General features: G+C 39.8%; 1 protein-coding gene across 1 annotated transcript; it reads left to right on the top strand.

Moving 5' to 3' along the window:
* Positions 1-23,936: 23,936 nt before the first annotated feature.
* LOC135463083 (uncharacterized) lies at positions 23,937-42,816 on the top strand. The gene is made up of 6 exons (XM_064740403.1): positions 23,937-24,113; positions 34,359-34,457; positions 39,732-39,893; positions 41,139-41,225; positions 41,777-41,863; positions 42,276-42,816. The coding sequence occupies exons 1-6, from the start codon at positions 24,102-24,104 to the stop codon at positions 42,387-42,389; spliced, it is 561 nt and encodes a 186-aa protein (XP_064596473.1). The 5' UTR covers positions 23,937-24,101; the 3' UTR covers positions 42,390-42,816.
* The last annotated feature ends 29,273 nt before the right edge of the window (positions 42,817-72,089 follow it).

Genomic DNA, 72,089 nt, shown 5'->3' with positions numbered 1-72,089 from the left:
AATTGTTCCCAGTTGAAATTGCTTTGATACTGGCTTCATCACCGGTCGTAAGTGGGAAGGCCTCTCATCAACCTGCGGATGGCCGTGGATTTTCTCCTTACCATAATGCCGACCGCCGTCATATAAGTGAAATATGCTTAAGTTCGGCGTAAAATACCAGTTAAATAAATCAATGAATAAATACAGACACGACGTATTCTAGTGAACTCTAACAAAGGTATAAACAACTGTCTTTCTGTTCGAAACACTGTAGACATACACGCACTTCATGGTCAAGTTCTAAAATCCCACTACGCCCTGAGTAGAGTGACATGGGAAATGACTAAAGATAAGGGTTAACAGTGATTATATCATAAAAAGTTATGACAGATACAGTATGGCTCAGCTTAAAAGTCAAAACCAGGCAGAGGTCTTTTAGGCAGTTTGTAGAGCGCCAGTAGAGAACTCCGGAACAGTCTGTTCCCTGTGGAGTCAGTGGTCTGTTCCCTGTGGAATCAGTGGTCTGTTCCCTGTGGAGTCAGTGGTCTATTCACACAGACTGATAAAAAGCGTGGCTGAGCATTGTTAGGCCTACCCGCTGACTGTGGAAAGCTGACGATGGAAAATCTATTTTTTTTTTTTAGAATGAATTTAAAAGATTTTTGACAGACTAACACAATACATAAAACTGAAGAAAAATATCCATTGTGTGTTTTTGGTCCGAAAGTCGCAATCTTTTTCCAAGTCGTGATTTACCAGTGAATCCATGGGAGATTTGTAACGGATCACCATAACTGCTAAAACTAGCTCATTCTTCATCTCCCATAAAATGTTAAGAAGTGGAGCAATATCTTTTGTTGTTTTTTTTCGCGGAGAATTTTTTCCTTATTGTGAGAGTCAGTTGCCAGTGAATAATTGTCTGCCACTCAATGATTTAGAAACCAAATTGACAGTTTGAATCTGATACGCCGTGGATTAACAACAAGCCCGAATCACAATACGAATTTCATGTACAAAAGTGGTCAAAAGGGAAAGCACGATAAAGGAAAAGTTACATTTTGTCTGTCATGAGAATGTGCAGAATTTGTAGAATGTCCAAAACCATGTACAAAAAGCACCCACATAGAAAACACATGAAGAAAAAAAATGATCGCTCACACAGGGTAGGGAAGGAGGGGAGAGAGCTGTAGCTGATCGCTGTGTAGTGGGTTGCACATTGTTGATTCGCAGACATGCTCAGCAGTTCCCCGTAACATGTATACGTGGATCAGATGTAAATCATAGTGAATTCTTTTCTGGATTATTCATGTTAATGTATTTAAAATTCTCCATGACTTTTCAGCACGTCGCTTTTATAGACACCTCAAGTAAAAAAGTGGGGGTTAGCATACCTGTATGTAGGCCAACACGGCTTTGTCAGAGACGGGACAGTCTTTACCTGTCCCGGCAGAAAACCTGTCTGAACATGCAGTAAGCTTGACACACTTTAAACCAACGACATTGTTTGCATAAGAATGACATAAATCGGTGAATAAAGTATCTATAAATGGGTGAGCGCACCAAGGTCACAAAAACAAGTAGTCTTCTAAGAAAGCTAGATTGCCGAAACGCCCATACAGGGATCGTGGACCGCTCATGTCACCAAGCCGCCACAAACACGAAAGCTAACCTATATAAACTACCGGGTAAAAGAAACGTATAACCTTGTTCAGCACCACAAGAAAGAGAAAGAAAAACAGACAGTATCAACATGATAAGCATTATATTGCAATAAACCATTTTCCAAGTTCTGTTCAAAAATTCAAAGCCATATGGATATTACACTTGCTGTCAGGCCGAGTAAAGAAGGCATGGGGTAAATCTGAAAAATTACACAAATGCAAGTAAAGGGACTCCCTTAAAAAGGTGTACCTAATGTCCTATCATGTCATAAGACAGATCGTTAGTAGCGTGTGTGAGCACCCATTGCATCAATTAAAGCCAAAATACGTCTCCTCATGGAAGTCGTCAGCCGCCGGATGACGTCATCAGGAATTCTGTCCCACTCCTCAAATAAAGCCTGTTCGAGCTGTTGCCTGTTTTGTGGGGGAGGGACGCGTTGTCTCAGATGTCGATCAAGATGATCCCACAGATGCTCTATGGGATTCATTTCTGGCGATCGTGCTGGCCAAGGCAGTACGTTGACATCAACGGTGTCCAGATAATTTAGTACAACTCTGGCGGTATGAGGTCGTGCATTGTCCTGCTGCAAAAGGATACCCCTTTGCTGTTGATGCACGAATGGCACCACAACAGGTTCCAATATTTCATCTCGGTATCTTTGGCCAGTCAGATTTCCCTTGATGATGACCAATCTCGTTCTCACCTGTCCACAAATTCCGCCCCATACAAGCACCCCACCAGCACCAAAAGGGTGGACATTCTGAATGCAGTTTTGTGCCAATCGCTCTCCCCTGCGTCGATACACACGAATTCGACCATCAGTTCTGAAGAGGTTATATCGGCTTTCATCAGTGAACAGCACCCTTTCCCAATCTCGTCGCTGCCATTGACGTACAACTTTTGCCCAACGCAGCCTGTTTTGACGGTGAAGAGGAGTCAATGCCATTCCACGGAAGGGGCGATAGGCTCTGATACCACTCACGCGGAGTCGTCGCAAGACTGTGCGTCTGCTGATGGGGTGTCCAGTGCCGTTTCCGCCGTTGACGTCGCCGTCACAAACCGGTTACGCGGTGGATTGTGCGGATGTACCGGTCTTCGCCAGGCGTTGTAACACTTGGCCTGCCCGATCTTGGACGATCTTGTGTCCTGCCTGTTAGGCGGTAACGACCCAACAGTCTGCTGATGGTGGCTTGACTGCAATTGAATGTTCTGGCAATGTGGTGTTGACTGGCCCCCATGTCGGCCATACCAGTGGCTCTATCACGTTCTGCTTGTGTGAGTCTGGGCATCTCTTAGATGTTTTTTATGGTATTGCACCCTTACCATGTGCTACATCGGTATTTATACGGCCGTCATTATCGAGAATTTTCAACAGGGCCCGAAACTCTGTTTTTCCAATTTTTCATGATGTCGAACACCAGTTTCAATGAATCTCGTTAAAAAGTGACGTGTACACAGGGTGCTTATGTGCAAACGCATTCGCACAACGTTCAAACTTTTTCAACTTATTTTTCCATAGAAAAAACTGCATTTAAAAGTTATACGTTTCTTTTGCCCGGTAGTATATATTCAACTATTGCCCGATGTCCTCCCACCATAATGCCGGTCGCCGTCATACATGTATAAGTGAAATATTTTTGAGTACGGCGTAGAACACCAATTAAAGAAAAAATGTAAATAAATTACGAACAACCGTTTGAATTCAGTTTTCATTGCATCGACCTTCCAAAAGACGATGGTTTCTTCCGGAAATTCTGGATTCCTTCATTCATAAACATGCTAGTCGTCATGCTAGCCGTACAGATTCATGTGTATGCCGCTTAGACTTAAGTCTAGCTCACATTGGCTTTCTCTCCGGCCGTTCGTGGGAAGGTCTACTAGCAACCTACGGATGGTCGTGGGTTTCCTGCGACCTCTGTCGTTGTGAAATACGGTGTAAAACTCCAATCACAACTCCTAGGAAACATTCATATAAACCATAGCCATATAAACAAGTCTACTGATGTGTTTCTTCTTCCATCGATGTGTGACGGGGTCTTTGTAGGAGGCAAGGCCACATCGACCATCCCTCGTCAATGGTCCAGTCCACACTCGACAGGCTCCGTTTTCACTATAAACACTGAAACTTTCAATTTTTGCAGCAATTTCTGCTCTGAACGTCTCCATTTTCAAGCGTAGGAATACTAGAACGTTGCATGTTGTTCATTTCAGGATGCCTATACACATGCTACCCTACGCTGAACAGCATTTTACGGATTTTTCATCAAAATGGATATTTTCAAAATATAAATAGCCCCAAGAAGCTATGAAACGGCCCAATCAATGCAAAACACATCACAGACATACCCACCAAAAACTATCAGGCTGCTGCGAAATCTAAGCGCATAGTGACACTTTTCACATTTTGGTGACTTCGTCAGTACAGGCCTCGGACCCGCATTAATTTTCCATAAGCGACAATGTTAACGTCTAGCGCTGTAGCTCAGTCCCAAACATTCCGTGGCCATTAAGCTTTGGTGCATACCTGGCCCAGCCTGTGAGAAAGAAGCCATAAAAATCTTGACATAGGTTGACCGTCAAAACCTTTACCTTTCCATGCCGGCAGCTGGGAGGCGTGCCTAGCAACGCCAAGGGGACGTCACTCGCAGCCTCATCACTACCTCACACCTTGTGTCCTCTCGCCCAGAATTTCAAAATTTCATCAATAAAGCTCATACCTCCTCAAAGTTTAGACAGTTTCCAGCATTTTAATACCAAGCATGCACCTGTGCAACAAAAATGGACGCCTGGGAACAAAAAAAGACTTTATACCCTAAAATTCACAGAGCTACAATCGTCCCTACCGAAAAACGGAAGTTGTAATGGGGGCCTGTGTCCATTAGGTATCCTTTATGTATTAAGTATGATGTCTGTAGGGGTAGTAATAGTAGAGATATGGGCCAGACTGCTATTCAGGCTGATATTTACAGAAGATCCCTGGCTCTCAGAATTCAGTATTGTATAGCTCAATAGGTTATTTATAGAAATAATGACTTGTTCCCGTTTAATAGCTAACCACCAACTGCGAACCGCAGTTTAAGTTATTTCACGTTTCTCAGACATGCTCAGCAAATTCCCCGTAAGATGTATACGTTATACGTAGATCAAGAGTAAATCAATGTGCTGTGACGATGTGACCGTGTCCGTGCACTGTGACACTGTGACGGTGTCTCTGTATTGTTACTATCTGACGATGTCCGTGTACAAGGTACGTTGTCCGTACTGTGACTCTTGACAGTATGCTGTGACATGTGACGGTGTCCATGTAATGTGATTATGTGCCGGGATCCGTGAACTGTAATTATGTTACTGTGTCCTTGCACTGTGTCTATGTGACGGTGTCCATTTTCTGTCACTATGTGAAGGTGTCTGTGGACGGTGACTAACTAGTGTTGTCCGTGTAGTATGATTAAATGACAGTGTCCCTATACTGCGAATTGGTTATACTGCCTGGTATTGTGACTAAGAGAGGCTATCCATTGTCATGTTGCTTTGACGGCGACCATGTATTGTGAATAAGAGAAAGTGTCCGTGTACTGTGACTAAGGGACGTTGTCAGTGTGTTGTGACTAAGACACGTTGTAAGGGTGCTGTGACCATGTGAAGGTGTCCTTGTTATGTGACCATGTAATGGTGTCCGTGTTATGTGACAATGTGATGGTGTCCTTGTTATGTGACCATGTGATGACGTCCGTGTTATGTGACCATGTGATGGTGTCCTTGTTATGTGACCATGTGATGATGTCCGTGTTATGTGACCATGTGATGGTGTCCTTGTTATGTGACCATGTGATGTTGTCCTTGTTAGGTGACCATGTGATGGTGTCCGTGTTATGTGACCATCTAATGGTGTCCGTGTTATGTGACCATATGATGGTGTCCTTGTTATGTGACCATATGATGGTGTCCGTGTTATGTGACCATGTGCTGGTGTCCGTGTCATGTGACCATATGATGGTGTCCTTGTTATGTGACCATGTGATGGTGTCCGTGTTATGTGACCATGTGATGGTGTCCGTGTTATGTGACCATGTAATGGTGTCCTTGTTATGTGACCATGTAATAGTGTCCTTGTTATGTGACCATGTGATGGTGTCCTTGTTATGTGACCATGTGATGGTGTCCTTGTTATGTGACCATGTAATGGTGTCCGTGTTATGTGACCATGTGATGGTGTCCTTGTTATGTGACCATGTGACGGTGTCCTTGTTATGTGACCATATGGTGACGTTCGTGTTAGGTGACCATGTGATGGTGTTCTTGTTATGTGACCATGTGATGGTGTCCTTGTTATGTGACCATGTGATGGTGTCCTTGTTATGTGACCATGTGATGGTGTCCGTGTTATGTGACCATGTAATGGTGTCCTTGTTATGTGACCATGTAATAGTGTCCTTGTTATGTGACCATGTGATGGTGTCCGTGTTATGTGACCATGTGATGGTGTCCTTGTTATGTGACCATGTAATGGTGTCCTTGTTATGTGACCATGTAATGGTGTCCTTGTTATGTGACCATGTAATGGTGTCCTTGTTATGTGACCATGTGATGGTGTCCGTATTATGTGACCATGTGATGGTGTCCGTGTTATGTGACCATGTGATGGTGTCCTTGTTATGTGACCATGTGATGGTGTCCTTGTTATGTGACCATGTGATGTTGTCCATGTTATGTGACCATGTGATGGTGCCCTTGTTATGTGACCATGTGATGCTGTCCGTGTTATGTGACCATGTGATGGTGTCATTGTTATGTGACCATGTGATGGTGTCCTTGTTATGTGACCATGTGAAGGTGTGCGAGTTCTGTGGCAATTTGAAGGGGCTCTCTGACTATCTGACGTTGTCCGTGTTGTGTGACCAAATAACGGTGTCTGTATTATGTGCCTATGAGACGGTGTCCATGTACAGTGAGTAGGTAGCGGTATCCGTGCACTGTGAGTATGTGACGGTGTCAGTGTACTGTGAGTATGTGAAGGGCTCAAGTGTTCTGTGGCTGTCTCACGGTGTCCGTGAATTCAGACTAAAAGGCGTTGTTAGAGTGTTGTGATTAAGGGACGTTGTTAGTGTACTATGGCTATGTGACTGCCCGCGTTATGTAACTATGTGATAGAGTCCGTATTATGTGACTATGTGGGCCTCATGGCTAGGAGTCACGCACCTTAGCCACTGAGCCACACCGCGCACCTCGTGTGTCTCGTGGATAGCAGTCGCGTACCTGAGTCCTGGAGCCGCGCCATTAACCTCGTGTGGCTCATGGTTAGAAATCACGTACGTAAGTCACTGAGCCATGTCGCGCACCTCGTTTGACGGGTGGTTAGCAGTTGTGTACATTATCAACTTAAACACGCCCGTCTCCTCGTTTGCCTTGTGGTTAGGAGTCGCGTACCTTAGTCACTGAGCCACGTCGTGCACCTCGTGTACCTCATGGTTAGAAGTCGTGCACCTTTGTCTTTGAGCCACGCCGTTTACCTCGTATGCCTTGTGGATAGGAGCCATGTACTTTCGTCACTGACTAGCGCCCTTCACCTCGTGTGTCTCGTGGTTAAGAGTCGTGTACTTTAGTCACTGAGCCACGTCGTGCACCTCGTGTGCCTCGTGGAAAGCAGTCGTGTACCTTAGTCATTGACCTGCGCCCTTCACCTCGTGTGCCTCGTGGATAGCAGTCGTGTATCTTAGTCATTAATCAGCGCCCTTCACCTAGTGGGCCTCGTGGATAGTTGTCGTGTACTTTAGTCTCTGAGCCACGTCGTGCACCTCGTGTGCCCCGTGGAAAGCAGTCGTGTACCGTAGTCATTGACCTGCGCCCTTCACCTTGTGTGCCTCGTGGATAATAGTCGCGTACCTTAGTCACTGAGCCACGTCGTGCACCTTGTGTGCCTCATGGTTAGGAGTCGAGTACCTTAGTCACTAAGCCACGTCGTGCACCTTGTGTGCCTCATGGTTAGGAGTCGATTCCTTAGTCACTGAGCCACGTCGTGCACCTCGTGTACCTCATGGTTAGGAGTCGTGTACCTTAGTCATTGAGCCCCTCGTGTGCCCTGAGGTTTGTGGGAGCGTTAGTTATTGTAAAAACTAATAACTAACTCAGCGGCCGGTTAGTTATTTGAATAACCAGTAACTAACGAGAAGTGGGATAGTTATTCAAATAACTAGTAACTAACTAACATCGAGCTAGCTATTAGCTATGAGTTATTCAATTAACTAACCCGTGTTTACGTGTCCCGGCAGAAAACCTGCCTGAACATGCAGTAAACTTGACACAATTTACACCAACGCTGTTCGTACAAAGAATGACATAATTCGGTGAAGTAAGTATTTATAAATGCGTAAACACACCAAGGTCACCAAGCTCGCACGTACGAGCATCGTGCACCGCTGATGTCAACAAGCCTCCACAAAGATCATAACAAAACCAATACACATTCAGCTATGAGAACACTGGCGTGTCTCAGGCCCTCTAACAGGTTATGAAGAGGTCTACTGATGCAAAAATCGTAGTTATATCAGTTAAAATACAACTTTTACTGCAGGCCCAATAATGTTTTGTCCATATCATTTACTATCCATCCCCTTCCCCTTGAATTTTACCAACCTTTAAGATTTTTGGGGGAAAAAAAAGTCAAAGTATTATGACTAATTACCTAAATAAATGATTGGTGTTTAACGCCGTGCTCTGTAAAGTTGGCTCAGAAAGATGCGGACATGAACTCAGAGCGATTGCACTGGTGATAGACTCATCGATTATTGTGCCGTACTAATCACCTCGGCAATTGATTTGAGCTAAAGTTTACGGTGACTAAGTGTTGTGTGATTAAGTGAATGATAGGTACATGATAGGTACACCACGGCTACAGTCATTAGGCTAGAAGTAACTAGGGGATATTCTGTTTGTTCTTTTGAATGATAGGTACATGTACACCACGGATAATGGGGTGATACAGTCATTAGGTTAGTGGTAACTGGGGATATTCAGCTTGTTCTTGTGAATAATAGGTACATGGACACCATGGCTAATGAGGTGATACAGTCAATAGGATAGTAGTAACTAGGGATATTCAGCTTGTTCTTGTGAATGATAGGTACGTGTACACCACGGCTGATGGGATGATACAGTCATTAGGTTATTAGTAACTAGGGATATTCAGCTTGTTCTTGTGAATGATAGGTGCATGTACACCACAGCTAATGAGGCGATACAGCCAATATGTTAGTAGAAACTGGAGACATTCAGCTTGTTCTTGTGAATGATAGGTACATGGACACCACGGCTAATGGGGTGATGCAGCCATTAGGTCAGTAGTAACTAGGGATATTCAGCTTGTTCTTGTGAATGATAGGTGCATGTACACCACAGCTAATGAGGCGATACAGCAATTAGGTCAGTAGTAACTAGGGATATTCAGCTTGTTCTTGTGAATGATAGGTACATGTACACCACGGCTAATGGGATGATACAGTCATTAGGTTAGTGGTAACTAGGGATATTCAGCTTGTTCTTGTGAATGATAGGTACATGTACACCACAGCTAATGAGGCGATATGCTTGTGTGTATGCTATGAATGTAGACAGTCCTGGCAATGACTTCACGACAAGTAATTCCAATTAAGCATGTGTCACGTGGTGAGCGTCTTCTCCAGTAGCACTCGACCTACAGTCGTGGTCCACACAGCGACTGGAAAATGAATGTTGCTGTATAGTATGTCAGTTAATCCTTCCAGTGGGTTATTAGTCGTAATAATTTACAATTGTGATATATATTTATCCATGTTTTAGAGTTTTTGCATATATTTACAACATCGTTAAATAATATGTAATTTGAGTGCCTTAACATTCGTCTTAATGGAATTCCATGTGTTCTATGTATAGTTCAAATGAAGTGGGAGATTCCCTAACAAAACAAACTCTTGCTTGTTAGCAACCTCTCTGAAAATGTCATTCTGACAACTTCAGATATTATTAGCACCATAATGTCATATTTAGTGAATTGATGACATACATTAAATTCGTTTTCCTGTGGCTATAAGACTGTTAGTCAAGAGGTACAGGAGAAGACACTACATCTCACCATGGAGCGCATGCTTAATGGGAACAGTTGTTGGAGAGTCATTCCCAGGATTTAATGACATTATTCACGTCAGGTGTGTGGAATACAGCTAAAGCCTACAGAGATGAATATATGTTTTAATATAGTGATTTCTCTGTTGTTTTGCACAGTACATTACTGTCTACTACATGTGCTTGACATGAGAAGATAAAAGCTAGGTTACGTAAATCAAGGTGCGGTATGTACCTGCAGGTGATTACAGGGGTATATTTAATTATATCGCCAATTCGGAAACACAAACAGTTGCAATAAAGTGCAACTAAGGCACATGTTTTTCATTACAGAGAACTTACAGACTAGCATGGTACATGTAAACACGTCGGGCACTTACTTATTTCTATTGTATAGAAATTCTTTGAATCTTTATATCATCACTAAAAACTGTTGACGGCTTCTCTTCTCGTTAATCCATCCTAATTCCTTTCATTATATGTACTGTCTTGGGATTATTGGTCCAAGACGTCCATTTCGGTTGACACCTGGTACATGTATACGAATGTCTGTTTCGGCTGGAGTAGAAACCCAGTACTTTTAAAGGCATAGGCCTTTCTTTTTAAGGATTTCAGCAATTACTCTCAAGATGTCAACTTTAGAGCCAAGATATGACAGCATTCAGTGAATTGCTCAGCCTAACCTGTTTTGGCCATTGACGGTATAACTTTATTTATCAATGGAGGTTCAGTTCAAACGTGCAAGAATAAAATCCAGTGCATTTATTTCATTGGTGTTTTACGCCGTACTCAAGAATATTTCACTTATACGACGACGACCAGCATAGTGTTGGGAGGAAACCGGCCAGAGCCCGGTGAATCGTTGCCAAATAACCGCTGACATCATATGCACAACCTAAGTAGTTTTGCCATATGATATGCGATGCTCGAATTTCAGTAAATTAGTTCACGCTGTACAACTTTGCACAAAGTCTGAGATAAGAAAGTCACAAATCGCTGCAGACGTGAATGTATACGGGTTGTAATCTGTAACGTCCATGACAACAAGCCATTCTACTGAAAATCCCTGTGTGTGATACCAAGTCACTCACGCAAGAGTTTATGAAAGAGCAGACGGGTACATTCCTTACTGAGACCTTCTCAATAGGAGAGTGTAAAGTTGTATGTACATATAGTACATTTTTACATGTACACGACAAGACTGAATACAGTACTTTCAAATACTTCATTCCTCATTTTCTTGAGGGAAAAATAATCCCATTTTTTTAAGCATGTTAAATTTAACGGATTGGACAGCAAAAGGGTTTTATAGTCTGCTGAACAAGACCATGCACAGGTTAACTGGGCTGGACATCATATACAAAGGAACAAATATTACCAAAGAGTTGCTGGAAAGGGCAGACACTCTTGTGTTAAGCCTGGTTAATGAATTCTTATGTATGAACGATGTTTAGCTTCTACAAAGAAATGTGTCTTTAAATGAGTGTCATTCTCCATAAAAGCACCATATTTGGCACAAGGCCCTATTAGCGCCTATTACATGATGTTAGCTGAGGAGCGTTCCGCTGTGTGTAAAAGCATTCATGTAAAACATCAAAATTCAAGATGCCTATAAATTGATAAATATCACTTTTTGAAACCTGTAAAAGAGTTATAAGAAACGCCGGGTATTTGCCTAATTTGTAATTTTGGGACAATTGAATGGTAGCAGTGCTAATATGTGTTTATATCATACGATCAGTCGTTATTCCAATAAATGACAAATATCCAATCGACCTTAATTTGTACAAGGAGTGAGTGAGTGCTTGGGGTTTAACGTCGTACTCAACAATTTTTCAGTCATATGACGACGAAGGAATCATTAGGGTGCATGTACGTGTAATGTGCCTCCTTGTTGCAGGACGGATTTCCACCGCCCTTTTATTTAGTGCTGCTTCACTGAGACGACTTACCGAAGGCAAGTAAGCTGCCCCGCCCGTGCCATTATACTGATACGGGTCAACCAGTCGTTGCACTATCCCCTTCATGCTGAACGCCAAGCGAGGAAGTTACAACTTCCTCTTTTAAAGTCTTAGGTGTGACTCGATCAAGGATTGATCCTGGATCTACCGGTCCCGAAGGGGGCGCTCTACCAACTGTGCTATCCGGGCCATAGACTATTCTGCTGATTGTATAACCATTTATAAATGTGTCCAATTATACCCATTTATGATTAGGACACGTATCAGATTTTCCAAAAACAGTGCAAAGACCGAGACTATGGTACTGGGAATACTACACAGTTGACAACTTCCCAACCACTAGGTTTACAACCGATCCTAAACATTTATTTATGGTGGTCACAATCAACTGGAGAATTTTCGCAGCACTAATGAAGATTTGTAGTCGATTGTGTCTGTAGATCCGTTTTACGTGGTATTCCATGATGCCGGGTGAAGGGCCTATTGATACCGCAATGGAGCAAATTAACCCGGAAACATAATTAAACAAAAACATTATCATTGCTCATGTAATAATTTGTGACATTTTTGGGACATTGCCGATACATGAATCCATTGCCAATTGTATGGAAGCCGGAAAAGGACATCTTGTCCCGGGCTTTGCGGGCCTCGTCCCAGCGACAATGTTGCACATTGGACTTAAAAATTACTATGTTGGAATTTTCACCCATAGTTCTATGTTTTACAAACTTTTCGTACGCGACTTGACCGATAAACCTTTGGTAGCTCCCAGACTATATGTAAATAAATTATTATTATCTACAACATTATTGCATTGAGGCATATACCCACGTCGATACACCTAGCGTCTGGGGCATACTTCAAATGTTCGCCACAAAAACCATCCAAACCTGGCGTTTTGCTAGGTTTAAATTGAGACACCATATAACGTAAAGCGTCGGGTGTAATAAGATTCATATTAGATGTATTTGACTGAGACAAAATGTTAAAGACCTCGGTTATATGACATTTGGTAGATATATCATTAAGTATAGAGTAAAATTTATCCTTCCACATGTCAGCAATATTACGTTCACCCTCAACATTATCAATACGATTGGGCAAACTCAAACACCAGGGATTAGTAAACTTAATCTCATGGGAAAATTCACCCAATGATGAGTTATAGAACTCCGCCATTTTATTAGCCTCGGCTTCATCTTTTTCGCAAGATGTAAGTGCATGCTGAAAACGTCTCCTAAACTGACGCATTTGATCAGCAATGGGGCCACAGCGTGGACTACCATGCTCTATCCAGAGACTGAAACTATATACTTCTGGAAAGAGAATACAGCTCAGGCATACAGTCATTCCATTCTGGTCCAGAATAGTCACAGTGTTTCCTAGACTTAGTAACGGAATTAGATCCAGCCGAAAACAAAGCGTGCACAATCTCATTATAATAGCTAAAAATATCGCCAGCATTCTCCATACAATCAGAATCCCTACACAGGATAGCTTCTAAAGGAATGGAGATATCATTAAAATTATTCATAGCGCAGTCACAATGCTTCTGAAAATCGACATGGCTTAAATCATTTCAATCAACAGAGGAACGCCATTCGTTGGATGGTGAGTAACTCAGTGCTGGTAGAGCATCACAACTGAGAGTAATACACACAGGAAAATGATCAGACGAAACAACGTCGTATAAGACCTCAACAGATTGAACGGCCCTGTTTACATTCACAGAGGAAACAAAATGATCTAACCATGAGGTTGTTAAGTAAGCGTCACTAACATAAGTGTAAGAACAGGCGAGCAAAAATTCAAAGTCTGAAGTACGTAAGTTGAGACAATCACAAAAAAAGATTTAAGTTCATCACCTAATAAGGGTGAAGCATGCGCATTGCAGTCACCACCAATAAGAACATTAGGAATATCAGAATCTTTATTACTAGCACGTAACTCACTGAGACAGTCGATAAAACTGTCAAGATTATCATGACTCTCTGACGGCAAATAAACACAAATAATTAACAATTTAGAATTAGTCGTATTGGACACAATTCGCAACAACACGGTTAACGAATTTAATCTGAGCAGCGAACGATTTTCTCCATAGAATAGCAATGCCCCCATAAGGTCTACTTTTAGCAAGGGTAGTCTCATCCACCGCGGAAACACCACGTCCATAGAAGTCAGCACTGAAGGAGTTTTGAATGTTAATTTTTCTGTTTAGAAGCTACATTTCTTGAAGTAAACACACGTCACTGATATCAAACAGATCTAATCACGGGTAATGAACTTTTCACAGATCTGCATTTGTATGTAGAGATGTAAAGTTAAACAGTCAATAGCCCAACTTATCTTCACCGTACCAGGGAGAGCCATAATCATCACTATAATCCACGAACGTATGGTACATAGCCTTTTCTTTGTCTGGATCCCGCTCACGTAATTTGTAGAATTTACGCACAAGAATTTATTCAGACGAGTATTTAGACTTAAGACATGACTTTGAAAGGCGACAATGCACTCTTAACCAAAATGAGGCATACGAGTTTCATTTGGTCTCGAATTGTTTGCATTCACTGAATACAACATTACAACAGTATCTCCAGGAAGAACATTAATCCTGTCAGCCATGTGGCATAACAGTTCACTGATAATTAGTTCTCTAGCATCAGGTGTTACCTCACTTTTGCCCTACTCCTCGCCATCATTAGCGTCAACAGACACAACTTTCAAGAGCAGCTTCAGGGCAAGTTCAGGCATACCGTAGAGAGCCTCTGCGCGCCTACAGATTTCGTGAATCGCACTGGACATTTTATGATATGAAACAAAACTGGCCACATCGAAGACTAAACGTGAATTAGAAGATGATCATGATACCTTGACAGGCACATCTGCGCAGTAATACAACATTCGGCCGCCTGGACCGAAAGAAATACACCAAAAAACTGGAACCGCACGTGAACAAAAACTTCTCAGTTTAGACTTTATTGTATGTGTTTAAGCCTTATTTCGTTGTTTGTAACCCAATATCATGTTAAACCATGCTTGTTTGTGTTGTTGTCGTATCACAGCTAATTATAGTTACGATACACGATGGCGTGGTCCGTAAACAAGGAGACTATTATCAGAACTGTGAGAAGTGTCAGAAAACGAGTTGCCTAAACTGTGAATTCTCGGTGCATGTAGACTATTGACTCAACTCTGATCACTCGATGTGATTATTACCAGAGCTGTGGTCAACCAGTAGAGATATTACCTCTAAGTGTTAAATCCTTTTTCTTTATCAGTTATTTACTGTTGTGTATTGTGGATCTTACTATGATGTTCGCGCCGTAGGATAGGTGAAATAGTCTTGAGCACGGCGTAAAACACAAATAAATAAATAAACAATGCTGTAAGTGTAGGCCTGAGATAATATTTATTGTCATTATAACACTCCCTGTACAATGCAGTCTAAAATATTGTTAAAATCTATAACTAACTGCTCCCGATATCTGCATATATGATTGTCCAATGAACTAGTCATCTTACGATACACTGAATGCTCCCTGCCTTGTGCAGTCAAGATGTTCGAAGCATGTTTTTCTTGTGTGTTCACAAGGTGTGGGAGAGACAATAAGCCACGCAGATTCTGTACAGTTCTCAAGCTTTAGAACAACTGAACGGAGATCCACTCTTCGCGTATGTTTTAGATGTGAAAACTTTGGAATGTTCCATTATGGAGTTAGGGGATTAGGCTTTTGTGTGTTTACGTTTTATGTCAGTCGTGTCTAGTTGTGTGTGTGGCTAATGTCTAAATTACAGCTATCAAAATGAGAGAAAAATCTTGTTCTTTAAATGTGTTGATTTATGACGGCTTTGGTTGTTTGTATTTTGTGAACAATCCTTTTACTGCATCCTATCATCATGTATTGCATGTAAGTGTGAATCAATTAGCATTTCACTTGATTGTAAAGTTTGGATATTAACTCTGCAGCAGTGATAAATACATTTCTATATTATTAAGCTTCAATTACTCAATTCACAATTTTACATGATGCACTGAAATTCTCTGATTACTGTGTGACGTAGTATTTTAGTGTGTGGTTCTCAGAGTGCAAGTTTGTTCATACCTTTATTGTGTTATATTTATATCAAAAACCGTGATCAGGTGAAAGGCGCCTGAAGGTCAATCATGGTGCATGTTGTTGCAGTTTTAACTAGCAACTATCTAGTTTTATTGTGATATTTATAATATTTAAAAATAATTGTTTATTCATACATGAAATTTTAATTCCTTTAATGTGATGCAAATGTGTATATATTGTGTGTAGTTGTCAATATAATTCTTAATGTGTTTGTTTCTGTATATGTTTCAGAACGCTATTTTTATCTAATGAAGATAATGCACTGTTAACGAACTCTCCCTGACCGAGTTGTGTTATTTGTCGCTCGAATCATACCATAAAACTTTCAATAAATATACAGTTTAGTTGTGCAATATCATACAATGTAAACAGTTCTGAGGTAACCTTGACTGCTATTTGTACGCATGTAGCCCACACATAATATATTGTTTTGAAACCGCCGGTGGTAAACAAGTACGGGGTGAATCCGTAACCTACATTTCTTCGATTTCGTGGGAATGTCAGTACTGGTAAATATGTAGGGCAAACCTGTGATCCTCTGTCCGGCTTTTGTTGATATTTGCGTATTACACCTTTACCTTAGGTACCCAGCTATAGTTGTATTGAGGACACACAGCAGAGAGGAACCACGAGCGGCTAACGAATCCATGCTTGCAGGTAGGGCACATTTATCCCACCTCTCATTAGAGATCTTCAGTCGGAAGTCACAAATTCAACATCTAACTTGAAACTTCCAACTAGAATAGGTAAACTAATTGTAGTTTGAAGTTACAAGTTACAACTGATAACTTTTAACTAAAGGTTTCTAATATTAATTAGTGTACGTTATAGTAAAAAGCACGCAGCACAGAGAGTTTAACCAGAGCAGCAACAATTGTGTGATAGGCGACAAATAGTCACCCGTGGGACACGGCCTCTTGTTAACTTGCCACACATAGGATTTTACTGTAACTGTTCATGTAAATGCTTAACAAGTATCAAATTACCCGCCCCCTAGCACCTATAGTCTGTTTCTTTCATCCAGTCGCTATATTCAGTGCTCTCTAAAATCAAAGTCGCTACCAATATTGGCTTTAGTCAGTGCGATGTCACAGCACAAGCTCCTCGCGTGTATATGTTTGAAGCTCATCTTCTTTCAAAGTTTGAACATTTTTTTTTTTCGTAATGTTATAGTCCATCAGCTTGGTTTCGACGGCAAGAACCCATTGCCTCGGGTGACGTCATATGTGTTAAAAAAACCGTACCATGCTGGACATTGGGCGGAGTTCAACATGTTTTGACGGAGGGCGACACCAGTTACCTAATCTGTTATCGACTTACTAACACAGCCACATTGAAATTGTTGAAAAAAGATCACTGTTATCCTGTGGTATGCTGCAACCTACATCAAGCTAGGACACATGCACTGATCATCGAATTTAGATTATATAGCTTGGCATCGAGTAACTAATTCCTCACATATGCTCTTTTTGATAATGTATCGATATCTAAGATAAAAGAAAAAATTCTTTTCAAATCCCGTCTTCTTGAATAGTACAGGATAAGACCGAGATTAAAAAAACAAATTGGGACAAACTGACATTGTCCTTCAGTGTGATATAGGTTGTAGCCTGGCACAGGATAACACTGAATTTTATAAACCTTGTTGACAAAGTTTTTCTTTACATTAGAGATCGGTGCAATATATAAAAAAGTCCATGTGAAAGAAATTATTTAGACTGTGAGAAACTATATACTATGTTTAGCTTCTCCGCTGAATTGTGCCGTTATCTTTTATTCTTCATAAAGGCACCAAGGCCCTATTAGCGCCTGTTATATGATGATAGCTGAGGAGCCTTCCGCTGTGTGTAAAAGCATTCATGTAAAATACAAGCTCACAAGAGAGCTCACACAAATGATATAATATCACTTTTTGAGACCTATTAAAGAGTCAAAGGAAACCCAGGGTATTTGCCGAACTTGTAATTTTGGGATAATTGGATGGTAGCAGTGTTAGTATGTGTTTATATGATACAATCAGTCGTTATTCTAATAAATGACAAATATCCAATCAACATCGACCTTCAGTTTTACAAGGAATTATCACCAAACAGTGATGAATATGGCAGTAAAAATACAACACCTATCGGTCGTGCAGCTTTATGGACTTCCCTGCGGCAGGTCCAGAGGTAGGGCCGTTTTATTTGTTACGCACATTAAGTTGATTATTACAATAACTGATGTAAGTGTGGACTTGAAAAAAAAAACCAAAATGCACTTATGTGAGTGACAATGACGAAACGGGCAGGGCCACGAAAATACACCTTACTACTACGGGGCTCTTCATGAAAAAAACATACCATGTGACGTGAATGAATCTATGGCGAGCACCAGTAGAAAGCGAGACTAATGACTTCTCTTCACAGCCTAAAGAACATACAGAGGTTTCCGGGGAAGTGGGGAGAGAAGTTGTGGGGGTGGGATGTTCTCATCTAAAAGACGACCACAGCCTGCTGTACATACTGTTTTGAGAAATTTAGTGACGATGCAATGTACGATGCAATGTTTATCTGTCAAAAGAGCGTGTAGGTTTCTGAATAAGAACTGAACAAGGTAACGTTAGTTGATTACTTTGTGTCATTGTTAAATCCGAGAAGTGGAACATCTTCAGACATACTGACTATTCCGCCGATTGGGTAATCATTTATACATGTACCCAGTTATACCTATTCAAGTTTGGCAGACTTTCAAAAACAGTGCGAAACCAAGATTATGGTGTTGGGAGTACCACACAGTTGACAACTTGCCAACCATTAGGTTACAACCGATACATTAATCTCCTGCATTTACTTTCATTCTAATGTGCTTGCTTCCGTTTTGTTTTCAAATTTGGACGAAAATGGAACTTCTTGTTACAAAAGTCTGGTCTTTACTTTCCTCTGCTTTGATATAAAGTTAGACATTTCCTACAAATTATTAGTTCCTAATTCGTATTCAGTTGTCCATATGGGGAATGTATACAAGAGTCTGTAGATGCCTGTCACATTGGTCAGTGCCATGTCACACCGATCAGTGCCGGAACCTACTTTAAGCTAACGTAATGATGTTAACACATCAGTAACAAAAACAAAATTTTGATAATCAAAGCTACACCTTAAATGGATTTCCCTCTGCTTCAATTTAACGAAATGTATCTTATATTCACCGTCCAGAGAATCATTCACTAAATATGACGTCTCCACAAAGTTATCGTAGACTGAACTGAGTGTAACATGACAACTGATGCTATGGTCGTCACAAACAACTGTGGAATTCTCACAGCAATGATGTTACATTGTAGTCGATTGTGTCAGTAGATCCGTTCACGTGGTATTCCATGATGCTCGATGAAGGGCCCAATGATACGACAATAGGACATCTCGTCCCAGACTTTGCCGGTGCTTGAATCTTTTGGGCTTGAATATTGGCCAAACGCCAGCGGACACGGATACGTTCCACGCGAGGTATGTTGGTGAAAACGACACCATACATAAGGCTTTAGTGCTCATGGGGCGTGTAAGCTGCCTTATAAAGAAACTGAAATCTGTGGATCATTCCCTATAGAAAACTATACGTTACAGCCTAAACTACATACACGTGCTATCTGTGGCTTTTGTGTGTGTGTAAGATAAAAACCCACTTCACCAACACGTACCATCCTGAGATTTGTTGTAAAGCCATGCTGTGATTATATTACTAATAAGCTTTGTGTTTCGATGAAGGAGCAATGAATGGCTTACTGCATGGTAATCTATTTCTGCGAATCCGGGTTCTTGATTATTCACCTACATCGTTCTGTAGATTTCAGTTAAAGCCGGCTACCTTGTGTAAACGTACTGTCCATGCGTCAACATTCGTGCAGGAATCTATGCGTAGAAGACATTCGTATATCAGACTCTTCTGACAAATGTATAATTTGTCCACGCTAGTATCCTAGTGGAACACCTCTTGAAATCGTTCTGATTATTATTTTTGTTCTTCGTCAGCTCGTAACATTGCAATATCTCGAAAACTTGTAGAGGTAGAAAAAAAATTTTTGAGTCTTATTGAGGAACATATGAAGCAACTTTTGACCTTTTGTGGTGTTTTACTAGTGACCTGATTTAACGGTCATTTTGAATTTTATTGAAAGGCTAAAAAAATCTTCTTCTCAAGAACGGCTAAACCTTTCGAGATAAACTTTTCGTTATAGTTTTTAGGTACCCAGATTGCAAAAAGCTTTTAGTTTGGTATACTTATAAAGTCAAAACTGACAAATTAACTTGGTTCAAAAGTAGGTCAGTTTTAAAATGGTTTGAAATCATTAAACAAACACACTAACTGGTGCCTACTGATGTCACGATTACAAATCTGCAAGAATTGTTTTTGTACTTTGTGTTGTTTTTATGTTATGGCCAAAAAAACAACAAAATTTGACAAACTTTCCTGTGTAAATAACAAGGGAGCTTCGTGCTAGACTGCATGAAACCATTGGCTGCAGTTTACTGTGAGAACGGACGTCAACTCTAGAACAATGTATTCCTTCTGTCTTTAGTCCTTGGTCAGCATTTGAGGATCAAAGCCGTTTAACCTCTATGCTAGTCTTCTGCACTGGCCAATTGCAAATTATGAGTGGCAGTGTAAGGTTCGAATCCAGTACATTCCTTTCCATCTTCTTCCGTGCTCTTTCCCAGTATCATGAACTGTATAGACACCAAGCTACCAGAAGTGGTAAAAGACTAGTGGCGTGGATCCCGGCAACGCTGTTGGATAACAGCTTTAATTCGCTATTGTTTTTATATTTACATTACAATAACAGTGCTTCCACGGTCGGAATTATAAATGAAGCTTCTCGGGGTCCAAAGAAGTCCAGTCTGGCGCTTTTAAAACAAAATGAGCTCTTGGTTTGATATTCTGCTTCACTTCCACTACATCAATATTGAACACACAGGTTTACTACCAGTGAATCCTTAATATTACGATACAGATCCAATGCTAATGCTAATGCTAGTATCTGCAATACTCTGTCAGGTGTGATTCACTTTGTCTCATTGGTAGCCTCTCCACAGGATTTTCCCTTTGACGGAGACCCAGTTGTTTAACAATTTATTTGGTGTGTACGGCAGAACGGTGTGTACTAGATTCATACCAACAAAGGCAGCTGGTAATGCAGGGCACATAACGGTAAAAGCCAGTATATTTCCATATAAAGATATAAACGAAACCCGGTAGTTTTAAAATAATAGCTCCTAATGGAATAATGTTAAAATTACTGATCTAAGACCATCCATATTGGCCAGATATATAAGGAAGTCGGCTGCCAGTGGCCCCGAAAAGATGGTGCCAGTTTGCCTAGTGGCTCATATGTTTTGCTTTCATGACAGTATAGTTATATGAAAGTACGGGGGTATTTCGCACTGCACACTTTGGGAAGAAGAGTAGAAGACTCCCTTGTTAAAAAAAAAAGAGTCTAAATCATATACATATAGAAGGCAGTAAGTGGGCTACGGTTGAATAAGTCATCTATAAAATGTGCTAGAGCTTCACATGCTACACGCATCTGGCCGTCCAGTAACAAGGTTTCTCGAATACAAACATTTACTTACATGTATAATGGGTCCCGTTTTTTTTTTCTTTTTTTTTTTGTCTTTGACCCTGATAACAAGATTAGTAGAGTATTAACATTTACTTTAATGCGGCGCTAGCACGTTATTTGTCACTCTGCTCTTCCGTAGCAAGTTTTTTCGAATTTAAACATTTACTGGAATGTGGTGTCAGCATGTTTTTCGATATTTGACTTTCTGCAATAACGAATTGATTCGAATACAAACGGATACTTAAATGGTGCAAGAGAAATTTTGACTCGGCTCTTCAAAATGACATCTACTCCAACAAACTATTCATTACTTCATGAATATAAAGACTCACTCTTATCACCGCTAGTAAAACATAACTAGTAAATAAAACGTCTAAATGGCATGTACACGAGACTCCTCTTCTATAATGTAATTTCCCCTCAATACCGATATGTATACCCGGTTTGATGCTTATTATCAAAGACAGTATGGTATTGGAAAGCTATGATGCTCAATTTGCGTGTTAAAGACCCATCTGATGCTCGACTTTTTAATGATATGGGCCTTTATCCTTCAAAACCTCGCCATGGCATGTTAGAGCTATGAAGGCGCCCGGCGTCTCTTTGTCGACCACACCTGTGCGCCCAGACAAGGTGGTGTAGCATCAGGCATAACCGACTTGACGGTGTCTACCACACTTGTGCGCCCAGACAAGGTGGTGTAGCATCAGGCATAACCGACTTGACGGTGTCTACCACACCTGTGTGCCCAGACAAGGTGGTGTAGCGTCAGGCATAACCGACTTGACGGTGTCTACCACACCTGTGCGCCCAGACAAGGTGGTATAGCGTCAGGCATAACCGACTTGACGGTGTCTACCACACCTGTGCGCCCAGACAAGGTGGTGTAGCGTCAGGCATAACCGACTTGAAGGTGTCTACCACACCTGTGCGCCCAGACAAGGTGGTGTAGCGTCAGGCATAACCGACCTGACGGTGTCTACCACACTTGTGCGCCCAGACAAGTTGGTGTAGCATCAGGCATAACTGACTTGACGGTGTCTACCACACCTGTGCGCCCAGACAAGGTGGTGTAGCATCAGGCATAACGACTTGAAGGTGTCTACCACACCTGTGCGCCCAGACAAGGTGGTGTAGCATCAGGCATAACCGACTTGACGGTGTCTACCACACCTGTGCGCCCAGACAAGGTGGTGTAGCATCAGGCATAACCGACTTGACGGTGTCTACCACACCTGTGTGCCCAAACAAGGTGGTGTAGCATCAGGCATAACCGACTTGACGGTGTCTACCACACCTGTGCGCCCAGACAAGGTGAGGGAATATCAGGCATAACCGACTTCACGGTGTCCTAGTTTAAGCCGTTTACTGCGGACGAAGGGGCTGACTTTTGGGATACCGTCAAATATTAAATCATATCTATGGAAAAAGCTTCTTGTAGCGGATAAGTTGTGTACTGGTGCGGATGCGCACTGTTCTTCAAGAGTCTCACTTTTTCACTAAGCGTCTCAACTGTGTCAATCTAAACCGCAAAATAGCATCATTTCCCATAGGCGTTCATCCATCTGGAACAAGTCACACACGTATGTAAGACATTCCAGGACATATCTTTTCTCATCGCAGCCAACTTTGGGTTCTTGAAGCCAGGTTGATGCAACTCACAAAAAAACACATGACTGTCCCCAGTTGACCGAGGTTGTGTTAAACATAATGTATCAGTCAAGTTAAACTGACAGTAACTATATCTCTCCTCTCGTCTCTTATCTATTCCCTTCTCTCGTCTTCTATCTGTATATATTACAAGTCTCTAGTTTGTTCGACAAAATAACGAGACTCAAGTGGACTCTCTCCCATACGAATTAGTTGGCCGTATATATATGAGTACATTTTCCCACAAATTTAACACTGGCATGGGGAGCAGGAAAAGTGGTTGTCATTTTCATGGAAGCCTCAGTTGTTTATCGTTTAGTGCTTTGATGTCGTTATGGGAATGACTAAGAGTGTCATTAGGCTACCAGATAGGAGGCACAAAGTGACCACTATCTCCTGGTTCCCTCACCAGCCTGTCAAGTGGATGTGACAGCTGATAGTACCCAAGTACTTATTCAAGTATATGTTTTGTGCCAGGCTACATAGTGCAAATGTTTAAACGACTGTCTTCAGCCATTCTTGATCAATTGTTCTGAGCTTGTTAGCTGTGATTCCGCTATCTTTATGCACCTCAAAATGTTTGCAGGCCAACAGGAGATGTCCTGTTCTTCTTTTCGAAGTTGGGTCCTGTGTCTAACAGTTACCAACACAAAAAAACAAAACAAAAAACAACATGATAGTGCGATGTCTGCACCACCTTTTGGTCCAAACGTGCAAAGATTTAATCACACAATTAAACACCAAACTATATTATACGAATGGTCTAGCATTTCACGAGACCAGTCTCCACCATTATCTGAAGTGAGGTTGTACCGAACAAACGCCATTATTTTTTGCTGACATTAAACTCTAGTGAAAAATTGGATTTGAACACCATATATGTTTTATATTACAGATTTTTAATTATAACGGAGCTTTGTGAGATCTGACGAAGGTGACGTTGTAACACCGGAAGTGACCATCCCGACATCTACCTGAGACAGAACGGGTGTGTATGAACACATCTTCATAGTGAGGCTGGAGAAAAGAAAAGGGATGCTTGACAAGGTATGAACGAGGTTTAGGGACACGGTTAAAAGAAATATCTATATTATAATTGTTTTTCTTTACATGAGGATAATTGTGCACTGTGGTTAATTCGATGATATTTACTTGTAACCGTTTATAACATCAGTCTCTAACGTTCATGCATTTTCTGTGGTTTTACCTTCCCGGACTCTACTCTGGTTTGAACAAACCCCTTCACACTAAACATCCTAAATATATGGCCTGTATATTAGTGTGGCTTCCAAGGCATACAAATACAGTGTACTTTAGAAACAACGTCTTTCGGTGTTTTCGGTGTTAATTGATTGATGTTAATTGATGGGCAAAGCCCGGGTGAAACCCCGGGTTTTATATAAAACATAAGAAACTTCAACAAACAGAGATATAAACAGATGAAATGTAGATTCAACCAGTCATACCTTTTATGCACTATTCCCGGGATCGCTTCTGTGGTCAAATGGTTAGGGCACCCGCCCCAAAGTCTGGACACCTGGGATCCAAGGCTTCAAAAATTGTACTTGCTGCTGTCTCGATTCGCGGCCTGTACTGGGACGTTAGAGTAAGGAATCTAAATTGGTTGGCATGGTGTTAGTATAATGTGACTGGGAGGGGTGTCACGTCTAGCGTCTTCGGCATGATACTTCAGTGGCAGCAGCACTTTGGCGGGATGTATATTTGCCCTTCTGCAAGAAGGCAAAGTGTGTGTAATCACATGTGACCTACTTATTTCTTGCCGTCATGTCGCTGAAAAATTGTTAAGTACGACATAAAACCCCAAGCGTACATACATTCCTCTCCTCTCTTGAAAGTCGTTGTTTGCCTTACCCCTTTTCACATCCATAATTCATAATTCACTCAGCCCGCAATCGCTTTGTGCAAGAAAGGCCCCTGCATCGCACAATAAACTAGACTTATACAAACAAAAATCTTTGATATTTCTCTATCTTTGATATATATCTTCGAATGCCTGTGATAATGAACCGCGTACAGAGTAAAGATACCGAATGGTGATATATAGCCCTGTCTCCAAAAAACATGTCAGAATATGTTGCTGACTCCAGATGTCACCAACGTCCAAAGTGAACATCGCGCCATGACCTGGGATTATGGCGGAATGAGATTCCGCGGTCTAGTTCAAGGTTACTTACATTCTGACTTTTTGATTGTGTAACCTGGCTGGAAATGCATAAATATAATAAATTAATAAACGACCTTTGAGCAAAATGATGAAAAAATGAAGATGCGCCTTAATACACTTTAGGCTCTTTATATACTGCGTGTGTAGGCTATGACATGATAACATGGTGTAATGAAATAAAACCAGAAATGCATGCTGTTTTACGGCTTCTCAGCCACCTGTACAACGGGTTTAGCATCTGCTTCAGAATAAATCTGTTTCTAAACACGTCAAGATAACAGTCTTTGCTTCAGATTTGTTGGTTTGTTAAGACAGAAACGTTGTAAACCTTCTTCGTACTTGAGGGCATTTTGTGGCGTTGTTGAAAGTTTATTTCTTCCTGCCACGGTTATATAGCTTCATCATATACCTATGCGTGTTACCCGCCTGATACAGAGCCCCCTGATATTTTCTCGTATCACCATACTCGCACCGAGAGACCTTTCGCTGGGAAAGCCCTGCGGTCCTTGACGGGGATTTCCATGCAGTGCTGACCTACTTACACGAACATGCGATTTATTCTCCCTAAAATTAAGACCCAGAAAAACTAATAAAAGTTTTTCTACACTGTCTACGTGCCAACATAATGGGCAAAAAGGTTATAATCAAATATTTTCGTCATTTTATTGTGTCGTCTGCTAGGTGATTTTTTGGCGTCAAATTACATTCCGCAACGCTGATAGCTGTCAATGTCAAACTATATGACTGCCTGGCAGAGGCGTACAAAGTCTACAAGGACCACAGGCCACCAAAAATGTGAACAGCCGACAATCCATTTTACCTCGGCATCAATTACAAAAGAAAAGCTTGCAGTAATGTATGGTACAAATACCAACCAATGGGAGAGCACACCCTAAAAATCAATTATGAAAACCATTGCAAAACGATCGAACTTACCTGGCCGTTTGACGAACCACAATGTCCGCAAAACAACATGTAACCATCTTCTTCATGCTGGCATAGCTCCCACGACTATTATGCAACCCACTGGCCACAAAAATGTTGCAAGTAGAAATAATTACGCTCTTTTTTTTTTCTCATGGTATGCTAGAAAAGATGAGCCACATCATTTCAAATGCACCAGTCACACAGCCTTCCGCTGCGAGCGCAACTCTTCCTCCCCAACCCAGAACATCCACAGAAATTGATGCCGCTGTCACATCATCTTCTACAGTACAGAATGATCAATTCGTTTTAGAGAATTTCACACACAATGTAAACCATGCCACTAGAACATGTACAACTACCGGTATTTTCCAGGGTGCATCCTTCTCAAATTGCACTTTCCACCACAATTTCTGCCACGGATCAGCTGCCCATTAACTTTGTTGACAAACTCTTTCAAGAACTCACAAAGACTTCAGCAAATTTAAAGAACTTTCAGTCATCCACGTGTAATTAAATCACTTCTTCACTTCTAAAACTGGTGGTTGACCTGATTTTTTTTAGCGCGCTTTACAGCTGCTATACTGAGTTTCAAAATGCCACTTTGTTTGAGATGACGTTTATATAAACGTTACAGTTCTTGCAATCAGATAGCATCTGTGTTTTGAAAAGCCAGCTATACTTACTTCATGTTGTATAAATAATATTTCCACGGTTTTTCGAGTCTTTGTTTTATTTTATTTTCTGTGTTTATTATTTTTTTAAACCACTGTTTGTGTCTTCTGCGGTGGTCAACTATTTTGAAATATGCTATATTTAGAACGAAATCCATGTGCGCGTAATAGTTTGTGAGCGTCATGGCGGCCTGTGCACTGCCAGACACTATGCGCTAAGCAAAATAGTCTGAAGAAATATCTGGAGTTTATGCCCCCCAAAGTAGTGTCAATAGAAGGTATATGCTAAATGGATTATCATTACACTGTGCAGATCTGCATCGTCGCATCTGCTCTCGTTCTCTGCCGTTGCATCGCTGTATCGACCTCACCCTGCGGGTTCGGTCGATACGGCGACGCAACCGCGGAGAGCTCGAGCGCAGTGTGATCAGCGCAGTCTGATGATAATCTCTATATAGTTAGAACAGCATGGCTGTAATCGTTACAATTGTAAAGCCTGCATTGTAAAGTAAACATTGAGCAGTAATGTAGAAAACTGAATAATTCCTTTTACCTATGCAAGTTATAGGTTCATAAGTCTTGAACGTAATATTAAACGAAGGACTCCATTTTCGGTTATACACCTCAGCCCCATGATTCTATTTATGTATCAGTACAAGTAAGAAAAAAAATCTTACCTGGCTTTACTCATTCAGTGTGTTTCGCTTTTAACCTAAACAAGGGTGGATTATGTATATTTAATTAGTATTTGCTTGATGACAGCTTATCTCCACTCTCAACAATGTTCACAATTGAAGGAAGCCATGCAACAGTCAAGATAAAATTAATACGAGAGTGATTTTATATTATTGTTCTATTGCAAAGGAAGGAAGGGCGCCTTGGTAGCAGCTGGGAGCATACACATGTGTTTTTTTTTTTACATCATAAGAAAGAGTTTTTACATTTGCAAATAGAAGAATTATCCTTTCATCAGATTTTACAAGACTGATACACGCATAGGCCTACTGTCCCCAAGTGGTGTCAATTAGAAACAAGCTAAAAGGTGTTAAATTCGACAAAAAACTAACCGATGCTCAAAAGAGACCTTCAACATATTTATTCACCACCATGTAGCCAACATCTTTTCAGAACACCGTTTGAGCACCTTTTTACGTTGTGAAATTCAGTAATATTTTTCCAGACTAGTGATTCTCAACTCACATTCACAAATGACACTAGATCGGTAGGAAACAAAAACGCCGTGGGTAAACCGTGAGATAGTATTTGTGAGGTTATTACATGTATTGTAGAACAGTTTATCGGTCATGTGACTCTTTATTTCCCATATTTGAACATAGCATATGTTTATAGCAGAATATTTATCAACACTGCCAAAGAGGTACGAAACAGGACATTTTTGAAAAACGATACACCCACTTATACACACTTAACACTTAGGAGCAGATATTTATCCCTGTGATCACGAAATATCACAAATTGCATTTAATAAATTTTGCAAATGGTTTACGAACGTCATTTTGCACAATTTACAGATATTCGTGTGTACAATATTTTTCCGCAGCTGTAACATGGATTTAATAACACACTATTAAAAGATACATGAAACCTTTTAGTTTCATTTCTTAATGTGCAGATTATCATGTGAAATAACATGATATCAGTGCAAATAATTTTTCAACTTTTACTTTAACGAGTAAAAATTGTTTTAAAGTAAAGTTTTCTTCAGGCCACAGCGGTCAGTCCGCAAATTAAGTTACTGGTAGCGGTGAGGTAAATGGTGATCTCTCTTTAAAAAAGTAACTTGGTTTGGCTCAGATCAAACTGATGGGCCGAACGAGGGCGGGTGAATGGGAAAAGGGCTTAGAGGCGGCGGGTGAAGGGGCTTGGAGGGCAGCAGAGGGGGGCGTGGCACGCCCGAAGAGGGTGCTAATATTTTACAGTTAGAATAAAAACAATAAAAATCACAGATTTCCTCCAACATGGGAACTTCACCACCGTAGAGCAAGCCAACACCAAACAAATTCCCAACAACGTCTTGCTTATTACGCGCACTAGGCTATAAGCAATAAATCAACGAATACAATGGGTACGGCATCTGAAAACAAGGTATCCTTCGTTTCTCTGGTGTTAGTCAGAGTTTCAAATCTCTTAGCTCAAATTTAACTCCATATCTGCAAACCTGAACAGTGATCGGATGATTCCTTTGCTAACTTATGTCATTGGTATTTAACCTAAGGATGGGCTTGTCGTATGTACGCTTACAGCGTGGACCCAGGAACCATTGTTGACAATCAATGTTCATTATTGTTTTTATCTTTGATTCAAATTTAAGAATATTTCATTTACATGGCTGTGGCCTGTTTTGTTCATTGAGGAAATCCGGCAGACGTTGTACATTTAGTTTCTGAGGTGTTATAAATTATTTTTCTGTGTTACAGGAAGGATTTACACCTTTGCACGTGGCCGCGCCACACAATTTTGTGCCGTTTGTTCGTCCTCTGTTGGAGAACAGGGTCAATATCAAGATACAGAATAAGGTACGTGACATCATAACCGTAAGCATGTATATTCAGGATGCGTGGATTCTATCAGCGTTTCTGTTTGTATTCACGCGAGTTTTGTCCGGCATACTTTGTCACACATGGTGGGAAAAGGAAGTAAATAATCGCAAGGCCAACTTCAAAAACAGCCTCCATTACCAGTTCCGCAGGAAACTGTACATGTAAAAGATAAAAAAGATAAAATGCAAATAATGCTTGCATTGTGTAACAGCGAAGCACTCACCAGTTTACAATTATGCAGGGAAGACAGTCGATTTTCCTGACATCGAACTGAAATTTCAAACTCCTAGAGAACAGTTTCCTGTTCGAAGACTAAAATAGGTATTCCATCGCTATTTGTAGTAAACATGAATACTTATATTCCCGTAGCGCCGAGTTAAGGGGAATCAGATGCAACCATGACAAAGAGTGCCAGAGATCCTCAACACTCTGTCCATATTTGCTTAATTGCAAAATTATTTTCTTAGCTGGCCGCCGTCGTATAAGTGAAATATTCTTGAGTACGGCGTAAAACACCAATTTAATCAATAAATAAATAAATTCTAACCACTTGTTGGTGCAGCCATTGTAAAACAAGTTACCCCCTACTCTCATTGTCCAGCATGCAACTTCTTTTTGAATAATTATGACGTCACCTGAGACAATGCGTCCTTGGTGTCGAAATTAAGCATATTGGCCTGTATGCAACAACAAAGATTTAACTTTTGGTTTAAGTCAGGATAGAATAAACTCTACTTATGCTGAGATTAGATTAATCTTAATTCTATCTGCACCAACCGTTTTATGTTCAAATTAACTTATGATGAGTTTATCTCTTAGCTCAAACTTAAGTCCATATCTGCAAACCTGATATATGACAGATCGTGTGTTATGGTATTGCGCATTTTTCACGTCGTTACTTTCCCTATATAGCCTCTGAATATCCAATTATAGTGTAATTGCCGAACGAACCACTAAAATATGGCCTATTGAACACTGTCCAATGCTATTTAAGATTGTACTTGTTCCCTCGCTTTGCGCTCAGCACTGAGAGGTTAGAGCAAGGAAACATGACTGGTTGGTTCGGTGTCAGTATAATGTCACAAGGTGGGGTGTCCTGTCTGGTGTCTTCAGCATGACTTCACTTTCTTGGCGGCACCACTTTGGCGGCATGGACGCGCCCTGGCAAAAGACATCATAGACATCATGTACACAAAACGAAAGAATGCTCGTCGTCATTATACTGAAAAAGTGTTAAGTAAGACGTACGACATAAACACCAATACCAACCGAGGTGTGAGGGGAAAATGCCATGTCCTATACGGGTATTTAACTCGTGTAAGTAAGAAACAAGTAAGACACGTCTTCCCCATGAATCTTGATCTCATTCACTCCACCACAGAGCCACTTCCCGTTCTTCAGGCTATTTGCAGGGTTTTGCATTCACAGGGCGAATAAATGGTCGGTTGGAGCAATTTTGACAGTTTGTGATAGGGACAATGGCTATTGACATCATTGAAACAAAAACAAATTCTGCAAAATGCTGGCTTTCTTTTGAGTCTAGATTTTCTCTATAGATATCTATGGAGAAAATATGACCAATTATCAAATAACGTAAAACAATTATAAGTGATAAATTGCTTGTCCACTGTTCAGAGAAAATTCTTATCCGATTTACAATAGCCTTTGAGTTTGGCAAACAGTTTGGATGTTTAATATAAGATTGTGGCCAACTGACTAAAGTACTTGTCTATAGGGGTACGTGAGCTGCTGTTTCAATCCAGGTCTTGCCTCTCGGCTTTTATGGCAATAAGCTACGGATGCTGGTTTGCCCGTTACCGCAGGCTAACGTTCAATGTTCACAAAATCGTTACAATTTATTGATTTATTTGAATGGTGTTTTACGCCGGACTCAAGAATATTTCACTTACACGACGGCGGGCAGAATTATGGTGGGTGGAAACCGGGGCAAAGCCCGGGTGAAACCCCGGGTTTTATATAAAACATAAGAAACTTCAACAAACAGAGATATAAACAGATTAAATGTAGATTCACCCAGTCATACCTTTTAAGCACTCTTCCCGGGATCGCTTCTGTGGTCAAATGGTTAGGGCACCCGCCCCAAAGTCTGGACACCTGGGATCCAAGACTTCAAAAAAAAAGTACGACATAAAATCCCAAGCATACATACATACCTCTCCTCTCTTGAAATTCGTTGTTTGCCTTACCCCTTTTCACATCCATAATTCATAATTTACTCAGCAGCATGAACAACTTAGCCTGCGATCACTTTGTGGACGGAAGGCCCATGCATCGCACAATAATCTAGACTTATACAAACAAAAGTCTTTGATGTTTCTCCATCTTTGATATATATCTTCGAATGCCTGTGATAATGAACCGCGTACAGAGTAAAGATACCGCACGGTGATATATAGCCCTGTCTCCAAAAAACATGTCAGAATATGTTGCTGACTCCAGATGTCACCAACGTCCAAAGTGAACATCGCGCCATGACCTGGGATTATGGCGGAATGAGATTCCGCTGTCTAGTTCAAGGTTACTTACACTCTGACTTTGTGATCGTGTAACCTGGCTGGAAATGCATAAATATAATAAATTAATAAACGACCTTTGAGCAAAATGATGAAAAAATGAAGATGCGGCTTAATACACTTTAGGCTCTTTATATACTGCGTGTGTAGGCTATGACATGATAACATGGTGTAATGAAATAAAACCAGAAATGCATGCTGTTTTACGGCTTCTCAGCCACCTGTACAACGGGTTTAGCATCTGCTTCAGAATAAATCTGTTTCTAAACACGTCAAGATAACAGTCTTTGCTTCAGATTTGTTGGTTTGTTAAGACAGAAACGTTGTAAACCTTCTTCGTATTTGAGGGCATTTTGTGGCGTGGTTGAAAGTTTATTTCTTTCAGCCACGGTTATACAGCTATAGTTAGAACAGCATCGCAGTAATCGTTACAATTGTAAAGCCTGCATTGTAAAGTAAACATTAAGCAGTAATGTAGAAAACTGAATAATTCCTTTTACCTATGCAAGTTATAGGTTCATAAATCTTGAACGTAAGATTAAACGAAGGACTCAATTTTCGGTTATACACCTCAGCCCCATGATTCTATTTATGTATTACTACAAGTAAGAAAAAAAATCTTACCTGGCTTTACTCCTTCAGTGTTTTTCGTTTTTGACCTAAACAACGGTGGATTATGTATGTTTAATTAGTATTTGCTTGATGACAGCTTATCTCCACTCTCAACAATGTTCACAATTGAAGGAAGCCATGCAACAGTCAAGATAAAATTAATACGAGAGTGATTTTATATTATTGTTCTATTGCAAAGGAAGGAAGGGCGCCTTGGTAGCAGCTGGGAGCATACACATGTGCTTTTTTTTTACATCATAAGAAAGAATTTTACATTTGCAAATAGAAGCATTATTCTTTCATCAGATTTTACAAGACTGATACATGTATACTGTCCCCAAGTGGTGTCAATTAGAAACTAGCTAAAAGGTGTTAAATCCGGCAAAAAACTAACCGATGCTCAAAAGAGACCCTCAGCATATTTATTCAACACCATGTAGCCAGCATCTTTTTAGAACACCGTTTGAGCACCCTTTTAAGCTGTGAAATTCAGTAATATTTTTGCAGACTAGTGATTCTCAACTCACATTCACAAATGACACTAGATCAGTAGGAAACAAAAACGCCGTGGGTAAACCGTGAGACAGTATTTGTGAGGTTATTACATGTATTGTAGAACAGTTTATCGGTCATGTGACTCTTTATTTCCCATAGTTTAACATAGCATATGTTTATAACAGAATATTTAACAACACTGCCAAAGATGTACGAAACAGGACGTTTTTGAAAAACGATACATCCACTAATACACACTTAGCACTTAGGAGCAGATATTTATCCCTGTGATCACGAAATATCACAAATTGCATTTAATAAATTTTGCAAATGGTTTACGAACGTCATTTTGCGCAATTAATAGATATTCGTGTGTACAATATTTTTCCGCAGCTTTAACATGGATTTAATAACACACTATTAAAAGATACATGAAACCCTTTGGTTTCGTTCTTAATGTGCAGATTATCATGTGAAATAACATATATCAGTGCAAATAATTTTTCAACTCTTATTTTAAGGGGTAAAAATTGTTTTAAAGTACAGTTTTCTTCAGGCCACAGCGGTCAGTCCGCAAATTAAATTGCTTGCAGTGGTGAGGTAAATGGTGATCTCTGTTTAAAAAATAACTTGGTTTGGCTTAGATCGAACTGATGGGCCGAACGAGGGCGGGTGAATGGGAAAAGGGCTTAAAGGCGGCGGGTGAAGGGGCGCGGACGGGCGCGGAGTTGCGCTGAGGGGCGTGGACGGGCGTTGAGGGCAGCAGAGGGGCGCTAGGCACGCCCAAAGAGGGTGCTAATATTTTACAGTTAGAATAAAAACAATAAAAATTACAGATTTCCTCTAACATGGGAACTTCACCACCGTAGAAAAAGCCAACACCAAACAAATTCCCAACAACGTCTTGCTTATTACGCGCACTAGGCTATACGCAATAAATCAACGAATACAATGGGTACGGCATCTGAAAACAAGGTATTCTTCGTTTGTCTGGTGTTAGTCTGAGTTTCAAATCTCTGAGTTCAAACTTAACTCCATATCTGGAAACCTGAACAGTGATCGGATGATTCCTTTGTTGACGTATGTCATTGGTATTTAACCTAAGGATGGGCTTGTCGTATGTACACTTACAGCGTGGACCCAGGAACCATTGACAACAATCAACGTTCATTATTGTTTTTATCTTTGATTCAAATTTAAGAATATTTCATTTACATGGCTGTGGCCTGTTTTGTTCGTTGAGGAAATCCTGCAGACGTTGTACAGTTAGTTTCTGAGGTGTTATAAATTATTTTTCTTTGATACAGGAAGGATTTACACCTTCGCACGTGGCCGCGCCAGACAATTTTGTGCCGTTTGTTCGTCCTCTGTTGGAGAACAGGGTCAATATCAACATGCAGAATAAGGTACGTGACATCATAACCGTAAGCATGTATATTCAGGATGCGTGGATTCTATAAGCGTTTCTGTTTGTATTCACGCGAGTTTTGTCCGGCATACTTTGTCACACATGGTAGGAAAAGGAAGTAAATAATCGCAAGGCCAACTTCAAAAACAGCCTCCATTACCAGTTCCGCAGGAAACTGTACATGTAAAAGATAAAAAAGATAAAATGCAAATAATGCTTGCATTGTGTAACAGCGAAGCACTCACCAGTTTACAATTATGCAGGGAAGACAGTCGATTTTCCTGACATCGAACTGAAATTTCAAACTCCTAGAGAACAGTTTCCTGTTCGAAGACTAAAATAGGTATTCCATCGCTATTTGTAGTAAACATGAATACTTATATTCCCGTAGCGCCGAGTTAAGGGGAATCAGATGCAACCATGACAAAGAGTGCCAGAGATCCTCAACACTCAGTCCATATTTGCTTAATTGCAAAATTATTTTCTTAGCTGGCCGCCGTCGTATAAGTGAAATATTCTTGAGTACGGCGTAAAACACCAATGTAATCAATAAATAAATAAATTCTAACCACTTGTTGGTGCAGCCATTGTAAAACAAGTTACCCCCTACTCTCATTGTCCAGCATGCAACTTCTTTTTGAATAATTATGACGTCACCTGAGACAATGCGTCCTTGGTGTCGAAATTAAGCATATTGGCCTGTATGCAACAACAAAGATTTAACTTTTGGTTTAAGTCAGGATAGAATAAACTCTACTTATGCTGAGATTAGATTAATCTTAATTCTATCTGCACCAACCGTTTTATGTTCGAATTAACTTATGATGAGTTTATCTCTTAGCTCAAACTTAAGTCCATATCTGCAAACCTGATATATGACAGATCGTGTGTTATGGTATTGCGCATTTTTCACGTCGTTACTTTCCCTATATAGCCTCTGAATATCCAATTATAGTGTAATTGCCGAACGAACCACTAAAATATGGCCTATTGAACACTGTCCAATGCTATTTAAGATTGTACTTGTTCCCTCGCTTTGCGCTCAGCACTGAGAGGTTAGAGCAAGGAAGCATGACTGGTTGGTTCGGTGTCAGTATAATGTTGCAAGGTGGGGTGTCCTGTCTGGTGTCTTCAGCATGACTTCACTTTCTTGGCGGCAGCACTTTGGCGGCATGGACGCGCCCTGGCAAAAGACATCATAGACACAAAACGAAAGAATGCTCGTCGTCATTATACTGAAAAAGTGTTAAGTAAGACGTACGACATAAACACCAATACCAACCGAGGTGTGAGGTTAAAATGCCATGTCCTATACGGGTATTTAACTCGTGTAAGTAAGAAACAAGTAAGAAACGTCTTCCCCATGAATCTTAATCTCATTCACTCCACCACAGAGCCACTTCCCGTTCCTCAGGCTATTTGCAGGGTTTTGCATTCACAGGGCGAATAAATGGTCGGTTGGAGCAATTTTGACAGTTTGTGATAGGGACAATGGCTATTGACATCATTGAAACAAAAACAAATTCTGCAAAATGCTGGCTTTCTTTTGAGTCTAGATTTTCTCTATAGATATCTATGGAGAAAATATGACCAATTATCAAATAACGTAAAACAATTATAATTGATAAATTGCTTGTCCACTGTTCAGAGAAAATTCTTATCCGATTTACAATAGCCTTTGAGTTTGGCAAACAGTTTGGATGTTTAATATAAGATTGTGGCCAACTGACTAAAGTACTTGTCTATAGGGGTACGTGAGCTGCTGTTTCAATCCAGGTCTTGCCTCTCGGCTTTTATGGCAATAAGCTACGGATGCTGGTTTGCCCGTTGCCGCAGGCTAACGTTCAATGTTCACAAAATCGTTACAATTTATTGATTTATTTGAATGGTGTTTTACGCCGGACTCAAGAATATTTCACTTATACGACGGCGGGCAGAATTATGGTGGGTGGAAACCGGGGCAAAGCCCGGGTGAAACCCCGGGTTTTATATAAAACATAAGAAACTTCAACAAACAGAGATATAAACAGATTAAATGTAGATTCACCCAGTCATACCTTTTAAGCACTCTTCCCGGGATCGCTTCTGTGGTCAAATGGTTAGGGCACCCTCGCCCAAAGTCTGGACACCTGGGATCCAAGACTTCAAAAAACAGTACGACATAAAATCCCAAGCATACATACATACCTCTCCTCTCTTGAAATTCGTTGTTTGCCTTACCCCTTTTCACATCCATAATTCATAATTTACTCAGCAGCATAAACAACTTAGCCTGCGATCACTTTGTGGAAGGAAGGCCCATGCATCGTACAATAAACTAGACTTATACAAACAAAAGTCTTTGATGTTTTTCCATCTTTGATATATATCTTCGAATGCCTGTGATAATGAACCACGTACAGAGTAAAGATACCGAATGGTGATATATAGCCCTGTCTCCAAAAAACATGTCAGAATATGTTGCTGACTCCAGATGTCACCAACGTCCAAAGTGAACATCGCGCCATGACCTGGGATTATGGCGGAATGAGATTCCGCTGTCTAGTTCAAGGTTACTTACATTCTGACTTTTTGATCGTGTAACCTGGCTGGAAATGCATAAATATAATAAATTAATAAACGACCTTTGAGCAAAATAATGAAAAAATGAAGATGCGGCTTAATACACTTTAGGCTCTTTATATACTGCGTGTGTAGGCTATGACATGATAACATGGTGTAATGAAATAAAACCAGAAATGCATGCTGTTTTACGGCATCTCAGCCACCTGTACAACGGATTTAGCATCTGCTTCAGAATAAATCTGTTTCTAAACACGTCAAGATAACAGTCTTTGCTTCAGATTTGTTGGTTTAAGACAGAAACGTTGTAAACCTTCTTCGTATTTGAGGGCATTTTGTGGCGTGGTTGAAAGTTTATTTCTTTCAGCCACGGTTATACAGCTATAGTTAGAACAGCATCGCAGTAATCGTTACAATTGTAAAGCCTTCATTGTAAAGTAAACATTAAGCAGTAATGTAGAAAACTGAATAATTCCTTTTACCTATGCAAGTTATAGGTTCATAAGTCTTGAACGTAATATTAAACGAAGGACTCCATTTTCGGTTATACACCTCAGCCCCATGATTCTATTTATGTATTAGTACAAGAAAAAAAATCTTACCTGGCTTTACTCATTCAGTGTGTTTCGCTTTTAACCTAAACAACGGTGGATTATGTATGTTTAATTAGTATTTGCTTGATGACAGCTTATCTCCACTCTCAACAATGTTCACAATTGAAGGAAGCCATGCAACAGTCAAGATAAAATTAATACGAGAGTGATTTTATATTATTGTTCTATTGCAAAGGAAGAAAGGGCGCCTTGGTAGCAGCTGGGAGCATACACATGTGTTATTTTTTTTATACATCGCAAGAAAGAATTTTACATTTGCAAATAGAAGCATTATTCTTTCATCAGATTTTACAAGACTGATACATGTATACTGTCCCCAAGTGGTGTCAATTAGAAACTAGCTAAAAGGTGTTAAATCCGACAAAAAACTAACCGATGCTCAAGAGACCTTCAGCATATTTATTCAACACCATGTAGCAAACATCTTTTCAGAACACCGTTTGAGCACCTTTTTAAGTTGTGAAATTCAGTAATATTTTTCCAGACCAGTGATTCTCAACTCACATTCACAAATGACACTAGATCAGTAGGAAACAAAAACGCCGTGGGTAAACCGTGAGACAGTATTTGTGAGGTTATTACATGTATTGTAGAACAGTTTATCGGTCATGTGACTCTTTATTTCCCATATTTTAACATAGCATATGTTTATAACAGAATATTTATCAACACTGCCAAAGAGGTACGAAACAGGACGTTTTTGAAAAACGATACATCCACTAATACACACTTAGCACTTAGGAGCAGATATTTATCCCTGTGATCACAAAATATCACAAATTGCATTTAATAAATTTTGCAAATGGTTTACGAACGTCATTTTGCACAATTTATAGATATTCGTGTGTAGAATATTTTACCGCAGCTTTAACATGGATTGAATAACACACTATTAAAAGATATATGAAACTCTTTGGTTTCATTTCTTAATGTGCAGATTATCATGTGAAATAACATATATCAGTGCAAATAATTTTTCAACTTTTACTTTAAGGGGTAAATATTGTTTTACAGTACAGTTTTCTTCAGGCCACAGCGGTCAGTCCGCAAATTAAGTTGCTGGCAGCGGTGAGGTAAACGGTGATCTCTGTTTAAAAAATAACTTGGTTTGGCTCAGATCAAACTGATGGGCCGAACGAGGGCGGGTGAATGGGAAAAGGGCTTAAAGGCGGCGGGTGAAGGGGCGCGGACGGGCGCGGAGTTGCGCTGAGGGGCGCGGATGGGCGCTGAGGGCAGCAGAGGGGCGCTAGGCACGCCCGAAGAGGGTGCTAATTACGCGCACTAGGCTATAAGCAATAAATCAACGAATACAATGGGTACGGCATCTGAAAACAAGGTATTCTTCGTTTCTCTGGTGTTAGTCTGAGTTTCAAATCTCTTAGCTCAAACTTAACTCCATATCTGCAAACCTGAACAGTGATCGGATGATTCCTTTGCTGACTCATATCATTGGTATTTTACCTAAGGATGAGCTTGTCGCATATATGACAGATTGAGTGTTATGGAATTGCGCATTTTTTACGTCGTTACTTTCCCTATATAGCCTCTGAACATCCAATTATAGTGTAATGGCTTCTAAAGTAATGGGCAAGAAAAATTTCTCTAAACTGGAAACTAAATTGCTACAAGACTACATTGGAAATCACAAATGCGTGATTGAAGACAAATGACATGACCTTGAAGCAGTGGTGCAGAAAGACGGCGCCTAAGATACATTTTGTTCTGTTGTTTACAAAACATTCTAGGAGGAACGGAAGTTTTTACCTTTGGCCTCGGGGGAATACAATGCGGAGGAGCGGAAGAAAATTGATGATGCCGCTGTACAGAAAATCGCAGAAAAGTTAAATCTGCGTTCAATCTGCCATGAGCTGTTGTTGCATCTTTTCATCGGTTACCTATATCTGATCTTGTGTATTCTGCGTACCATTTTGTTAGATTTACCTATCTAACTGGTTTCGTATACTCTAATTCTTGCTGCAGACCACTTATATTCCGCCAATATGGTGTTTAAAACTACACGTCACTAGTGGGAATGCTGCGACTAAGTGAATAAATATTTATGAATGAAACCCCGTTTGTCTCTGTTTTCTCCTTAGCAATTATCGTACTATGGTTTTCCGGTGACCAGCCCAACTTCTCATGCTGATGTGATCGCAGTAACGAGCATGGCCCCTAACGCTGCAGCCCCGGATTACCAAGCCTTACATGGTGTACAGACCACATCTTTTGGGTGTAACAGCCATTCCCTGACAAAGCCGGTAAATCAAACGTGTATTTCAGAAACTTGTGTTCGACTAATTAGTTTAACGTAATACACGACCATGACGATGTTCTCCTGATCATGGCAAAATAAAGTGCCATTGAGTCAAAATTTTTCGGCGTTACACTACTTGTGTAATACATGTATTTATCAGTTATCTGTCTCTTCTGATTTGATATTACAGTTAAATATAAATGTGCCGAATGATATATACTGTGAACGACGGCATGCTTTGTGTCCTTAGTGGCAGTCCTAATGCAGTCTCACCTGTACATACTCGTCTGTGCCATGGGCATATTTGTTATATATATATATATATATATATATATATATATATATATATATATATATATATATATATATATATTCTTGCCTTTAATACGAAAAGCTGATATTGGATATAGAGCATGTCAGAGTATATTTAGTGGGCATAAAAATGGGCCGTACTGTGACACTCAATATCTCCGATACCCTCTTACGTCAGCTTCTAAAAATGTACACACTCAAAAGCCATTATGTCCTAAGTATACAGACCAAATTTCAATTTCATCCTTTAAGATTTCTGTTCATGGGACCAAAATCAAAATAGTCAAAAATGCATGTTCCGGACATTTCAAAATGATGTTCTACCTCGGTTTACTTGAAGAGGTGATCAATTCCTTGTCCGCCGCAGAGAAAACCATCTTGATTCAGCAAAACTTGTGCCTATCTGGCAGAAGAGTTTCTGTGACGCTAGATCCAGACAATGTTTCCAGACGACACTTGATTGACGCGTGTCACACAGGTGCAGCGCGCGCTCTACTCATGACACCTGACAGGTGATGCAATGTGGGTCACCGGAACGTGCGTTTTTAAGGCTATGTTTTCATTTTAACCCTATGTACACACTACTCCAGCCATGACCTTGAAAATACCTTGAAAATTGGTCAGTATACCAACAAAATTATACCATTTGAATGTCTAAAGTTTAAAAGAGTTTGAACAAAGGATAATGGAGCAATTCAGCTTCAAAGTGTGGCAAATTTTTTTATGCTCACCAAATATATATTGTTTTTTCATTTGTAGTTGAAGTCCGTTAATAATTCATATAAATAAATCATACACTAAACTGTGATAGTGGTTTTACTTACACAAGAACTTACAGATAACATTAATACATGTATTAAGCCGTGCTTGTCATTCTAGGATATATGCATGTTACAAAAATGACGCCATTGCTGTTATGTTTTGTGACATTCCACAGGGGAGAAAAAAACCTTCTCCTTCAGCCTCCATGAAAAAGAATGGAACTCTCCCGAAGGAAGGTGTCAAAGCTGATGGACAGAAAAATGTAAGTGTGACAGGATTTTGAGCTTAGACTGCTTTAAACGTATATATTAAACTCATACACTTGTACGGGAATTCCTCTCGCTCTCATTGGTTTGTTTTATGTTTTTTTTGATAACTTTTCTAGATAGACGTCTGGTTTGTACAATGCTGTTTAGGTTACTTGGTTAGCAATTGACGAATTACCAGAAAAAAGAACACAATGAATGAAAAATATTTTAAGTTCAATTTAATATGTTTAATTCTTCGTATTTTTAATTTCTGCACATGAATTCACGATAAAGACTTAAATTCCAAACTAGTTTTATGTTTTTTAGGGAAGAGAAGAGGGAATACAGGGAACTTGGCAATATTTATATATACTGAGAAAATGAGAATAATTTCGATTCGTCGCTGAAGTCTGGTAGTTTCCGTCTTTAATTTGATATAAATTATCAAGCGATTTAGCTTACACCCTATATTATAAAGCCCATTGTCATTAAGCCGTGCTTCTCTCTCTGGACATGTATGTTTGAAAAATGACGCCATTGTTGTTTTTTTAAAAACATCCTACAGGGTGGAATGAAGCTTTCATCTTCGTCCTCAATGAGAAAGGATGGGAATCTCTCAGAGACAGGTGCAAACGTAGATAGACAGCCAGCGGTACGTGTGATTGTATTCAAGTTTAGATACTGGTACCTACATTGAATTTTTGTTTCCGCAGTGTGGATTTCAGGAGATGACGTTTTAATTGAGGTTAATTTTCTTATTTTTGTTTTTTTTGTGCATATTAAATCTCGGTACAGGTTGAAATGAAATACTGAACTTGGCAATGTTTGTGTGCATATATTTATAATCATTATATACTCTATGAATGGAATTAATTTTCCTTGTCTATTGAAATCTACCAGTCTCTATTTTTAAATATATATGTATCTATAATGTATTGTGATAGTGGTTTTCTTACACGAGGAATCATAGAGCCCATTGACATAAAGCTATCCCTTGTCGATCCCTAGAAATACATGCTGAAAAGACGACGCCATTGCTGATTTTGTTTCATAACACTCTACAGGAAAGGCAGAAAACTTTACCCTCGGTTTCCAAGAGAAAGAGTGGGAATCTCCCGAAGAAAGGTGTCAAAGTAGATGGGCAGAAGACTGTACGTGTTACGATGTTATTCATTTAGACTACTTTATGTACGATATAAGAAATATAAAGTGTTCTTAAATGTACATTTACAAGACGAATGCATGTAACGGCACATATAGATTACATCTGTCCACAGGTGTTTGTATCATGTTTCTAATGAATTTTCTTAAAACCTGTCTGCGTGGATTTACATGGATAAAGATGTTTTTCCATTGACGTGAAAAGAAAACAGATCTAGCCCCACCGAACTGAAAACATATTATGCAGAGCAACAAGATTGGACACCAAGTCAGTGTTCCGCAAAGCTAATTTCGAAAGATGAAGCTGTTTTTAATCTATTTGGTTTTTTCGTATATTAATTTTGTTGCGCACGTGATGTCACGATAAAGGCGTACATGCAAAACTATGTTTTTACTTTAGCGAAAAAAGGGGAAAAATTAGATAAAGAACGTAGCAAGGTTTATATATATTCTTTGGCTGTGAGAGTAATTTTCCTTGATTATTTAAACATGTTTGTCAACGTCTTTAAATTCATCCTTGCTCAATAAATTGTGACAGTGGTTTTGCTTACACAAGGAATTATAAAACCCACTGACATGAGGTCGTGCTTCTCTTTCTAGATTTACACGTTACAGAAATTACGCCGTTTGTGGTATGTTTTTGACATTCTGCGGGAAAAAGAAAACCCTTTACCTTCAGTCTCCAAGAGAATGAATGGGAGTCCCCCGAAGAAAGGTGTCGAAGTCAAAGGACAGAAAACTGTACGTGTTAGAGGTGTATACGCTTAGAGTGAGTGAGTGAGTGAGTGCTTAGGGTTAAACCTCGTAGTTAACAATTTTCCAGTCAAATGACGACCAAGGAATCGCTAGAGTGCATGTTTCGTGCCTCCTTGTTGCAGGACGGATTTCCACCGCTCTTTTATCTAGTGCTGCGTTACTGAGACGACTTTCCGAAGGCAAGTAAGCCGCCCCATCCGAGCCATTATACTGATACGGGTTGCACTATTCCCTTAATGCTGAACGATTTAAACGGTCATACCACATTAAACAACATATCAAAAACATTAAAAAATACAAAAGTACGAAACATATTTCACTGTGAAAAACAGTATTCAAGTTCAAGACTGATGTATCGAGGCAATGTTTCCGCAATGTGGATTTCAAAAGATATTTGATTGAATGTGGTTTATATTTCTAATTTTAATTTTCTTGATCGTATGAAATGTCGATGCAGGCGTAAATGACCTATACTGTTCGCTTACTTTTTAGTTAGAAAAAGTGAATTGAACTGAACTTTACAATGATAATGTACACTTTAACCAGGAGATTAACTTCTCTTGGTTGTTGAAATCTTTTAGTTCTAACTTGAAATGTATCTATGTTTCGGATATTGTAATATTGGTTTTGGTTACACAAGGAATCACGGAGCGCATTTATATTCAGTCGCGCTTCTCTCTCTCTCTAGTTACCTATGATATAAAAGTGACACCATTGTGGTTGTGTTTTTGAAACCCTACAGAAAAGAGAGAAGCCTTTTCCGGATTCCAGGGGAAAAAGTGAGAATTTCCCGAAGAAACGTGCCAAATTGAGTACACAGAAAACGGTATGTGTGATGAGGTTTAGGATTTGATTCAGCCACTGTTTCTAATTTTCCTCGATGGTTGAAATCTGGTAACCTCATTTACTTACAATATATTACAATAAAGTATGTTAGTTGTTTTCTAACATACAGCTTAAATCATGGTGTTCATTAATCTTATGTGGTATCCCTTCCGATTCATTCGATATCCGCCATTCTATAGAAAAAGAGATTGCTTTACCATCAACATCGAGCAGATATCTCCTGGGGAAACGCGACAAAATCGTTGTATAAACGTAAGGCAATATGAAAGCCATGTGGATTATTGTCCGTCTGATTTTATTCTCCAGCAACCTGCGGTTGGTCATGGGCTTCCACTGGGGTCTGCCACCATAATGCTGGCCGCCGTCGTATAAGTGAAATATTCTTGAGGACTAGTGTGTAACACTTAATCAAAAAAAATAAAATAAATAAATGTAGTGAAAGCGGCGGCTCAAACATATTAGTTTATTTGGGTAAATTATGAACATGACAAATTTCCACCATTGTGAACAGTGATCCACGTGGTCATTCATGGCTATATCCACGTTGTCCAGAAAAACAGGCACCCAGTGCTTGTAAACAAAACATACATTTTAAGAACATACGATACAGGTAAATGGCTGTAAATGTTGACATGGAACATTTGTAATATATAGACTCATGAATGCATGAAGTGAGCTTAAATATCTGAATAGGACTGTTTGCTTCACATATGGCAAAGAATTGGTAACTTCTTTCCAATCTTTAAACATACTCAATTTTGCATAAAACCTCGCTCAGTGAAAAGGGCCATGTATTTCTTTCTGTTTTATAGAAATATAAGTGTAATCTGCTGTAAGTCGCCATTTTTGGTTACGGTAAAGATAACACGCTGAGAATACTTCACATGTAGTATAGTTCATTTGAGGAAAATGAAGTGTTGATGACTGTAATCTGTTGACATAAAGTATTGTCTTAATCCGCTGTGTTAAAGGAGAAAAACATGACACTATAGGCTGAAAAGAGTGTACAGTTTTTTCTATCTGGTGGTGCCTGCTGCATAATTTTGCGATTTTTCCTCGCCATAGCCTACACGTAAAGCCTGAAAAGGACAAAGCTGGCATAAATCGCTGAGCCCATCGCGTCCTTCATCTTTAATACCCTGTAATTTATGCTGGAGAGGTGTTTGCCTCTCAGCCAGTGAGAGTCATTAAAATGGCCGACTTGTTCATGTGAACTCGGGTATCTACGTCTAAGACTCTGGTTTCCCCGATCGTCAAGCGGAAATCACTGAAGTAAGAACCGGCTGTTGGGCAGATCACTTACATTTCTACCGGAAATGTGCGAACTGCACTTCGGGCGGTTTTCGACAGAAATTCTCCTCCTAACACAGAAGACTTTAGGACTAGCTCTTAGGCAAAATCGAGACGGCCACGGTGGATTTTTGGCGCTGAATTTATTTATAATTGATCAACTTGAGGTATATAATGGAATTTTTTATGGCATGCACATGCAAGAAAAATGTATAGGCCTACTCTCTTCAGTGGTATTTGTTTGATATAAATATTCTTCTCCCTTACCATGGCTTAAAATCAAAACAACAGCTGTGTTGAAGAAAAATAGCAAAGGCAGCTAAATATATTATTTCAGATTGGTCTCGCAAATTCGCTCGCAAAACGTGTGGCCTTTATAGCTGGCTTACTAACGGTCTTCACAATTCCACAAGGTAAGGACTTTTCTTCCCTTATAGCTCCCTGTCCTATACTCGTTGTGTTGATGTTAACAGCACACACTGGGCAGTCTCCCGTACAGTCATATATATGGACCGAACGATATTATTTGTAAGAGTTGCAGTAATACGTATGTATGATTAGTATTTTCACACTGACTCTTCCTTAGTGCCAATGTGAGTTTATGTTTGTTTGTTTTTTAGATAGAAGACATGAAAACTACAACTGTATAAATTCTAAACTCCTAATGTAAATGCATTGTGACAGACGTTATATGCTTTATCAGATTATCATGATATTCACGTAATTCTCTGTGTACAGCCTTTAGTTTCTTATTCTTCCTTTAGTTTTAGGAGTCAGTTCCGCTGAAATTCAACTGAATGTGAAATCTCCGGTGATTGTCCAGCTTCCCGCTACTAAGGCAGTTATCCCGTGTAGCTTCACGACAAACAACAACAACACCAACGTTGACATTCTGTGGTCACTTCTTGACAAGGACAAGAAAGATAAAGTGGTAATCAATAGGGAATCTGGCCATGATTTCAAAGGATCCTATTACATCGACACTGTATACATGGAACCCGACAGCTGCACACTTGTATTTACCAACCTACGAAAGGACTACAGCGGCAACTACTCTGTCTCAGTTTTCGATCATAATGGAGGGTATGCCAACGCTGAAGTAAGACTCATCATACTTCCACCCAAGACAACTGCCTGTAAGACAAATTCAGATTCTCATTTTTTATTCCTAGTACTTACTTCACTGTTACTGTTACAGTAATTCAATCATATGTACTAGAATAGAGGTTTACCAGGAATATCGTTACTCTGGCCCGTGAATATGAGACGCAGTCTGAAGCTATTGGTGCCATCACGTCATACACACTATTGGCGCCATCGCGTTAAAATTTACATACTTTTGGCGCCATCACGTCACGTACACTGTTGACGCCATCGCATCATACATTATTATACACCTGAGTGTTCAGCGCCTACTATATTATGTAGTAAACACAGCTGTCCAATATTTTAAAAATATATTGGACAGTTGTAACTGTGGCGTCACACGTACGGACTACTTTTTGCTTGTCAACAAGCAGACGACACAAGCATGGCTGCCGATCAATCAGATTCTGACCCTTTTGACAGTCCGTTCTACCTCACACCTCACACTTCCCGAATATCGCCTCAAACCTGATGCAGCTGTGTGGTATTGCTCCACTCCAATGGGAGAGCATTGTTTGGGAGAGCTAATGAAGAGGGTAGCCGAGGCTGCTGGACTGAAAGGCCGGAAAACTAATCACTCGGCCCGAAAAACAACCGTCCAAACCCTTGTAAAATCTGGCCTCGCTCCACGTAAAATTATGCAGGTTACCGTCACAAATCCCTTACTAGCATCCAGGAGTATGATTCTAAATTGGATCACGTAGAGCAGAAGCAAATGTCGAGTTTACTTCAGCGCAATCGCGCCTTCAGTCAACCATCTCCCGAGCTTCCACTCCCTGGCCGGTCAGTTCAAGTGCATACAAACGGAGTTTTCACTCCGATGCCACCAACTTCCGCACAGAATCCCAAAGATAATCAGCTAACGTTGTCAGCAAACTCTACTTCGTTTTCGTCTTCATCCTGTAAAGATTACACTAGTCTGTTCGTTGGCGCAGTTTTTAACAACTGCACTTTAATTTCACTGCAACGTCTGCATTCCTTTTCTTTACACTTCTGTTTGTAAAATACCGCTTCGGCCACGTGCGCCTGACCCAGTTTTCCGTCAGCCAATGAAAGTGCTCCATTCAGTATTCCATCCACAACCGGCTATCCTCTATTGTTACGCGATATGCACGGTTTTACCCAATTCGTTTAGCGTTCGAGTTTATTTACTTACGTTTTTGACAAGTGGGTGTAAAATAAAAAGTTTATTTTGATTGTATGGTCCTGTATGGACTCGTCCTAAGCGCAAGCTCGTCCCTTTCCTGGGTGCCCAGGACTCATCCATGCAGGACCATACAATCCAATAACCTATAATTATTGGCGCCGTGACGTCCTATACACTTTTCACGCCATCACGCCATACACTCTTTTGGCGCCATCACGCCATACACACTGTTGGCGCCATCACGCCATACACACTATTGGTGCCATGACGTCATACACACTATTGGCGCCATCACGTCATACACATTATTGACCCCCTAGACGACATACACACTATTGGCGCCATCACGTTTTTCACACTAATGGCACCATCACATCATACACTCTTTTGGTGCCATTACGCCATGCACACTATTGGCGCCATCACGCCATACACACTATTGGTGCCATGACGTCATACATACTATTGGCGCCATCACGTCATACATACTATTGATGCCATCACGTCATACACACTATTAGCACCATCACGTCATACACACTATTGGTGCCATGACGTCATACATACTATTGGCGCCATCACGTCATACACACTATTAGCACCATCACGTCATACACACTATTGGTGCCATCTCGTCATACATCCTATTGTTACCATCACATCGTACACGCTATTGACGCCATTACGTCATACACACACACTGTTAAATCTGCAAAATGAGAAAGATGACAGGCCAGACTTTTCTAAAAATCACCACTAGTTAAAAGCCTATGTGTACCTTCAAAACAGAAATGTCCTTGTTCCTATTAAATTACGTAAAAGAAGACGATTCCTAGAAGAATGACACATCGTATGGTTCGCATGTATAATGTCTAAAGACACGTTGTGAAATCGATGATTTCCAAACTGTTGACATCTAGACAGGAACTTCAAGACGTACGCAGTATCTATAGACCTACCACTCCAAGGCACAGAAAAGCCTCAGATTATCAAGCTATGCAATTCATTCAGTTCTACAGGGCCTGCTGGCACAGAACAGAAGTGCTGCGTCACAAAATGCATCTACACCCGTAGCAATGGTGATAACTGTGTACATTTAGTCCTACAGGGACTGTTAGCACAGAACAGAAGTGCTCCGTCACAAGATGCATCTACACTTGTAGAAATGGTGATAACTGTGTACATTCAGCTCTACAGGGCCTGCTAGCGCAGTGTAGAAGTGCTGCTTCATAAAATGCATCTACACTTGCAGAAATGGTGATAACTGTGTACATTCAGCTCTACAGGGCCTGCTAGCGCAGTGTAGAAGTGCTGCTTCATAAAATGCATCTACACTTGCAGAAATGGTGATAACTGTGTAAATTCAGCTCGACAGGACCTGCTGGCACAGAACAGAAGTGCTGCGTCACAAGATGCATCTACACTTGTAGCAATGGTGATAACTGTGTACATTCAGCTCCACTGGGCGTGCTAGCGCAGTGTAGAAGTGCTGCTTCATAAAATGCATCTACACTTGCAGAAATGGTGATAACTGTGTACATTCAGCTCTACAGGGCCTGCTAGCGCAGTGTAGAAGTGCTGCGTCATAAAATGCATCTACACTTGCAGAAATGGTGATAACTGTGTACATTCAGTTCTACAGTGCCTGCTGGCGCAGAACAGAAGTGCTGCGTCACAAGATGCATCTACACTTGTGGAAATGGTGATACACGTGTACATTCAGTTCTACAGGGCCTGCTAGCGCAGTGTAGAAGTGCTGCGTCATAAAATGCATCTACACATGTAGAAATGGTGATAACTGTGTACATTCAGTTCTACAGTGCCTGCTGGCCCAATGTAGAAGTGCTGCGTCATAAAATGCATCCACACGTGTAGCAATGGTGATAACTGCGTACATTCACTTCTACAGTGCCTGCTGGCGCAGAGCATAAGTGCTGCGCCATAAAATGCATCTACACTTGTAGCATTGGTAATAATTGTGTACATTCAGTTCTACAGTGCCTGCTAGAGCAGTGTAGAAGTGCTGCGTCATAAAACGCATCTACACTTGTAGCGAAGGTAATAACTGTGTACATTGAGATCTACAGGGCCTTCTGGTGCAGTGTAGAAGTGCTGCGTCACAAACTGAATCTACACTTGTGGAAATGGCGATAACTGCGTACATTGAGCTCTACAGGGCCTGCTGGCACAGAGCAGAAGTGCTGCGTCATAAAATGCATCAACACTTGTAGAATTGGTGAAAAATGTGTACATTCAGCTCTACAGGGCCTGCTGTCGCAGTATAGAAGTGCTGTGTCACAAAATTCATCTACACTTGTAGAAATGGTGATAACTGTCTAAATTCAGCTCTACAGGGCCTGCTAGCGCAGTGTAGAAGTGCTGCGTCACAAAATGCATCTACACTTGTAGGAATGGTGATAAGGGTGTACATTCAGTTCTACAGTGCCTGCTGGCGCAGTGTAGAAGTGCTGCGTCATAAAATGCATCTACATTTGTATCAATGGTGATAACTGTGTACATTGAGCTCTACACGGCCTGCTAGCGCAGTGTAGAAGTGCTGCGTTATAAAATGCATCTACACTTGTAGAAAGGGTGGTAATTGTGTACATTCAGCTTTACAGGGCCTGCTGGCACAGAACAGAAGTGCTCCGTCACAAGATGCATTTACACTTGTAGAAATGGTGACAACCGTGTACATTCAGTTCTACAGGGCCTGCTAGAGCAGTGTAGAAGTGCCCCGTCACAAAATGCATCTACACTTATAGATATGGTTATAACTGTGTACTGATTCCGAAACCTGCAGTGTTTAGGTCCAATACTTGGACAGCCCAGACATTTTAGGCGAGTGTGAAGGAATTTATTAGTTCGTTTCCGTTGTCCTGGAGACAAAATTACCCTATTTTACACAAAACTGTATTAGGATCCATACATTACTGTTAGACCAGGAACAGTCAGGAGTGTATCCAAAAAGTTATGCGAGCACAAATGGCATGGATATTCGCCATCTTCTCCATTCCTAGATGTAATAAGAAAAAAGTAATAAGGAGCAGCCAGGAAGTCATGTAAAACACAGATGTTAAATATAGTCGCAGTCATCTCTATTCCTGGATGTGGTAACAAACCTATTACTGGAGATATGAATGCAAATGGCCAGAGATTGATTGCCCACCCGGACATAAATTGTTTGAGATTTGCTCATCTGTTAAATTCTAAATACTGAATATCGTGCTAGCACGGCACTTGCTACTGGAATAACGAATGTGTTGTCTGTCCGCTTTACCACTATGTAGTAGACCCTCTCGCATACGATATTCAGTTATATCTGGTCTGACCACGGTTTCTCAGCTGAAATTCACTACAATCGGGGCCCACGTGGCTCAGTTGGTTGGCGCGCGAGCGCAGCGTAATTACCTAGTGGCCATTCATCAAGTCCAGCGCATGCTGGCTTCCTCTCTGGTTGTAAGTGGGAAGGTCTGGAAGAAACCTGCGGATAGTTGTTGGTTTATCCCGGGCTGTGCCTGGTTTACTCCCACCATAGTACTGGCCGCCGTCATATAACTGAAATATTCTTGAGTGCGACGTAAAACACTGATCAAAGGAATAAATCATTTCAATCCCTCCGTGTACAAGTCGAAGAAATAATCCCAGTGTGAAAAGTACTTCAAGAAACTAATCCCTGTCAATTCCACAATCGTCGTATTATCAACTGAGAGATCCGTGTAGTGGGTACATAGTACCTTCCTGCCAGCAAGGTTGATCCTCAACATAGGCTTTATAATCTAACTTAGAGGACTATATGCCTGAGTGTTCAGAAGCCCCCAGCTTTAACAGCCAATCACATCGCGTCCTGCATACCTCCGCCAAGGGACTCCCAGCCTATCATGATACTCTGTGTCCTCCTAGTAAAGTATGTCCTGCAAATCCGAACTAGACAGACATCCATTTATTCAGTGGCTTCAATAGAAATGACGAGGGATTAAACACGAACATTGAGCAACCACTCGGAACTTATTATGATTTCCTGGGTTCGAGAAAAACGATATTTTGTCATTTTATGTCGACCATCCTGTATTTTGTTGTTGGACATGAGATGTTTTAAAACGCCACAGAGCTCCCAAATCACTATAATTCAGGAGCCCTGATGGAGCTACATGGCAAACATGGTGGTTTTATCTGCGGAGTAGCAGTAATATTGAAATGTAACACTATGACAAATGGCTATGGGGTGTGGTATCTGTTGAAGGCGGATACGTCTATCGATGTCCCTTTTCGAAAACTCATCCCTTCACAAACCTCAAAATATTTCTCGTCATAAATAAACCAGTACGGCAGCCTATTCCTTCAAAATGGTTTACCTCTATCCTGTTGCTTTTATTTCTCTTCTTTTTTGTCGTTTCAGCTTTATCTGTCCAATCATCAGTTGAAATTAAGCTGCCCGTTAAAACAGCAGTTCTGCCTTGTAACCACACAGTGCCAGAAGACATGTCAGGTGATAAAATCCGTATAGTGTGGACGCGCAATGGAGTAAACGGTCCCCGTGTGCTGGAAACGGATACTGCAGGAAAAGTGAAGGTTTTCGGAGCCTTCCATCTGGGCAAAGGCTGTTCATTGGTCCTTGAAGATCCTGTTGTTAACAACCGTGGCATATTCACAGTCACGCTATATCACGACGGACACCAGGAATCGCGAGATGTCCACGTTAACGTCTCTAGGGACGCGTTAACCCCACTGTCTAACGGTTAGGTACTTTTGTTTAAGTTGAACGTAAAAAATTCCATGCCAGCATATACGCCATTAGGCACATGTAACCCTGTAAACAAGGAGAAAGAAGCACCTGCGTGCCTAGTTGTAAGGCGCTTACATGTAGCTCCAATCCGCTGGCACAGAAAATGGGAGTTCAACCCTGATCTTGGATAGGGATTATCTTTATTCAGCTTGGTTTACTCCGGCTGTTTCGGTTCCTCTACTCATATAACTAATCGCTATCGTATAAAGGAAAACTTACTGAGTATCGTGCTAAACAAAAAGCAACAATAATTGGTATACGGTTAAAATACCTCATTTAGAAAATTCGAAATTTACGAAAATTTAATAGAATTTCTGTAAAGAATCATTATAAACCGAAGATGACCAAGACGGTCAAAAAACAGAAAGATATCTTTGTTATAAATTATTTTTTGTACCCACTCTCTCATGACTTCTAGGGCTAAATATTCTAGCTGAGTTTCTTCTTAGACAGCAATATATGTTATGCAGATCAAGACAAGAAAGTTTTACAAGGCCTGCTAGCGCAGTATAGAAGTGCTGCGTTATAAAATGCATCTACACTTGTAGGAATGGTGATAAGGGTGTACATTCAGTTCTACAGTGCCTGCTGGCGCAGTGTAGAAGTGCTGCGTCATAAAATGCATCTACATTTGTATCAATGGTGATAACTGTGTACATTCAGCTCTACAGGGCCTGCTAGCGCAGTATAGAAGTGCTGCGTTATAAAATGCATCTACACTTGTAGAAATGGTGATAACTGTGTACATTCAGCCTCACAGGGCCTGCTAGTGCAGTGTACAAGTGCTGCGTCATAAAATACATCTATACTTGTAGCAATGGTGATACCTGTGTACATTGAGCTCTACACGGCCTGCTAGCGCAGTGTAGAAGTGCTGTGTCACAAAATGCATCTACACTTGTAGCAATGGTGATACCTGTGTACATTGAGCTCTACACGGCCTGCTAGCGCAGTGTAGAAGTGCTGCGTCACAAAATGCATCTACACTTGTAGATATGGTTATAACTGTGTACTGATTCCGAAACCTGCAGTGATTAGGTCCAATACTTGGAAAGCCCAGACATTTTAGGTGAGTGTGAAGGAATTTATAAGTTCATGTCCGTTGTCATGGAGACAAAAACACCATATTTGGCACAAAACTGTACCAGGATCCATACATTACTGTTAGACCAGGAACAGTCAGGAGTGTATCCAAAAAGTTATGCGAGCACAAATGGCAAGGATATTCGCCATCTTCTCCATTCCTAGATGTAATAAGAAAGAAGTAATAAGGAGCAGCCAGGAAGTCATGTAAAACACAGATGCTAAATATAGTCGCAGTCATCTCTATTCCTGGATGTGGTAACAAACCTATTACTGGAGATATGAATGCAAGTGGCCAGAGATTGATTGCCCACCCGGACATAAATTGTTTGAGATTTGCTCATCTGTTAAATTCTAAATACTGAATATCGTGCTAGCACGGCACTTGCTACTGGAATAACGAATGTGTTGTCTGTCCGCTTTACCACCATGTAGCAGACCCTCTCGCGTACGTCCTGAGAGGAAGGCAACATGACAAACAAAATGGGTATTATCCAGTATGACCACGGTTTCTGAACTGATATTTACTACAATCGGGGCCCAAGTGGCTCAGTTGGTTGGCGCGCGAGCGCAGCGTAACTGCCCAGTAGCCACTTATCAAGTCCAGCTCATGCTGGCTTCCTCTCCGGCAGTAAGTGGGAAGGTCTGGAAGCAACCTGCGGATAGTTGTTGGTTTATTCCGGGCTGTGCCTGGTTTACTCCCACCATAGTACTGGCCGCCGTCATATAACTGAAATATTCTTGAGTGCGACGTAAAACACTGATCAAATGAAAAAATCATTTCAATCCCTCCGTGTACAAGTCGGAGAAATAATCCCAGTGTGAAAAGTACTTCAAGAAACTAATCCCAGTCTATTCCACAATCGTCGTATTATCAATTGAGACAGATCCTCTTCTTTTTTGTCGTTTCAGCTTTATCTGTTCAATCATCAGTTAAAATTAAGCTGCCCGTTAAAACAGCAGTTCTGCCTTGTAACTATACAGTTCCAGAAGACATGTCAGGTGATAAAATCCGTATAGTGTGGACGCGCAATGGAGTAAACGGTCCCCGTGTGCTGGAAACGGATACTGCAGGAAAAGTGAAGGTTTTCGGAGCCTTCCGTCTGGGCAAAGGTTGTTCATTGGTCCTTGAAGATCCTGTTGTTAACAACCGTGGCATATTCACAGTCACGCTATATCACGACGGACACCAGGAATCGCGAGATGTCCAGGTTAACGTCTCTAGGGACGCGTTAATCCCGCAATCTAACGGTAAGTTACTATTGTTTAAGTTGAACATAAAAACTCCTTGTCAGCATAAATACGCCATTAGGCACATGTAACCCTTTAAACAACGAGGGAGAAGCACCTACGTACCTAGTTGTACGGCACTTACATGTAGTTCCAATCCGCCGGCACAGAAAATGGGAGTTCAACCCTGATCTTGGACAGAAATTATCTTTATTCAGCTTGGTTTACTCTGGCTGTTTCGGTTCCTCTACTCATATAACTAATCGCTATCGTATAAAGGAAAACTTACTGAGCATCGTGCTAAACAAAAAGCAACAATAATTGGTATACGGTTAAAATACCTCATTTAGAAAATTCGAAATTTACGAAAATTTAATAGAATTTCTGTGAAGAATCAGTATAAACCGAAGATGACCAAGACAATAAAAAAAAAACAGAAAGACATCTTTGTTGTATATTTTTTTTTGTGCCCTCTCTCTCGTGGCTTCTAGGGCTAAATATTCTAGCTGTGTTTTTTCTTAGACAACAATATATGTCATACAGATCAAGACAAGAAAGTTTCATCTTCATTTTTGATTTCAAGTTTTAAATGTCAGAATGGATTATTAAGGATGTTCCACGGTGTACACACAAAATGAGATTTTACTCCTCTGTCTAGTTAGTATTGAGGTGACATCCAAGATCTCTGTCATCTTGTTTTATGGTTAAACGTTATGGCAGGATGATAATCTGACACATACGATGACACATCACAAAGTAATAATCTGACACATATGATGATGTATCACAGGGTGATAATCTGGCAGATATGCTGATAAGTCACACTGTGATAATTTGACAAATTTGTTAAGTCACCGGATGATAACCCGACAGATATAATATTAAGTCACAGGGTGATAATCTGACAGATATAATATTAAGTCACAGGGTGATAATCTGACAGATATAATATTAAGTCACAGGGTGATAATCTGACAGATATGATGATAAGTCACAGGGTGATAATCAGACACATGATGATAAGTCACCGGATGATAATCCGACAGATATTATGATAAGTCACATGATAATAATCTGACAGATGTGAAGACACGTCACATGGTGATAATCTGACAGATATGGCGATACGTCACAGGACGATAATCTGACAGATATGATGATAAGTCACAGGGTGATAATCTGATAGATAAGATGGTACGTCACAGGGTGATAATCTGACAAATATTATGATACGTCACAATCTGACAGATATGATAATACGTCACACGGTTATAATTTAATAGATATGATGATAAGTCACACTGTAATAATCTGACAGATATGATGATACGTCACAGGGTGAAAATCTGACGATATCTCACAGGCAGGGTGATAATTTGACAGACACGATGATAAGTCACAGGCAGGGTGATACCCTGACAGATATGATGATAAGTCACAGGCAGGGTGATAATCGGATAGATATGATGACAAGTCACAGAATGATAATTTGACAGATATTATAAGAAGTAAAAGGATAATAATCTGACAGATTTGATGACACGTCACACAGTGATAATCTGACAGATATAACGATAAATCACAGGACGATAAACTGACAGACATGATGATAAATCACAGGGTGATAATCTGACAGATTTGCCGATCAGTCACAGGGTGATAATCTGACAGATATGATGATAAGTCACATGGTGATAATCTGACAGATATGATGATAAGTCACAGGGTGATAATCTGACAGATATGATGATAAGTTACAGGATGATAATCTGACAGATATGATGATAAATCACAGGGTGATAATCTGACAGATATGAGGATAAATCACACAGTGATAATCTGACAGATATGAGGATAAATCACACAGTGATAATCTGACAGATATGATGATAAGTCACATGGTAATAATCTGACAGATATGATGATAAGTCACAGGTGATAATCTGACAGATATGATGATAAGTCACAGGTTGATAATCTGACATATGATGATAAGTCACAGGGTAATAATCTGACAGATATGAGGATAAATCACACAGTGATAATCTGACAGATATGATGATAAGCCACAGGATGATAATTTGACAGATATGATGATAAGTCACAGGGTGATAATCTGACAGATATGATGATAAGTCACAGGGTAATAATCTGACAGATATGAGGATAAGTCACACAGTGATAATCTGACAGATATGATGATAAGTCACAGGGTGATAATCTGACAGATATGATGATAAGTCACAGGGTGATAATCTGACAGATATGATGATAAGTCACAGGGTGATAATCTGACAGATATGATGATAAGCCACAGGGTGATAATCTGACAGATATGATGATAAGTCACGGGGTGATAATCTGACAGATATGATGATAAGTCACAGGGTGATAATCTGACAGATATGATGATAAGTCACATGGTAATAATCTGACAGATATGATGATAAGTCACAGGGTGATAATCTGACAGATATGATGATAAGTCACACAGTGGTAATCTGACAGATATGATGATAAGTCACAGGGTGATAATCTGACAGATATGATGATAAGTCACATGGTAATAATCTGACAGATATGATGATAAGTCACAGGGTGATAATTTTACAGATATGATGATAAGTCACATGGTAATAATCTGACAGATATGATGATAAGTCACAGGGTGATAATTTTACAGATATGATGATAAGTCACAGGGTAATAATCTGACAGATATGATGATAAGTCACATGGTGATAATCTGACAGATATGATGATAAATCACAGGGTGATAATCTGACAGATATGATGATAAGTCACAGGGTGATAATCTGACAGATATGATGATAAGTTACAGGATTGATACACAGTGAGAGATAATCGATAGGACGATTATCGAACAGAGTGATAATTCGATTACAATGTGATAATTCATAGGGTTCTATTCTGACAAGGTGATAACCTGCCAGGATGATAATCTGAAAGTTTTTTTTTTTGTTGTTTTTTCATTGGTGTTTTACGCCGTACTCAAGAATATTTCACTTATACGACGGCGGCCAGCATTATGGTGGGTGGAAACCGGGCAGAACCCGGGGGAAACCAACGACCATCCGCAGGTTGTTGGCAGACCTTCCCACTTACGGCCGGAGAGGAAGCCAGCATGAGCTGGACTTGAGCTGAGCTCACAGCGGCCGCATTGGTGAGAGGCTCCTGGGTCATTACGCTGCGCTAGAGCGCTAACCGACTGAGCCACGGAGGCCCCCGATAATCTGAAAGTAACATCATTTAGAGGGTGATAATCTGACAGGTAAATTATCGACAGGGTGGTACTCTAATTACAAGGTGATAATCTCATACGATGAAAATGTGATCAAATGGGATATTGTGGTAAAGGGTGATAATCTGATAACAAGGGTGATAATCGGACGGGGGATAATCTGACAAAATGTTGGTCGATGGGTGATGATATGACGGGTGATAATATGACAGGGTGATAATTGGACGGGGGATAATCTGACACAAAGGTTGTCGATGGGGTGATGCTATAACAGGTGATAATGTGACAGTTTGATAACCGCACAGGGTAATAAACAGTCAGGAATAAAATATAACATAGTGATAAATTGACGCGGATATAATGTGACACGGCAAGGAGAAAAAGTGATAATCTGATCACAAGGTGATAAACTGACCGAATAATCCACAGAGTGATAATCTGACAATATAATCATGTGACAGCGAGATAATCGGTAGGATGATAATCCGACATAGTGATAATTTGATCAGAAGGTTATAAGCTGACCCACAGATAATAATATGACACGCCGGTAATGTGACACAGTGATGATCTGATTGTGTGACAGTCCGACAGTTAAACAGGACGGCATTCTGGTAGTGTGGGAGTCTCACTGTATGAATGGGGCCACCTCACACTGTGACAGGCAACAACGTGACAGTGTAACTATCCAACAATACAACAGTCTAGCAGCGGGACTGACAACGTGACAGGTTGAGAATCTGAGAGCTTCACAAACTATCAATGTGACAGTCAAACACCGAAACACCGCATGGCCTTCAAACAGTGTGACAAACAAAGAATATTTCAAGGGGAAAGTGTGACAGTCTTATAACATACAAGTACAACAGTGTAACAACATTACAGTACAATAGTATAACAATGTAGCAAAGTTAAATATATCGATATGTGATAGTTCAACATTTCATGGTTTAAATGTAACGGTGGGAGAAGGCAGCCAGAGAGATGGCAACATTCTACTTGTGGTGAAACAAATTATGACATATTCAAGGTAATCTCATGACTGTTTGGTGTTTCCAGATGTTCACGATTCAGGGCAAAGAGTTACAGTTGTTGTCTTGGGAGTAATCATTCCGGTTGTTGTATGTATCATCGGGATTCTCATACTCTGGATTCGTCACGGGTATGTATGTATGTCTGTATGTCTGAAGGCAAAAAGCTTTAAAAAGACTCATAACGAAATCTCATTCTCAGAATTTGTCACTGTTTTGCCTAATTTCACAAGAATGAATTTTGATGTCGTCTTTGAGTAATTGCTAGGTTAGTTTTGCAGTGACAAACAAGTTTTGTTATTGAACTAAGGATTAAATATAAACCCAAGCTTATGTAACAAATTATGACATACTCAAGGTAATCTCATAACTGTTTGGTGTTTCCAGATGTCCACGATTCAGGGCCAAGTGTTACAGCTGTTATTTTTGGATTTATCATTCCGGTTGTTGCATCGGGATTCTCAAATTCTGGAATCGTCAACGGTATGTATGTATGCATTGGTATATGTGTGTATGTGTGCGTGTGTGCATTTGTTTGGGTGCGTGTGCGTATGTATTTGTTTGTGTATGTATTTGTGTGTATGTGTATGTATGCATGTATGTAACAAAAAAGTTTTGTTTTTGAACTGAGAAGTAAATATATGCCATAGCTTACATAACTTGCAAAATGGGAAAAGGCAGAGTTTAAAATACATACATGTATAACAACGGTTAAATTTAGCAAAGAAAATGTAAAACATGTTGGCCTGCCAAATCATGGAGTAAGACTGATACGTTTTCTTACCTTTAATGTAAATAAATGTGTTAATTGATTTATTTGTTCATCAAGACGGTTAGCTTGGTCAAGAACAAGAACAGAGAATTCCAGCGCTACACCAGCTGAAGGCGTGTCACTGAGACACGTAGAAGAGAAGTGTAAGTATATCTGCTAAAGCGGCACTACCCGTACTTCCGGTCTATGAGGTTTATGGACTGTGTTGTATTGTATGTGTATAATGTGCATTAGATAAATAAATGCCTTTCTTTAGATAATAGAACTTTGCACATAATATGTTTATACAGCTCATTGGACAAATCAGTTTATGCATAAAATATGTTAGGTTCAAGTGGAAAGCTTGAGAGCCTAATGATCCGAACAGATACAATAGGTATTCAAGCCGCAGTGGCTTGAACCCCCAAAAATATTAACTTTTTTCTCGCGGAAGAATTTCACTTCAAGTTAAGCGACATGTTTTATTTAAGCTAGATATTTGTCTGCATATCTTGTTGGTGATAATGAAAGACCTCTCTTATTCTGTGGGTGGTATTCGACAAATCAAACATAGTATTATTCACATGCTCGCCAGATTCCATCTAAACTTCTATGCTTCTAAGGTGAATTTAGTCTTATCGCCAGGCAGTTTGCCAACAGTACAGCCATATATTTCCGAGAGCATATCTAAGTCCAGAAACAGCATCCCTGGATACCCAGGAAAAACAGATAAACGACACGAGTTATGCTTGTGTTAACATATATGCCATTGCTGTACAATATAAAGTCGGCTGACAAGCGGAGGTTTAGATAATAAACGAGAAGTAGAACTGATGGAAGTTTACTGCTGTCATGTCGTTAACAAGCGGCGTGGTCGTCTAATCTAGAAGTGACCTGGATTTTAATAAAAGTAATAAAGGGAGACTACTCTTCACACAAGTATGAGATTACTGATACGTAGGAATTGTCGAGCCTATATACACAAGATACACAGTAAATCTTGCCCACATCTGAATGAACATACTCCGTGCAGCGGGGGTGCCGCTTTCTACGTTCGTTTAACATCCTGCCACCACGAGGCAAACTTTAACTTTGGTACATGTGCGACGCAGGTAGACTTGTTTACGTCTAGTCACATCACTTAATATGTCCTCACGAGGAACTGTTTAATAAGCTTTGGTCAATAAAATTGTTTCAGGTTTTGGTTAGAATGGTGTTGTACACGCTTTAGATAAAGGGACTGCATGCGTATAAAGTATTATTAAAGACAGATTGTGTTTTCTGGAATCACTTCCTGCCTCATCACCGTAACCCCAGTGGTCTGGGCGTTCTTAAAGATTTCTGTAAAAAATATTGCTAGTGGTGGCAGTAATGTAAAGCATGTGTTGGAGAGCGGGGCATGCGCTGTAAGCATTTTACTGACTGAAACAAGAGCTTTGTGTGGAGATGTGAAGATGGTGGTGTTGTACAATTGTATTGCCGATTAATGTTTCTTTTATGTAAAACGGCTGTTCTTGCATTAACGTATTGTTGCTTCCAGATCCTCGGAACCCAGGCACATCAGACTATATCTTGCGAATGGAACCAATCTGCCGGTTGACTGTTGTTTTATAACTACATATACATATATCTACAATGAGTGGTTTATGAGTGTTAATGATAAGCACTACGACATGTTGTTCTACTCTCTTTGTGTACGGATGTCCTCATTTTCTGTGTTGACTACCACAGTTGTTTCTCACCGCTAATCGCACACCTGTACATGTATATCACAGTGAATAATGTATACACCAACTACTTGTCGCGAATGTTGCTTATTCCTAGCGATTACTGCATAGTTATTTAAAGCTTTTTCCAAATGGGGTTGCTTTTTTATGAAGACAAAAGTGAAAAGAAAATATAAAAGGTGAGAGACAGGTTTTGGGTAGTGAGAGCGGGAGGGCATTGCACCAAGTAAAATTACCTAAAGTGGAAACTATTGGCATTTCGAAAACGGTGCGATTAGTGTCAGTCTTGTTTTTGTGCCGAAGTCGTTGTGTAAGTTTGATGTGTATTTGTATCGAAGTTTTTTGTATATAGAAATGTGCTAACTCGTTTGCGCAGTGTGTTACCGAAAACTTTGTTTTCTGTTTACTGATTACATGGACTCTTGTGATCTTCTTAATTACGCCTTAGTTTTTCTTAATTATGGAGATGTAAAGATGGCGGTGTTGTACAATTATATTGCCGATTAATGTTTTTAGGTATTATTGTTGTTCTAGCATTAACGTATCGTTGTTTCCAGAACCTCGGAGCCCAGGAACATCTTCTGAATGGAACCAACCTGCTGGTTGACTGTTGTTTTATAACTACATGTACACATTCTACAATAAGTGGTTTATGAGTGTTAATAATAAGTACTACAACATGTTGTTCTACTCCCTTTGTGTACAGATGGCGTCATTTTCTGTGTTGACAACCACAGTTGTTTCTGACCGCTAATCGCACACCTGTACATGTATATCACAGTGAATAATTAATAGACCTGCTAATGATCGCAAATGTTGCTTATTCTTGCTGATTAATTTATAGTTATTTAAAGGTTCTTCCAAATTGGATTGGAATATAATGGTAAAAAATATAAAAAGAGGGGGGGGGGGGGGTGGAGGGGGTAGCGAGAGACGGGGGGGGGGGTGCATCAGGCAAAATTACCTGAAGTGGAGGCTATCGGCATTTCGATGTGCAAGTCTTCGGAATTGCTCATGATGTGCCTCTACCATGCAAGGTCTATAGCATAAAACGGTGCCATTAGTATCAGAACTGGTTTTATACCGAAGGTGTTCTGTAAGTTTGGTGTGTATTTGTATCGAAGTTTTTTGTATGGGGAAATGTGCTCACGTGTTCGCGCGGTGTGTTAACGTAAACCTTGTTTTCTATTTGCTGGTTATATGGATCCTTGTGATGTTTTTAATTACAGTATAATATTTGTTAATTATGGAAACTATTGTTCTCGTAGCTCAAAATCGGTAGACTCCTTTCGACTTACTTTTATGTGGTTTAGTGTATTACTAAATACATGTAATACAATATAGAGACTGTCACAAAATATGTTATTAAAGTATTCGTGCTCATTGTGTCTAGCGATGTTTTTGTCACTCACGTCTTTGAATAACAGTTAATAGATTTGTTTAAAGCTCAAGTTAATTTATTTATTTATTTGATTTGTGTTTTACGCTGTTCTCAAGAATATGGTACTTATACGACGGCTGCCGGCATTATGGTGGGAGGAAACCTGACACAGCCCGTGAAAACCCATGACCATCCGTAGGTTGCAGGTAGACCTTTGCACGATGAGTTAGATTTGAACTCACTCCAACCGCGCTGGTGAGAGGCCCCTGGCTTATTGTGCCACGCTGGCACGCTAACCACTTCGGCCAGTTCAGGTTTAAGCTCAAGATGGTAAACTATGTTAACCAGGAACTAATAAAGATCTGTACAGGACAGACACAGTATTTTGACTGATACAGGGTCAAATTCAAAGACGTATATTTACATGGTGGAGAACATAAACCACGTACGTCTTTTTCAATGAACTTGAAGTTTTGTCAACCACGTCTTCAATCGACATCGAAGCTACAGTCAGTTCCGGAGAGGTACTGAATGTAACAAACCTGACCGGCATGCAGACGATGTTTGTCAGGCTGGAAATATATGTACAAGGACTGACAGACGAGATTACACCAGAGTAAATGTATGTGGGCGCTATGCATGTGAACAAAGCATCTAGGCCATGTGCTAACGTTGTGTTTTCAAGACGGCCGTCATGTGCTTAGACGATTGATATAGTTTTGGGTACGTGCTTTGTAGTTTTTTCTTTTCTAACATCTTAGTACCTTGCATTATTTTTGCACAGCAATTCTGCATTTTTAAACTGTGTTATTTAGAGTATCAGACTTTGCACTGAAATAAAGTCATCTGTGAATTCTGGGCCATATTCATAAATGATTATTAACTTAGCAAGCTTCATTTCTTTAACTGGGTTTTCTAGGGTATCGAAATTTGCACTATCCGAAATAAAATCAACTATGAATGATAGAGTTATGAGTCCATATTCATAAAAGATTGCTAACTTAGCTATTAAATCCCTAGTTGTCAGATCTGTAATAAACAGTTAATTTTGTATGCATAATGTCATGCTAAACACCTTACCAGATATCTGGCAGCATTTCAGCAAATAACTAGGCTGGTATACAGTGTTTCAGTCTTTTATGGGCCCCGTTGTACCACTGTACCGCATCAGTACGCTATATTATGACTTTAATACGTTCGACGAGTCCCAGACGTTAATACCGTATAGTACAACTGCACAAAGGACAACATGGACAAAGTTCAAATGAAATTGTAGTGCAGCACCTATAGTCAAAATCCACCGTTATATGCAGAGGAACCGTCCCCAAGGGTCACGTAACGTCATGCAACTTGGGCCAAAGTGTGTCACACTGAATACGTCACATAACAACTGGTTTTACTCATGCCAGCAATATATATGTAGTAGACATAACATCACAAGACACGTCGACAGTAACTGATTTCTTGGTTATTAAGTGTTTAACGTCGTATGCTGATCATAATAGTTCACTTTGGCGCTGACAATCAGGCTTGTGGGTAACTGGAAACCGCAAAGTGCCTGACAAAATGCTGGTGTATACCTGGATTCGAGCTCTTGACCTCCCTGATCGTAGAAGCCAAATATGTGACCAGGGTTTTACACCATGTACACCACGTGTTAAGGAATATCTCACTTGTACATGTGTGGTGAGATACGAGTTAATAGAGGAATATTTAAGGGGAAATCAGCGCTTTGCACCATGTACCTGTCGAGTCTAACTTAAGCCGCAGTCAGTTCAGCTAGAAAACACGATCTCTTTGGTCACTGGTGAAGCCTTAACGTTTCAGAAATAAGGTTAAAGGTCAATGGTTAATGTCAGACATAGAGGTGCCTAAATGCCCGAACAGACTGGATACGATAACTGCGTGTACAACTGTTTGATGCCTCGAAGGCGTGAGACCTTGGATCAAACTCAGGTCGGGTGATTCCAAGACTTAGTTCTCAGCACTGTAGAGGACAGAGCAAAGAGACATGATTTGTTGGCCTGGTGTCAGTAAAATGTGACTGGGTATGTGTGTGTCAAGTCTGGTGTCTTTGACATGATACATCCTTGGCTTCACCATTTGCCTTGCCACAAGAACACACATCACATATATACACACAAGTCTTGTGTCTTTAGCATGATACTTCATTTGGTTCCCAATTCGCCCTGCCACAAGAAGACAAATCATATATATATATATATACACACAAGTCTGGTGTCTTTAGCATTGTATTGTATTGTATTTATTCACCATAAGTTTATTTACAGCAAACATGTTTACAGAAAATAAAGCATGCCTTGAACAAAGGGCTTGAGCTATCCCGAGGAAGTAGAAGTATAAAATATGGCGCTGATTTTAGGTGAATTATAAGTACACAATAACACGTTTTATGCATTTAAGAAAAACACAAAGCATTGTAAAGTGCCAAAAGAAATGCTGTGGTGCATGGCAAGGAGACATTTGTATGTTTGAAAATAAGTCAGAATTGTTTCAGCAAGTAATCCTTTATTTTGGACTTAAAGAGAGAAAGTGAGTAAATAGATTTGAGAGAAATCGGTAGCCTGTTCCATTCCCGGGGATCATATTTCGAAATGAGTAGAGAGAAACGCTGGAAGAGTGGAGGGGTCGAAATAGGTTAAGACACTGTGTTCTGTGGATAATTTTGTATATCTGATTATTTTCGAAACATGTAACGGCAGTTCAGAGGTATTTTATAGGGGTAATATATATATATATATATATATATATATATATATATATATATATATATATATATATATATATATATATATATATATGAACAATTAATAAAGAAGACTGAAGGATGGAGAATTTTACCGGTAAAATATTCAGGTTACTGAACGCACTGCGCGTTTTTCTAAAAGACTCAAGGGTCTGAGATGACAGGGATAAGTGTTACCCAATAAAACACAAGCATAGTTCAGAAAAGTAGAAATTAAGGAGTTATAAAGTATTAGTAGAGCTGGTTTGTTTAATATGGTTAATTATGCCAATGTTACAAGATACTTTTTTGCATATGTAACTGATATGGGATGGGCAGGAAAGTTTGCTGTTAAACATTATACCCAAAAATTTAAATTCGTAAAAATAATGTATGACAGACTCCTGACAGACCGATGACCATACATTTGGTTGTGAGTGCTTGGGGTTTAACGTCGTACTCAACAATTTTTCAATCATATGACGACGAAGGAATCCTTAGGGAGTATGCAATGTCCCTCCCTGTTGCAGGACGGATTTCCACCGCTCTGTTATCTAGTGCTGCCTCACTGAGACGACTAACCGAAGGCAAGTAAACCGACCTATACAAGGCTCGATTTATTGCGGGTTCAAGAATTTGTACCACCAAACCTTTGTCAACCCTACTTTCGAGAGCGCTCCAAGAAGCAAAGTCATTTTGGAATAAGTATTGTTGTGCCATAACAAAAAATTCAGGCGTCAACTGCATGTGGATTCTTCACAACTCCAAACGTCTTACAGAAGAACTTGATGCTCATATGCATATACCATACAAAGACGTGTCCACATGAGATTTCTCTACCCTATATACTACAATTCCTCACAAAAGTCTTACTGAAAGAATATCATCGTTAATTGTCTATGTTGTTACATTATAATATCTTTTAAGCTCGATCCTCTTTATTTACCAAGCGGTATATTGATGATCTACTGGCGCTAAATAATCCCCATATTGCTGAAACGGTGACGGAAATCTATCCGCCTTCATTGGATTTAAAGCAGACGACATAGTCCTGATGGTACATCGTATTTGGATCTATATCTGTACAAAGACGAATAAGGTCTCCTTTACGACAAAAGGGATAATTTTGATATTGTAAACTAGCTTTATTTGGATAGAAATATACCAAAGGGTCCTGCATATAGCGTATACATATCTCGCCTTGTAGCATTTGCCAGATCTTGCGTAAATTGTGATGACTTTAATTTTCGTCACAAGTTGTAAGTTCAAAAACTAGTTTGTCAGGGATACTCCATCAAACGCCTTCATTCTAAGTTTCTCAAATTTTACAATGAGAATAACACTCTCGTTGGCAGGTATGGACAGGGAGTTCAGAATCTCTGGCGATCTACATTATAATCAACCACATAGACGGCGCTGAATATCCTTATTAGATATATTTCGCGTACATGGTATTTAACAACACAGATGGCGCTGGTTGCCGCGTGTAACCGTACATTTTGTAGACAGCTTTTATACACACCAGCATGTCATGTGTAACATCGTAGATGACGCCTCTTGTAGTGTGAGATCCTTACATATGAACGGGAAAGACGTAATCGTCCGTTACCTTTGAATCCATCTGTTCGGTTAAGGTCTGTAACGTTTGCTATTTTCGAACTGTATCTAATACCGCTTAACCTGGGGTTAGGGGCCGTAAAGGCAGCCATGCTCATTACATCTGCATGATGCCTTTATGAACAGTTGCAATCAAAGCGCGACTGAGATACCTTGTTTAATTGTTATTTGGCCTGGAACTGTGTGTTACCAGCTTTATTTCCTATTTGTATAATTTCTTACATACCTTTGTCTTTGGTAGCTAGTGTTAAACATTGTTTTTGAAATGGATCATGTGATTGGCACGCCCAAAACACGATACCGCAAGAGTTTGAAAATCAAGAGTTGAAAAACATCATCTTCGGCACTTTAACCTTTTTAAAATACGCTCAATACATTCAAAATAAGAAAGTTTTCATTTGGTTAAAAACAAGACCCCATCAGGCGAGTGGCTGGGGCAATGGGATCGTTTCTAGTTCTACTGGGAAGAAGGGATATGTGTGTGTTGTAATTTAGTCATGCGCAGTGTATTCGGCATTCTGAATGGCGATAGAAAATAGTGTTTAATTTCCCGTTGTAGCTGTAGCCTCGTGGTAATTGTCCAGTGTTCACGCATGCGTATATATCAACAGATACATACCATGCGATCTCCAAACGTGGACATTATTGTGTGATTTAATAACTACACGGACGTTTTTAATTAATACTCTGCATATTTGCTAGGTTTGCGTGTATGTAGAGTCATCTATCCTATATATTTACACATAGGTCCGCATCTATGTACATGTATATTTGGTGGTCTTCATTCATCACATCATACCCGTGAGGAGCGCGATGAGACTCCTACTGTGGAATATCGGTGAGTACACCTGTGTGTATCTTGTGGTACAAACCGATTAGATAAGCTGAGCATCAAACACTAAATAAGGTCAGTGTAAGGCTTCAGTGTAGTAGTAATTGATTGGATTTATACATTTGGTTCCAGTACACCATTATACTGAAGGAGTTTTCACTTAATGTACAATGGTGGCCAGTTTTCTACTTGAAAGAAGTCAGAGTGTTTCGGGAAAACCAACAATCTTTCCCAAGTTACACTGACAAACTTTTTCACATGTGAATTACGGGCATTGGCATGTTACTGTCAAACTTTTTACACGTGAATTTCGGGCATTGGCATGTGATTAAAAAACTTTCTCAATTGTGGGATACGGGCATTAGTGAGTTACTGGCCAAAATTATCTTACTTGTAATGTATGGACATTGACATATTACTGACAAAAACTGTTATACTTGTGATGTATGGACATTGACATGTTATTGACAAAAACTGTCTCACTTGTAATGTATGGACATTGACATATTACTGACAAAAACTGTTATACTTGTGATGTATGGACATTGACATGTTACTGACAAAAACTGTTATACTTGTGATATATGGACATTGACATGTTACTGACAAAAACTGTCCCACTTGTGATGTATGGACATTAACATGTTATTGACAAAAACTGTTATACTTGTGATGTATGGACATTGACATGTTACTGACAAAAACTGTCCCACTTGTGATGTATGGACATTAACATGTTATTGACAAAAACTGTCCCACTTGTGATGTATGGCCATTAACATGTTACTGACAAAAACTGTTATACTTGTGATGTATGGACATTGACATGTTACTGACAAAAACTGTCTCACTTGTAATGGACATTGACATGTTACTGACAAAAACTGTTATACTTGTGATGTATGGACATTGACATGTTATTGACAAAAACTGTCCCACTTGTGATGTATGGACATTAACATGTTATTGACAAAAACTGTCATACTTGTGATGTATGGACATTGACATGTTACTGACAAAAACTGTCTCACTTGTGATGTATGGACATTGACATGTTACTGACAAAAACTGTCTCACTTGGGATGTATGGACATTGACATGTTACTGACAAAAACTGTCTCACTTGTAATGTATGGACATTGACATGTTATTGACAAAAACTGTCATACTTGTGATGTATGGACATTGACATGTTACTGACAAAAACTGTTATACTTGTGATGTATGGACATTGACATGTTACTGACAAAAACTGTCATACTTGTAATGTATGGACATTGACATGTTACTGACAAAAACTGTTATACTTGTGATGTATGGACATTGACATGTTACTGACAAAAACTGTCTCACTTGTAATGGACATTGACATGTTACTGACAAAAACTGTTATACTTGTGATGTATGGACATTGACATGTTATTGACAAAAACTGTCCCACTTGTGATGTATGGACATTAACATGTTATTGACAAAAACTGTCATACTTGTGATGTATGGACATTGACATGTTACTGACAAAAACTGTCTCACTTGTGATGTATGGACATTGACATGTTACTGACAAAAACTGTCTCACTTGGGATGTATGGACATTGACATGTTACTGACAAAAACTGTCTCACTTGTAATGTATGGACATTGACATATTACTGACAAAAACTGTCATACTTGTGATGTATGGACATTGACATGTTACTGACAAAAACTGTTATACTTGTGATGTATGGACATTGACATGTTACTGACAAAAACTGTCTCACTTGTGATGTATGGACATTGACATGTTACTGACAAAAACTGTCTCACTTGTGATGTATGGACATTGACATGTTACTGACAAAAACTGTCATACTTGTGATGTATGGACATTGACATGTTACTGACAAAAACTGTCATACTTGTGATGTATGGACATTGACATGTTACTGACAAAAACTGTTATACTTGTGATGTATGGACATTGACATGTTACTGACAAAAACTGTCTCACTTGTGATGTATGGACATTGACATGTTACTGACAAAAACTGTCTCACTTGTGATGTATGGACATTGATATGTTACTGACAAAAACTGTCCCATTTGTGATGTATGGACATTGACATGTTACTGACAAAAAGTGTTTTACTTGTGATGTATGGACATTGACATGTTACTGACAAAAACTGTCTCACTTGTGATGTATGGACATTGACATGTTACTGACAAAAACTGTCTCACTTGTGATGTATGGACACTGACATGTTACTGACAAAACCGTCTCATTTGTGATGTATGGACATTGACATGTTACTGACAAAAACTGTCTCACGTTTGAAGTATGGGCATTGACATGTTACTAACAAAAATTATCTCAATTGTAATGTATGGACATTGACATGTTACTGACAAAAACTGTCTCACTTGTGATGTATGGACATTGACATGTTACTGACAAACACTGTCTCACTTGTGATGTATGGACATTGACATGTTACTGACAAAAACTGTCTCACTTGTAATGTATGGACATTGACATGTTACTGACAAAAACTGTTATACTTGTGATGTATAGACATTGACATGTTGCTGACAAAACTGTCTCATTTGTGATGTATGGACATTGACATGTTACTGACAAAAACTGTCTCACGTTTGAAGTATGGACATTGACATGTTACTGACAAAAACTGTCTCACTTGGGATGTATGGACATTGATATGTTACTGACAAAAACTGTCTCACTTGTGATGTATGGACATTGACATGTTACTGACAAAAACTGTTATACTTGTGATGTATGGACATTGACATGTTACTGACAAAAACTGTTATACTTGTGATGTATGGACATTGACATGTTACTGACAAAAACTGTCCCACTTGTGATGTATGGACATTAACATGTTATTGACAAAAACTGTTATACTTGTGATGTATGGACATTGACATGTTACTGACAAAAACTGTCCCACTTGTGATGTATGGACATTAACATGTTATTGACAAAAACTGTCCCACTTGTGATGTATGGACATTAACATGTTACTGACAAAAACTGTTATACTTGTGATGTATGGACATTGACATGTTACTGACAAAAACTGTCTCACTTGTAATGTATGGACATTGACATGTTACTGACCCAAACTGTCATACTTGTGATGTATGGACATTGACATGTTACTGACAAAAACTGTTATACTTGTGATATATGGACATTGACATGTTACTGACAAAAACTGTTATACTTGTGATGTATGGACATTGACATGTTACTGACAAAACTGTCTCATTTGTGATGTATGGACATTGACATGTTACTGACAAAAACTGTCTCACTTGTGATGTATGGACATTGACATGTTACTGACAAAAACTGTTATACTTGTGATGTATGGACATTGACATGTTACTGACAAAAACTGTCTCACTTGTGATGTATGGACATTGACATGTTACTGACAAAAACTGTCTCACTTGTGATGTATGGACATTGATATGTTACTGACAAAAACTGTCCCATTTGTGATGTATGGACATTGACATGTTACTGACAAAAACTGTCCCAATTGTGATGTATGGACATTGACATGTTACTGACAAAAACTGTCTCACTTGTGATGTATGGACACTGACATGTTACTGACAAAACTGTCTCATTTGTGATGTATGGACATTGACATGTTACTGACAAAAACTGTCTCACATTTGAAGTATGGACATTGACATGTTACTAACAAAAATTATCTCACTTGTGATGTATGGACATTGACATGTTACTGACAAAAACTGTTATACTTGTGATGTATGGACATTGACATGTTACTGACAAACACTGTCTCACTTGTGATGTATGGACATTGACATGTTACTGACAAAAACTGTCTCACTTGTAATGTATGGACATTGACATGTTACTGACAAAAACTGTTTTACTTGTGATGTATGGACATTGACATGTTACTGACAAAAACTGTCTCACTTGTGATGTGTGGACATTAACATGTTACTGACAAAAACTGTCTCACTTGTGATGTATGGACATTGACATGTTACTGACAAAAGCTGTCTCACTTGGGATGTATGGACATTGACATGTTA

The sequence above is a fragment of the Liolophura sinensis genome, chromosome 2, assembly GCF_032854445.1.
Source record: "Liolophura sinensis isolate JHLJ2023 chromosome 2, CUHK_Ljap_v2, whole genome shotgun sequence".
Taxonomy (NCBI): Eukaryota; Metazoa; Mollusca; class Polyplacophora; order Chitonida; family Chitonidae; genus Liolophura; species Liolophura sinensis.
This window is presented reverse-complemented; position numbering and strand designations above follow the sequence as displayed.

Bases quoted from the DNA above. Each gene is read 5' to 3' on its own strand.
- LOC135463083 (XM_064740403.1), top strand. The intron at 34,458-39,731 runs GTACGTGACATC...TTTTCTCCTTAG, and splicing joins ATATCAACATGCAGAATAAG to CAATTATCGTACTATGGTTT. The intron at 41,864-42,275 runs GTACGTGTGATT...AACACTCTACAG, and splicing joins ACGTAGATAGACAGCCAGCG to GAAAGGCAGAAAACTTTACC.